The sequence below is a fragment of the Pelodiscus sinensis genome, chromosome 1, assembly GCF_049634645.1.
Source record: "Pelodiscus sinensis isolate JC-2024 chromosome 1, ASM4963464v1, whole genome shotgun sequence".
In the NCBI taxonomy this organism is placed as follows: Eukaryota; Metazoa; Chordata; order Testudines; family Trionychidae; genus Pelodiscus; species Pelodiscus sinensis.
Window position 1 is genome coordinate 333,676,626 of NC_134711.1, and position 70,977 is coordinate 333,747,602.

Here is a 70,977-nt window from a genome sequence, read left to right on the forward strand (position 1 = left end):
TTTGGACACTCTTTTCAGTGATGGCCAGAAGTGTTCCCTGAAGTGTGTTCTACTTGGGATGTTTCTCCAAGCACTTGTCAAACAATTGTATTTTTTCCCATTCTCACAATTTTGCGCTACCACATGAATGGGGAGCTCCGTACAGCGTGGAATCTCTATCATGGATATTCTTTCATGAAAGAGCAATGAGGGAAAACACGTGTTCACATTCCTGTTTTCCTCTTGTGGCTATTATATTTCCCCACACCATGATGTTGGGATTGGTCCTGCTTTGGGCAAGGTGTTGGACTCGATGACTCTTGAGGTCTCTTCCAAGACAGGAATCTAGGATTCTAGGATTCTATGGTTAGGAATTATTGACACATAATGGAATTCTCATTAGTAGGGCCAGTGGTTACTGTTTCATTTCTCTAAATAACGGAAGTGTCTTTTCTCTGTGTTAAAAGCTTTTACCAGGGGGGTTTGACTTCATGACATTCTGAGGTCTATTCCAACCATAGGATTCTGTAAACCAATGGGCTTCACAAATTAAAAGGGCCTCCAGTATTGCATGTGATGTCTCCTGTTAACATCATCTTTCCATCCAGGTGCTGCGACCATCACCCTAGAGCCTAAGCATATAACGAAGTCAGAGGAACATATGGTAGATGTAGAAGACATTGTTCTGTCTCTGAGTTTAATGCTGTCTTCCCTACTCTATGACATACTCCAACGCAACCGACTTCACCAACCCCTCCACCTTCATCCTGCAGGGCATTCCTGGCCTCGAGATAGTCCATGTGTGGATCTCCATCCCCTTCTGCACCATGTACATTATAGCCCTCTTGGGGAACTTCACCATCCTGTTCATTGTGAAGATGGAGTCGAGCCTCCATGAGCCCATGTACTATTTCCTCTGCATGCTGGCCACTACCGACCTGGTTCTCACCACATCTACCATGCCCAAAATGCTCGCAATCTTCTGGGTCAATTCCAGGGAGATCCATTTCAGTGCCTGCCTTGCTCAGCTGTTTTTCATTCACTGCTTCTCAGCGATTGAGTCTGGGATATTGGCAGCCATGGCATTTGACCGCTACGTGGCCATCTGCCATCCCCTGAGACATTCCACCATCCTGACAAACCCTTTGGTGGCCAAGATTGGCCTGGCCGTGGTGCTGCGCAGTTGCATGGAGTCCCTGCCCTATCCCTTCCTGGTGAGGCAGTGGTCATATTGCAGAACCAACCTCATCTCTCAGCCCTATTGTGAACACATGGCTGTGGTGAAACTGGCCTGTGGGGACACCCGCGTCAGTAGTTACTATGGGCTCTTTGGGCTATTCTGTGTCTTGGGTCTGGATGTGGTATTTATTGCCATTTCCTATATGCAGATCCTCAGGGCCATCTTCAGACTCCCCACAAAGGAGGCCCGACTCAAGACTTTTTTGACCTGTGGCTCACACGTCTGTGTCATCGTAATCTTTTACATTCCAACTCTTTTCTCATCTCTCATATACCGTTTTGGACAGAACTTTCCCCCGCATGTCCATGTTCTCATATCCAACATGTACCTGCTGCTGCCCCCCATGCTGAACCCCATCATCTACGGGGTGACGACCAAAGAAATACGGGGTCGGCTGCTTGGGCTCATTACCCATAAATCGTCTAGAGTTTTCTCCTAGGGCTCAGACTCTGAGACAAAGATCCTTAGTTCAATGGCTTGTAACATGGTGCTGGGCCCTCATCCCCGAATCACGTCCTTTACAGTCAGACCAACATTATGTTCTTCCCTTACTGTGCTGGGTCCAGGTGACCCGCGGTGGAATCAGTCTGTGTACGGCTCTGTAATTCACAGGGTTACTGCTCTTCTCACTGTTGGCAACTGGTACCTAGGACTCTGCTCCATACCCACCTATTCCCCCAGGCCCTGTGTCCTGGCCTGCTTCTTTCCCCAAGGCCCGTCTCTCTGCTTCATCTACTCCATTGTGTCCCCGCCCCTTTTGCCACCTCCTTCACACATACTCTGCCCTTGGCCATTTCTTTTGCACTCCCCTCTTCCTGTCACTCACTGGATCTCCTGCACCCCCATCCCCGCTGCAGCTCGTCTCCCTCTGCTCTGGGGTTGGACAGGAGCTTTTGCCACCTGGCCAGGAATGGCCGTAGCTGAATGGAAGAGTTGTGGGTCAATGACCCTATGACTCTCCCCTGCCTGCAGGGACCCAGACAAAGTCAATTCCCCTTTCACTGAGACTTTCCAGTCAATAGTCAAGTACCCAGTGACCCTCCCTGGCACCCAGATGAAGAAGCCACAGAGGGCCAATCAGAATAAAAACGACATGCTTTGAATCCCTGTTAACTCACTTCTTGTGGTAGCCATCTGTATCCCTGTGTCTTTGACCTTTTCCTGTTCTCTTCCCTCACACACTTGGCATGAAGGGGCAGAAGACTGGGGTTAGGTTCCTTTCTAAAGACACTCAGCTGTAACGAGATCTCCCGGCAGAAGAAGGGAACAACTGCACTCTAGAGAAATCCAGTTTTCCCCAGCATCTCTGAACCAGGTGGGCCTGCAACGCATGGAACCTCCCCACTGAACAGAACGGATGAGGAGGGTGAGAAGAGGGGTTGAATCAGCCTTGGATGAGCCAGAAGAAGATGGAACAGGAGGGCTGCATAAGGGGGGTAGGGACATTAAATTTCTTGTAATCTCTGTAACCTGCTGATTTAGAAAGTTTGTAGTGAAAAAGCATTAATTCAATTAGAAAGTCTGTAACTAATAATTAGGAGCAGGTATCATTGTACTGGTTATCCTATTCATTATTTACTTATTAATATTCATTTCATGGGAGTTAACATTACTAAATATGATTTTAGGAAAGTAGTGATCGACGTGTGATATACTAAAGCAGATAAAAGGGTGTAATTGGTGCCAGGTTCTTGCCACTCGGCTGTTGGGTTGAATGTCTGAGGTAAACGTGTGTGGGCAATAAAGCAGTTCTACTTACCCCATCGGCTCCTGGGTCACCTGTTTCTTCTCAACACATTGTGCGATTCACTGGAAATAAACTAGAAGGTTACAAAATAAATGTTCCCTCCTAATTTATTCCATCAGTGTGCAGATGGATTTTGTTTTGTGCAACAACATTGAAGTAATATGATGCTGTGCACCACCAGTAGAAACACTATCTATCTATCTATCTATCTATCTATCTATCTATCTATCTATCTATCTATCTATCTATCTATCTATCTATCTATCTATCTATCGCAGTGGGTGTGTCTAAACTACATGACTTCGTCGATGGAGCCATGTAGATTAGGCTGATCAGCAGAGGGAAATGAAGCCGCGATTTAAATAATCGCGGCTTCATTTAAATTTAAATGGCTGGTTTCATGAGGCATACCTGCGCCGGTCCACAAAGGCTTCCTTGTTGACTGCGGCGCATCCAGACTGCCCCGATCTGCTGACAAATAGCTGATCATCAGCTGGTCAGCAGAGCGCAGCAGCCATTTAAATTTAAACGAAGCCACGATTATTTAAATCGCTGCTTCATTTCCCTCTGCCCATCAGCCTAATCTACATGGCTCCATCGACGGAGCCATGTAGTTTAGACACATCCAGTGTTACTCTGTAACTTTAAAGAAACAATGAGTGGTCCTATAGCTCAGATGAGCAGAGTGGAACAATGTGACAGAAGGAGAACTGTGACACTTTGTCCCTGTATTTTTATGGAAATATAATTTAGAACATGAATCTAAAAAACAGGGAAAGTAACCTACTATTCAAGAGCTGGTAACCCCCTGGGTGTGTATATTCTATTTGAGTCCATGTGTCATCCTTGTATGTGAAGTTAGAACTGCAAGGTGTTGTCAAAGCTGTCCCCCTGTTTGGCACTTTGAGTGCAGAAGATGGGGGCTCTCCAAACACTTTAAAAATACCTGGCCCTTAAAGGCTTGTGTTTAAAAACTCTCCAGGGTCACAGGTTCCCTTCTCTTGGTTTGGTATCACTGCCACCACACAAATGCAAAAGCTCTTTCGGAACCCAGGAAAGCACATTTGGGAATTTCCTGCTCTGGGGTACCACAGCTCTACCCCCCCACTGGAGACAGGTTGAAACAAACTGTAATTTATCTTAATACTTGGTTTTGTGGTCTTCACAGAACCTCTTTCCTTCTAGGACACAGGAATTAGATCGTGGTCTGAACAGAGCAATTTTTTATTAACAAAAGGAAGAAAACACACTTAGTGAAACACTACTTGGTTGCTGGGTATTACACTGAAACTGAAAAAAAAAGATGAAAACAAGCAAAAATCCTTCTCTGACAGGCCCAGCCTTAAGGCAAAGCAAGCAAGGTGGTTGCCTTGGGCCCCGCATCCTGAGGACCCCACATTCGCTCACCACTCTGGCCGGCTACGTGGCATGACTGCTTTCAGCGTGGCCTTTGGGTCCCACAAACTCTTTGGCTGGGCCTATTCCCTGGGATTCTGTTTGAAAAGTTACTGTGTAAGGGGGTAGTTACATTGCTCAGCACAGAGAAATCCAACAAACCTCAAAAAAAAGACAATGACCTGATCGTATTCAACTAAACATTCCCTGTTCTACTCACATCTCTGTTGTGGGTCAATGACCCTATGCCTCCTCCCTTCCTACAGGGACCCAGACAAAGTCAAGTCCCCTTTCACTGAGACTTTCCAGTCAATAGCCATGTATCTGGTGACCTTACCTGGCACCCAGACAAAGAAGCCACAAATGGCTCTGGCCCCAGCTCTGTGCTCCAGGAAGCTGCCAAAAGAAGAGACAAAGGGCTAGTTCGGTGGTTTGTGTGTTGGCCTGCTAAACTCAGAGTTGTGAGTTCAATCCTTGCAGAGGCCATTTGGGGCAAAAACATTTGTTAGAGATCGTACTTGGTCCTGCTGTGAAAACAGGGGACTGGACTCAATGACTTTTCAAGGTCCCTTCCAGTTCTAGAAGATAGGCAATCTCCATTCATTTAATTTGGTGCCATGGGGCTCGTGTCTGGGGCTCATGTCCAGTGCTGATCTGTACTGCCGTGGGACTCTGTCTCAGCTTCGGGCTGCTGTGGGGCTCTGGCCCTGGTCTCCCACTGCCCCTAACTGGGCTGCTGGCGAGCTGGCCCTCCCTCTCATACAGGAGCATCCATTGTCCTACTGGACGACAGATGTTGCTGGAACAGAGAGTTCTGGTTTTTGGAGGTACAACCTGCACTGCATAGAATGATGATACTTACTGAAGAGAATTTCTGTTCTAAGATCCTTTGTCAACAGTCCCGTGTGCCGAAAGAAAGAAAGAAAGAAAGAAAGAAAGAAAGAAAGAAAGAAAGAAAGAAAGAAAGAAAGAAAGAAAGAAAGCAACTACTTCAGTCTTCTGTCCCCAGATCTGTCAGTCAACAACCTACATATCCCTCCTGGGCATTTACAGGACATCCAAGCTTAGGGGATCTACTTATTATCCATTGTTTTTTTCCTAGTCAGTATAATTCTTAAAAATACGCAAACGCCCAGAGCAGCCAATTCCTCACTGACCCCGCCCAGAGCCCAAGAGTTCACCTCTCCCTTTGGGAGGATTCCTTAATTAATGTTTATGGCTTCACCCGGATAAGTAGCAGAGAAGCAGGGACAGGTTTGTGTCCAGCCTGTTTATGTCCCCTGGTAGCGTGTGCAGAAACACACCAGAGACTGTACAGGGCTCTGCTATAAACAGTGCACACCCCTGCACTCGCTTTCCGCATTGGACGCTGCTGCTGCTGCTGCTGGGCTGAGAGAGGTGGAGGGCATGGCTGCTTGAGGGAAACTTCCAGGAAAGGCTCGTCCATCTCAGAACTTGCAGGTACCATCTCTTGTTGAGGAACTCCCCTGTTCCACCAAGCCAGTGCTCTGGATGGTCACTAAACATCCCAGAACTCTTGCCACAGGGGCCGAGTTTGCTCCAGTACCCAGTCCCTCTTTTCTGTGCATCATGCCCGCTCCAGGGAATGCCATGTAGGCCTGGAGTGGCTGACAATGTTTCAGTGATACAGTGGATCCATTAAGAAAGGAGAATCTCTTGTTTATGCGTTATGGTATAGGGTAAATAGAAATGCCTGGTCTATTATATTGGTGGGTAGATTCATAGGGTGTATTGTGGGGAGGGACCATTGGATAGAAATAGAGAACGGGATGGGACCTCAAGAGGTCATGAAGTCCTCTCCCTGAACTCAGTGCAGGAGGAAGCACCATGTAGACCTACTCTATAAAAGCTCCAGTGATGGAGATTCCACAACTACTTTAGGCAACTTATTCTGGCGCTGAATTGTCCTGAAAGGTAGGAAGTTTTTCCTAATGTCCAACCTACACCTGCTCTGCTGAAATTTAAACCCAATGCTTCTTGTCCTGTCCTCAGATATTAAGAGGAATATTTTCTTCAACCACCTACTTGTAACCTGTTCGATACTGCCAGACTGTTCTCATGCTCCCTCTAAGTCTTTTCTTTCCATCCTCACCATAGGTCACGTATTCTAGAACTTCAATAATTTGTGTTGATACTCTCTGGACTTTCTACAATTTTTCCACCTTTTTCCTGAATTTTGGCACCTATCTCTCAGCACAATCATAGAACCATCGAACACTAGAACTGGAAGCGACCTTGAAAGGTCATCGAGTCCATTCCCTTGCCCTCCCAGCAGGATCCAGTACCATATGGACCATCCCTGATAGATGTCTATCCAACCTGCTCTTAAATATCTCCAGGGATGGAGATTCCACAACCTCCCTAGGCAGTTTATTCCAGTGTTTAACCACCCTGACAGGTAGGAAGTTTTTCCTAATGTCCTACCTAACCCTCTCTTGCTGCAGTTTAAGCCCATTGCTTCTTGTCTTATCCATAGAGGCCAAGGAGAACAACTTGTCTCCCTCTTCCTAGTGACATTCTTTTAGATACTTGAAAACAGCTATCATGTTCCCTCTCAGCTCTCTCCTTTCTAAACTAAAGAAGCCCAATTCTTTCCATCTTCCCTCATAGCTCATGTTTTCTAAACCTTTAATCATTCTTGTTTCTCTTCTCTGGACCTTCTCCAATTTCTTTGCATCTTTCTTGAAATGCAGTGCCCAAAAATGCACAAATACTTCAATTATCAAAGGGGTAGCTGTGTTAGTCTAAATATGCAAAAGCAGCGAGGAGCCCTGTGGCACCTTGTAGACTAACAGAAGTGTTGGAGCATAAGCTTTCATGGGCAAAGACCCACTTTGTGAGATGCAACTGGGAGGTTGTGGAATACTTCAATTAAGGCCTAATAAGCGCAGAGTAGAACAGAAGCATGTTTGCTTTTTTGCAACAGTGACACATTCTTGGCTCATATTTAGCTTGTTGTTGTACAACTCTCAAGGTGGTTAAACACTGGAATAAATTGCCTAGGGAGGTTGTGGAATCTTCATCTCTGGAGATATTTAAGAGCAGGTTGGATAGACACCTAAGAGGGATCGTCTAGACCAGGGGTGTCCAAACTTTTTTCAAAGAGGGCCAGATTTGATGAAGTGAACATGCGTGAGGGCCGACCATTTTGCCCGACATTCTTTGAACCATTAAAATTAAATGCAAGTTAACTATTTTATGCAAAGTTTATTGCAAACGGCATACTTTTCATTTCGTCACATGGATGACAAATCTAAACAGGTGTTAAATCACTCTGCCTTTCATATCTGAAGGCCAGATGAAAAAAAAAATCCAGGAAGCTGAAATATCTGTCAGGAACATTGTAAAGTACATTACATATTATTGGATATAAAGGTTGTCTGTCAACTTTTAAGTTCAAAAAATATGAACAGGAACATAACACCAAGTATACATGTTGTGTCCAAATATATTTATAACTGATTTAGACCAACTGACATTAACTGAGATTTTACAATGTATTCATCTCAATACATATGGATTCGTTGGGGGCCATAAAAGATAGATATTGCCAAATTACCTGGGGGGCCGTATTAAACCGGAACACGGGCCGCAATTGACCCGCGGGCCGGACTTTGGACATGCCTGGTCTAGACTCTCCATTTTCATTCCTTTTTTTCTGTCTAATTTTTCCTCCCACATAGTTCTGCTGGTTGGTTTGGGGAATTACTTATTCTTTCCAAACTGCTAACCTGCTCGCTTCTATCATATGCCCCTTTCTTTTCTCTTTTCTAAACCTTTTCAGACTTTTCAGTTCGTCGTCATGTAGCAGCCTCCTCGACCCTCGGAACCTGTTTTAGAAACTCCCTTTCAGTCTGTTCTATCCATTAGAGTAACTGGGTGACAAAAACTGAACACATATAAGCTTTTTCTAGACATCTCACTTGGCATACTTTGTACAAGATTTGTTCCAAACATATAACAGCTGTTTCAACAACAGTCTTTTGTTCAAATTACAGTCCAACAACATCACATAGGTATCTGAACACTGTCTTGGTTTAGCCACACATGTGAATGAGCAAGTATATTCAGATCTATTGCCTGAGGTGTGTTCTACTTGGGGTTTTCCCCGGCACATGTTTTGTCAAAAATTTGGGTGCTTTTCCCCCTTCTCTTATTATAAGAAACCAGGTAAATGAGGAACCCCGTACAGTATGGGATCACTGTCCTTATTTTCATTTAATTAATGTGCAATGAGAAAGAACTGTTTCCAATTATACATACAGCGACTCCTGTTAACATTGTCTCTCCATGCAGGTATTGGTACTGTGACCATCACCCCAGAACCTGGGCATACAAAGCAAGTCAGTGGAAATGACGATAGATGTAGGCGACACTGTTCTTTTTCACAGTTAGACACCTTCTCTCCAACTCCATGTCACAATCAAACACAGAGAACTTCACCAACCCCTCCACCTTCATCCTGCTGGGCATCCCTGGCCTGGAGACGGCTCATGTCTGGCTCTCCATCCCCTTCTGTGCCATCTATGCCATAGCCATCGTGGGGAACCTCACCATCCTGCTCATTGTGAAGACGGAGCCGAGCCTCCATGAACCCATGTTCTATTTCCTCTGCGTGTTGGCCATCAGTGACCTGGTCCTGTCTACGTCCACTCTGCTGAAAATTCTGAGCATCTTCTGGTTCAATTCAAGGGAGATTGCTTTCAATGCCTGCCTCTCCCAGATGTTCTTCATTCACTCCTTTGCAACAATTGAGTCTGGGATATTGGCAGCCATGGCTTTGGATCGTTACGTGGCCATCTGCCATCCCCTGAGACATTCCACCATCCTGACAAACCCTATGGTGGCCAAGATTGCCCTGGCCGTGGTGCTGCGCAGTGGCACATTCATATTACCATATCCCTTACTGGCAAGGCAGTGGCCATATTGTAGAACCAACATCATCCCTGAGCCGTACTGTGTGCACATCGCTGTGGTGAAACTGGCCTGCGGCGACACCCGCATCAGTAATTACTATGGGCTCTTTGTGCTGTTTTGTGTGTTGGGTCTGGATGTCATTTCTATTGCCATCTCCTACATGCAGATCCTCAGGGCCATCTTCAGCCTCCCCACAAAGGATGCCCGGCTGAAGACTTTTGGGACCTGCGGCTCTCACCTCTGCACCATTGTAATCTTTTATATCCCAAGTCTCTTCTCCTCCCTCATGTACCGTTTTGGACAGAATTTCCCCCAGCATGTCCATGTTCTCCTTGCCAACATGTGCTTCCTGCTGCCCCCCATGCTCAACCCCATCATCTACGGGGTAAAAGCCAAACAAATAAGGTGCCGGCTGCTCGGGCTTGTTACTCGTAAATAGTGTAACGTTTTCTCCTGGCGCTCTGACTCTCAGGCCAGGTTCTGTGCAACTCAGTCTGCTGCCCTGGTGCTGGGCTTGCTTCCCTAAGTTTGTTCCTTTGCACGTTACGTCCTTTCCTGGCCGTGCCGTGCTGTCTCAGGGAGTCAAATGGTAGAGTGACCAACTCTGTAACTCATAGGGCTGCCACTTTTCGAATTGCTGGCAACAGGACCCCAAGACTCTGTCCCTTTCCTGCCCATTTCCCCAGGGGCTGTGTCCTGCTCCACTTCTCTCCTCAAGGGCTCCGCCGCACAATTTTCCTTACCCCTTCCACACGTTAGGGACACCTATTTTTACCAATTCCTAGAGCTCAGGGTGTAACTTCCAGCAGCTCTGCAGCATCTTTTGCCACTGAAAGAGCCTTACACAGTACTCTTCTTAGTCTCTGTTTATTAACAATTCCCAAGCAAGCAGAATACACATGCTAAGCGCACAGTGTCATGCTCCCCAATCCTGACCAAGGCCGGCAGACTTCCCCTGTTGGCCAGGAGGGGTCATTCTCCTAGGATCCTAGCTACTGTACCTCACGGTCATGAAGAGGAGTCCTGTCAGCTTTGGGCTCAGACTGGGTCTTGGAGGTAAGTTCTTCTTCCTGGTCTTCCCTCCTTCCTTTTGGTGTTCCTTTCTTCCTTTCTTCTTTCCCTTCCTTCTTCCTTTTTCCTCTTTCCTATTTCCCCCCTGATATTCTTCTTGGACCACAGTTTATATAGTGAAACTTGAGTCCTGCCTAGCAAGATATTCACCAATTATTTTAGTATAATTTTACTAACCAATCACAATGTACAGTAACAGAATTACCTAACCAATTACACCCCACCACCATAGTTGATTTACACCTAGTGAAATTAATTATACAGCAGACAGAAACAGTCAGGGTATGTCTAGCCTACACCTCTCAGTCAACAGAGAGAGGATGAAGTGGGGATTTAAATATCCCACACTTCATTAGCATAAATATGGCCACCGCTCTTTTTCAAAACGGAGCTTTTTCGAAAAAAACCCAGCAGTCTAGACACGGATCTTTCAAAAAATAAACCGTTTTTCATTTTTTGAGGTTTACAGGATCATTCAAAAAAGGGTTTATTTTTGGAAAGATCCGCATCTAGACTGCCGTTTTCTTTTGAAAAAGCTCCGTTTCGAAAAAAGCAGTGGCCATTTTTATGCTAATGAAGCACCAGCTATTTAAATCCCTGCTTCCTTAGCAATTTCGACATGCCTAATCTACATCTCTCTGTTGGCAGACAGGTGTAGTCTAGACACAGACTCACAAACCAGACAGATATCACACAGACACCTAATAGGATTGTGAAGACAATAATCATAGAATGAGGATTCTGCAACCTCAGCTATTGATGAGCTGTTTCTGGCCAGACAGAAGCTGTGAAGATAAGTTTTCTCTACCCATCTTGAGATCGATTTCTTTGTCTGGTGACAGTGGGAGTCATTAGGACAGGGTCTCTTTCTCAACGGCCTGGTGTGACATTATTTTAATGCAGGCTAAATCCAAGCTTTAGAGCCAATGGCTGCTGCTTTTCAGTCTGGCTGCAGACAAATGGTTTAAGCCTTCCAATATAGCTACAGGCCTTCCAATATGGCTCCAGAAAACCCCATTGTTACACATCTGCCCCAGATACACAACTGTGTTCCAGCCCATATTTCCACTTCACCCAGCCCTTGACCCTGTCTTTCATACCCCCTGCCTCCCCTCACACACTGGATGTTCCCCACCTCTGCCCTGCTACAGCTGGGCTCCCTCTGCTCCCAGGCTGGGGTGAGCACTGCTGAAAGTTAACCCCCCTACATGAGTGAGACAACCCCAGGTGAGCTTTGTTAATGACCTGACACCTTCCTCCTGTGCTGCCAGCGCCAGGTAGAACCAAGATCCCCTTTTCAGTCTGATTTTCTCATGCAACACGGAGCACCTGCCAAGCCTCAGTAGCAACAAGACACTAAACGCTAGAAAGCGACTGTCTGGAGAAAGCCTAAGCGTGTGCCAAGCGTTTGATGTCGCTTTTCCTCGAAGGAGCTGTAGAAGCTGTAGAAACCATTTCATATTTAGCAAGAAGTCATCTTGTATAACAGAAACCATTTCAGCTTTTCTCTCAAGCATGTAGACAAGAGTGAACTTTCTGTCACCCCGTGAGAAGAGGCCTACAGGATGGGCTATTGGTATGTGTTAATTGGGCTGGTTGGGACAGGAGAGGTACTCCCTCGTACCTGTCCATTGTCTTGTTGATAAGGCTTTGTTTTTCCAAGTTTAATTGAGGATTTCTGTAATTGGATGCCCTGACGTCAGACTGTTTGGCTAAGGGTATAAAGATAAAAGGATTGATTGTATTAGCAGCCTTACTGGGCCTGGCTTTGCTGGGACCACGTTTGGCTCATGCTGAGTTTTATTAGTTAATAAAGCTGTTTGTTAGCTGCCTAAACAGAGAGGAGCGTTTTTTTGCTTCAACTGAGCTTTCTGTGTCCTGGTATCGTTGAGCCATGACACGCCCCTTCACACAAGCAGCTTGAATAAGAGTCAAGAGGTTGAGGTGGAGGCATGTGTCTGTAAACACATTCAAGACTCTCAACCCGAACAAAATGTCTCGGTGCAGAAGAAAGTACGAGCAGGATTCTAGATCGAATCACGTTTCTCCAGCGTCTCTGCAGAGAGGTGGGTTGGGAAGGGATGGAACCGCCACACTGGAGGGAACAGAGAGAGGAGGGGAAGGTCGAGACCTTGATGAGCCAGCAGACGCTGGGGCAGAAGAGAGACACAAGGACAACAGAGGGGACTCTTTTAAAGGTACGTCTACACAGCCATACGCTATTGAAACAACAGTCCGCAGCTACGCAGCAGGCAGTTAGTTTGAAATCATGTCAAAATACCGTCAAGCTGGAGAACTTCTTACTCCGACTCCTGTAACCTTCATTGTACGAGGAGTAAGGGAAGTGAAAGGAAGAGAGCTCGATTTCAAAATAGGCCTGTGAAGACACTCCCAATTTTGAAATAAGCTACGCAATTGACAAAAAAAGAATTGTAGCTTATTTCTAGTTAAGCCTCGTTTTGTAGCACACCCTTTGGTTGCATGGTATGGTTGGTTTTGGCATGTTCCTACAGACTCCACATTGAACCCAGCCACCGAGGTGACTTTCACTCAGTTAAGCGTGGAACTGTATCCACAAAACACAAAGCCACAAATAAATCAAATACAAGGCTACAAAATCAAAGTTCCCTCTTTTTTTTCCATCCACGTGCAGAATACATTTTATTATGTGCATCAATATTGACGTTACGTGCTGCTGTGTGCCGTTAGCAGAAGGGAAAAAAAACCTAAGTACAATAGGGCTGTGTCTAGACTGGCAAGTTTTTCCGCAAAATCATCTGATTTTGTGGAAAAACTTGCCAGCTGTCAACACTGGCCGCTTGAATTTCCGGAAAAGCACTGACGATCTCATGTAAAATCACCAGTGCTTTTCCGGAAATATTATGCTCCTCCCGTTTGGGCAAAAGTCTTTTTCCTAAAGACTTTTACGCAAAAGGGCCAGTGTAGACAGCACAGTACTGTTTTCCACAAAAAAGCCCCGATTGCGAAAATGGCAATCGGGGCTTTTTTGCGGAAAAGCGCGTCTAGATTGGCCATGGACAAAAAGTGCTTTTGCAGAAAAGCATCCTGCCAATCTAGACATGCTTTTCCGAAAATGCATTTAATGGAAAACTTTTCCGCTAAAAGCATTTTCGGAAAATCATGCCAGTGTAGACATAGCCTAGATGTATTTTCAAAAATCACCCCAGGGATAATGACTTCAGCTAGGGTGGTTCAGGTATTTTAGAACTCACGACTCAATGACTCAAATATAAGCACAGCAGAGAAATGCAATTTTATAATGCTCTGACCAGTGTTAAAAGACTAGAATAGCATCTCTTGGAAAGAATAAATGTACCGAGCGTGTCTGTGCCTTGCAGGAAGAGTGAAGAAGTGAGAGTAACAACCATAACACACCAGTGTGCAGGGCGGGGACTGAGAAAGAGACAGAGTGTGTGTCTGTGTGTGAGACTGAGCCAGTGTGCATGTGTGTGTGAGTGAGAGAGTGTGTGTATGAGAAACACACAGAGACTGTGTGTCTGAGGCAAACAGGGTGTGTGTGTGTGCTGGCTGCTGGGAGATTGTACAAGAACCATGCGCTTGTAATGCCCAGAGGTAGCGATCAGTGTGAAGACTTTTCCAGACCATGCAGCTACCAGTGTTTCCATCCTGCTCCCAAGCCCTGCCCCTTCCCCTCTCTGTGGCGATGGGTACATGAACGGGGCAAGGTGGTAGGACGAGACACTCATGTCAGGTTTAAAACAAAAGGAAGTTTTTCTTCACTCAACACACTGTCAACCTGTGGAACTCCTTGCCAGAGGATGTAGTAGAGATTAGGACTTTAACAGGGTTCAAAAAAGAGCTAGATAGATTCATGGAGCTTGGATCCATCAATGGCTATTAGCCAGGATGGGTAGGAACGGTGTCCCTAGCCTCTGTTTGTCTTGAAATGGGCAACAGGGGAGGGATCACACGAGGATTACCTGTTGTGTTCCCTCCCTTGAGGGCATCTGGCATTGGCCATTGTCGGCAGACAGGATACTGTGCTGGAAGGACCATTGGTCTGACCCAGTCTGGCCATTCTTATGTTCTTGATGTAAGCACCAAGTGAGCAGGAGGGGCCTGACAGCAGCTGGCCAGGGGTTCAAGGTAGAGCAGTAGGGGGTGGGGCACCAAACCGTGAGTTTCCTGATAACTGCGACTCTACTAGTGCCCCACTCTTGACTGACTCTTTCTTGGCGACGTATCGTCAAGGGACCCCTGCTCTGAAGGAGCCGTTAGCACTCAAAAAAGGCATCTCAGAACCATTGTGACAAGATCTCTGCACGCATCCCCATGATGTGCAGCCACCATCACGTAAGCCAAGAGAATCTGGGGAATCATTTGGAAAAAAGATACAGAACAATCTCCATTATGATCATCACAGTTACAATTTGATCAGTTAGCCACACACCTCAATGGTCTGAGGTAAACAGGATGAAGTTTAATAAGGAAAAATGCAAAGTGCTCCACTTAGGAAGGAACAATCAGCTTCACACATGCAGAATGGGAAGTGGCTGTCTAGGAAGGAGCATGGCAGGAAGGGATCTAGGGGTTATAGTGGACCACAAAATAAATATGAGTCAACAGTGTGATGCTGTTGAAAAAAAAGCCAACATGATTCTGGGCTGCATTAACAGGTGTGTTGTGAGCAAGACAAGAGAAGTCATTCTTCCGTTCTACTCTGCGCTGATTAGGCCTCAGTTGGAGTATTGTGTCCAGTTCGGGGCACCACATTTCAAGAAAGATGTGGAGAAATTGGAGGGGGTCCAGAGAAGAGCAACAAGAATGACTTAAGGTCTAGAGAACATGACCTATGAAGGAAGACTGAAAGAATTGGGCTTGTTAGTTTGGAAAAGAAAATACCGAGAAGGGACATGATAGCGGTTTTCAGGTATCTGAAAAGGTGTCACATGAAGGAGGGAGAAAAATTATTCTTCCTGGCCTCTGAGGACAAAACAAGAAGCAATGGGCTTAAACTGCACCAAGGGAGGTTTAGGTTGGACGTTAGGAAAAAGTTCCTCACTGTCAGGGTGGTTAAACACTGTAAGAAATTGCTAGGTAGGTTGTGGAATGTCTATCTTTGGAGATATTTAAGAGTAGATTAGATAAATATCTATCAGGGATTGTCTAGACAGTGCTGGGTCCTGCTATGAGGGCAGGGGACTGGACTCGATGACCTCTTGAGGTCCCTTCCAGTCCTAGTATTCTATGATTCTGTGATTCTATAATTGGGACCTGGAAGTATCCAATCATGCACCGGCAAGGGAAAAACACAGAAAAATCAGTGCTGTTACTCTATTAAATAAAAACTACCTCAGAAAAAGTGAAAACGGTATTTTCTGCACCCTTAGCTTGAAATAAGCTACACAATTTGATCAATGCCAGCAGTGTAGCTTATTTCAAAATAGCTTATTTAATAATTTGGCACTGTCCACACGGTGCCAAATTTTGAAATCAACTGTTATTCCGAAACATCCCTTAATCTTCATGGAACGAGATTTACAGGGTCATTGAAATAGATAGCGCGCTAAATTTTGAAATTACGGGCTTGTTCAAAAGACACAGAATAGTTAATAGATATTCTGTAAGTATCCCGAAATAGCGTCACAGTATAGAGCTATGCCAAATGCATATCTTATTTGGATGTTATTTCAAAATAACTTATTTCGTCATTTGGCGCGGTCTACAATAAAGCGCTATTCCAAAATGTTCCCTACTTCTCGTCGAATGAGGTTTACAGGGACTTTGGAATAGAGATCCTGAAATAACGGGCTTTCTCTGAAGACATGGGATAGCTATTTTGGGATACTCCAGTATCCTGAAACAGTGTTGTAGTTTAAACGTGCCCTTAGGGACTAACAAATATGCATATTACCATGAGCTTTGGTGGGTAAGACCCTCTTCATCAGACACGTTCGAGTGGAAATAACAGAATCCAAGGTTTCTATACCACCAAAGAAGTACCTGTTAATTGACTCGTGTTAATGAAGCTAATTAAGTGGGCTGGATAAGTCTGATTCATCCCTTCTGATGTGAAAATGTGGATGTCAAAGGCAGGGGAAATTAGCTTTGTAGTGCGTTAAAAAGTTAATGTCTTCAGTCAAGCCCAGGGTAAGGGTATCAAATCTGCAGATGAATCCCATTTCTGCACTCTCTCTGGGTAATTGGCCAGTGGAATTTCTTTGTAGAAGAATGGCTACGTTTGAATCCAAGATAGAGTGACCGGGCAGGTTAAAATTTTCCCTGCAGGTTTGTGTGTGTTACCATTTCTGGTGTCCGTTTTGTGACCATTTATCCTTTGTCTTAGGCCAATAACTATCGCACGCGGCACTGCTGGCACTGGATGACATGGATCACATCAGAGGATGTGCATGTGATGGTGTTGCTTGTAGAGATGTGTGGACAGACTTGGCAGCGGTGTTTGTCATTGGGTTAGATCTTTGCAAGATCCTTCAGTGATAGGGGCCAGCCACAGGACTCAGGCCACGGCCGTGCCCTCCAGGTGTCTGGCTGCTTCAGGACTCCAGCCCCGGCACCATGCTCCAATGGGCTGTTCTGAGGAGCAAGCCTTGTGCTGTCATGAGTTCAACTCCAGCCCTGTGTTCCTGAGGGTTGCCGTGGCATCCTGGCCCTGTGCTCGGGGAATTAATGTGGAGCTCTAGACCCAGCCCTGTGCTCCAAGAAACAACCAGCAGCTGCAGAGGTGGGCTAGCTCAGTGGTTTGAGCATGGGTTTGCTAAACGCAGAGTTGTGAGTTCAATCCTTGCAGAGGCAGCTTGGGGTAAAACATTTGGTTCCATTCAGCTGCAGGGCTCTGGGCTGCCATGGGGCTCATGTTCTGTGCTGCAGTGGGGCTCTGGCCCAGGTCTCCTGCTGCCCCTAAGTGGGCTGCTTGCCATCTGGCCCTCCTGCTCATCCAGGAATATCCATGCTCCTACTTGATGACAGATGTTGCTGGAACAGAGAGTTCTGGTTTTTGGAGGTACAACCTGCACTGCATAGAATGATGATACTTAGGCTGTGTCCAGACTCAGGGGTTTTTTCGAAAAAAGTAGCCTTTTTTCAAAGAAACCTCACCTGCGTCTAGACTGCAGCCGCGTTCTTTCAAAATTAAATCGAAAGAACACGGCTTTTCTTTCGACGGCGGTAAACCTCATTTCACGAGGAAGAACGCCTTCCTTCGAAAGTTCCTCTTTCGAAAGAAGGCATTCTTGAATGTAAATAGGGCTTCTTTGAAAGAGAGCATCCAGACTCACTGGATGCTTTCTCTCGAAAAAGCAAGCCGCTTTTTCGAAAGTTACACGTGCAGTCTAGACGCTCTCTTTCGAAAGAGGCTTGCAGTCTAGACATAGCCTGACTGAAGAGAATTTCTGTTCTGCGATCTTTGGTCAACAGCCCCATAAGCCACAAGAAAGAAAGAAAAAGAAAGAAAGAAAGCAATTACTTCAGTCTTCTGTCTCCAGATCTGTCTGTCAACAACCTACATATCCCTCCTGGGCCTTTACAGGACATCCAACCTTAGGGGATCTACTCGTTATCCATTGTTTTTTTCCTACTCAGTATAATTCTTAAAACTACACAAACTCCCAGAGTAGCCAATTCCTCACTGACCCCGCCCAGAGCCCAAGAGTTCTCCTCTCCCTTTGGGAGGATTCCTTAATTACTGTTTATGGCTACACCTGGAAAAATAGCAGAGAAGCACAAACAGGCTTGTGTCCAGCCTGTTTACGTCCCCTGGTAGCGTGCAAACAAACACCCCAGGGACTGCACAGGGCTCTGCTATAAACAGTGCACACCCCTGCACTCGCTTTCCGCATCCGATGCTGCTGCTGCTGCTGGGCTGAGAGAGGTGCCGGACGTGGCTGCTCGAGGGAAACGTCCAGGAAAGGCTCGTCCATCTGAGAACTTGCAGGTACCATCTCTTGTTGAGGAACTCCCCTGTTCCACCAAGCCAGTGCTATGGATGGTCACTAAACATCCCAGAACTCTTGCCACAGGGCGGAGTTTGCTCCAGTACCCAGTCCCTCTTTTCTGTACATCATGCCCGCTCCAGGGAATGCCATGTAGGCCTGGAGTGGCTGACAATCTTTCAGTGGATCCATTAAGAAAGGTGAATCCCTTGTTTATGTGTTATGGTATAGGGTAAATAGAAATGCCTGGTCTATTATATTGGTGGGTAGATTCATAGAGTGTATGGTGGAGATAGACCATTGGATAGAAATAGAGAATAGGAAGGGACATCAAAAGGTCATGAAGTCCTTTCCCTGAACTCGGTGCAGAGGAAGCACCATGTAGACCTACTCTATAAAAGCTCCAGTGATGGAGATTCATAGAATCATAGAATAATAGGACTGGAAGGGACCTCGAGAGGTCATCGAGTCCAGCCCCCCGCCCTCGAGGCAGGACCAAGCTCCGTCTACACCATCCCTGACAGATGTCTATCTAACCTGTTCTTAAATATCTCCAGAGAGGGAGATTCCACCACCTCCCTTGGCAATTTATTCCAATATTTGACCACCCTGACAGTTAGGAATTTTTTCCTGATGTCCAATCTAAACCTCCTCACTGAGCAGTGGGCCTACCCTGTCCTTGGTCTTCCTCTTGCTTTTAATGTATTTATAAAAGGTCTTCTTGTTTCCCTTTATGCCTGTAGCTAGTTTGATCTCATTTTGTGCCTTTGCCTTTCTAATCTTGCCCCTGCATTCCCGTGTTGCTTGCCTATATTCATCCTTTGTTATTTGTCCTAGTTTCCATTTTTTTATGACTCCTTTTTTATTTTGAGATCATGCAAGATCTCCTTGTTAAGCCAAGCTGGTCTTTTGCCATGTTTTCTATCTTCCACAACTACTTTAGGCAACTTATTCCAGCGCTGAATTGTCCTGAAAGGTAGGAAGTTTTTCCTAATGTCCAACCTAAACCTGCTCTGCTGAAATTTAAACCCAATGCTTCTTGTCCTGTCCTCAGAGATTAAGAGGAATATGTTTTCAACCTCCTACTTGTAACCTGTTCGATACTGCCAGACTGTTCTCATGCTCCCTCTAAGTCTTTTCTTTCCATCTTCACCATAGGTCAATTATTCTACAACTTCAATAATTTGTGCTGATCCTCTCTGGACTTTCTCCAATTTTTCCACCTTTTTCCTGAAATTTGGCACCTAGCTCTCAGCACAATCATAGAACCATCGAACACTAGAACTGGAAGCGACCTTGAAAGGTCATCGAGTCCATTCCTTTGCCCTCCCGGCAGGATCTAGTATCATATGGACCATCCCTGATAGATGTATATCCAATCTGCTTTTAAATATCTCCAGGGATGAGGATTCCACAACCTCCCTAGGTAGTTTATTCCAGTGTTTAACCACCCTGACAGGTAGGAAGTTTTTCCTAATGTCCTACCTAACCCTCTCTTGCTGCAGTTTACACCCACTGTTTCTTGTCTTATCCGTAGAGGCCAAGGAGAACAACTTGTCTCCCTCTTCCTAGTGACACCCTTTTAGATACTTGAAAACAGCTATCACGTCCCCTCTCAGTTTTCTCCCTTCTAAACTAAAGAAGCCCAATTTCTTCCATCTTCCCTCATAGCTCATGTTTTCTAAACCTTTAAGCATTCTTGTTTCTCTTCTCTGGACCTTCTCCAATTTCTTTGCATCTTTCTTGAAATGCAGTGCCCAGAACTGCACAAATACTTCAATTATCAAAGGGGTAACGGTGTTAGTCTAAATCTGCAAAAGCGGCAAGGAGTCCTGTGGCACCTTATAGACCAACTGAAGTGTTGGAGCATAAGGTTTCATGGACAAAGACCCACTTCGTCAGAAGCAACTGGGAGGTTGTGGAATACTTCAATTAAGGCCTAATAAGAGTAGAGTAGAAAAGAAGCATGTTTGCTTTTTTGCAACAGCGTCACATTCTTGGCTCATATTTAGCTTGTTGTTGGACATTCGGAAAAAATTTCTAACTGTCAAGGTGGTTAAACACTGGAATAAATTGCCTAGGGAGGTTGTGGAATCTTCATCTCTGGAGATATTTAAGAGCAGGTTGGATAGACACCTATCAGGGATGGTCTAGACTCTCCATTTTCATTCCTATTTTTCTATCTAATTTTTTCCTCCCACTTAGTTCTGCTGGTTGCTTTGGGGAATTACTTATTCTTTCAAAACTGCTAGCCTGCTCGCTTCTATCATACGCCCCTTTCTTTTCTCTTTTCTAAACCTTTTCAGACTTTTCAGTCCGTCGTCATGTAGCAGCCTCCTCAACCCTCAGAACCTGGTTTGGAAATTCCCTTTCAGTCTGTTCTCTCCATTAGAGTAACTGGGTGACAAAAACTGAGCGCATATAAGCTTTTTCTAGACATCTCACTTGGCATACTTTGTACAAGATTTGTTCCAAACATAGAACAGCTGTTTCAACAACAGTCTTTGTGTTCAAATTACAGTCCAACAACATCACATAGGTATCTGAACAATGTCTTGGTTTAGCCACACGTGAATGAGCAACTATTTCCAGATCTTTTGCCTGAGGTGTGTTCTACTTGGGGTTTTCGTTGTCTTTGGTCCACCCTCTCTGGGACACCGGTGTTGGCCACTGTTGGCAGACAGGCTACTGGGCTAGGAGGACCTTTGGTCTGACCAAGTACGGCCATTCTTATGTTCTTATGTTTTCCCCTGGCACATGTTTTGTCAAAAATTTGGGTGGTTTCCCCCCTTCTCTTATTATAAGAATCAGGTAAATGAGGAACCCCGTATAGTATGGGATCACTGTCCTTATTTTCATTTAATTAATGTGCAATGAGGAAGAACCGTTTCCAATTATACATACAGCGACTCCTGTTAACATTGTCTCTCCATGCAGGTATTGGTACTGTGACCATCACCCCAGAGCCTGGGCATACAAAGCAAGTCAGTGGAAACGACGATAGATGTAGGCGACACTGTTCTATTTCACAGTTAGACACCTTCTCTCCAACTCCATGTCACAATCAAACACAGAGAATTTCACCAACCCCTCCACCTTCATCCTGCTGGGCATTCCTGGCCTGGAGACAGCTCATGTGTGGATCTCCATCCCCTTCTCTGACATCTATGTCATAGCCATTGTGGGGAATCTCACCATCCTGCTCATTGTAAAGATGGAGCCGAGCCTCCATGAACCCATGTACTATTTCCTCTGCGTGTTGGCCATCAGTGACCTGGTCCTGTCTACGTCCACCCTGCCCAAAATGCTGGCAATCTTCTGGTTCAATTCCAGGGAAATCTCTTTCAATGCCTGCCTCACCCAGATGTTCTTCATTCAGTGTTTCTCAACAATTCAGTCTGGGATATTGGCAGCCATGGCTTTGGATCGTTACGTGGCCATCTGCCATCCCCTGAGACATTCCACCATCCTGACAAACCCTTTTGTGGCCAAGATTGCCCTGGCTGTGGTGCTGCGCAGTGGCACATTCATATTACCATATCCCTTACTGGCAAGGCAGTGGCCATATTGTAGAACCAACATCATCCCTGAGCCGTACTGTGTGCACATCGCTGTGGTGAAACTGGCCTGCGGCGACACCCGCATCAGTAATTACTATGGGCTCTTTGTGCTGTTCTGTGTGTTGGGTCTGGATGTCATTTCTATTGCCATCTCCTACATGCAGATCCTCAGGGCCATCTTCAGCCTCCCCACAAAGGATGCCCGGCTGAAGACTTTTGGGACCTGCGGCTCTCACCTCTGCACCATTGTAATCTTTTATATCCCAAGTCTCTTCTCCTCCCTCATGTACCGTTTTGGACAGAATTTCCCCCAGCATGTCCATGTTCTCCTTGCCAACATGTGCTTCCTGCTGCCCCCCATGCTCAACCCCATCATCTATGGGGTAAAGACCAAACAAATAAGGTGCCGGCTGCTCGGGCTTGTTACTCGTATATAGTGTAACGTTTTCTCCTGGCGCTCTGACTCTCAGGCCAGGTTCTGTGCAACTCAGTCTGCTGCCCTGGTGCTGGGCTTGCTTCCCTAAGTCAGTTCCTTTGCATGTTACGTCCTTTCCTGGCCGTGCTATGCTGTCTCAGGGTGTCAGATGGTAGAGTGACAAACTCTGTAACGCGTAGGGCTGCCACTTTTCAAATTGCTGGCAACCGGACCCCAACACCCTTTCTCTTTTCTGCCTATTTCCCCAGGGGCTGTGTCCTGCCTCACTTCTCTCCTCAAAGGCCCCGCCACACAATTTTCCTTCCTTCTTCCTTTTTCCTCTTTCTGATTTTCCCCCTCATATTCTTCTTGGACAACAGTTTATATAGTGAAACTTGAGTCCTGCTTAGCGAGATCTTCACCAATTATTTTAGTGTAATTTTACTAACCAATCGTAATGTATGGTAATGGACTTACCTAACCAATGATACCTCACCACTTTAGTTGATTTACCCCTAGCAAAATTAATTATCCAGCAGGCAGAAAGAGATACAAATCGGACAGATATCACACAGGCAAACAATAGGAATGTGAGGACAATAATCAGAGGATTCCACAGCCTCAGGTATTGATAAGCAATTTCTGGCCAGACAGAAAGCTGTGAAGCCATGTTTTCTCTACCCATTTTGAGATCGGATTCTTTGTCTGGTGATAGTGGGGGCTATTAGCTCAAGGTCTCCTTCTCTACAGCCTGGTGTGACACTATTTTATTGCAGGTTAGATGGGAGGTGAGTATGTGACTCCAGCCTGTACAGCTAATGGCTGTTACTCTTCAGTCTGGCTGAAGAGGACGGCTTTAGGCCTTCCATATTGTTAAACGTCTGCCTGAACTAGTCAGTTGTGCCCCAGCTCATATCTCCACTTCACCCAGGCCTTACCCGTGTCTTTTATACCCCTTGCCTCTCATCACCCACTGGATCTTCTCCACCTCTTCCCTGCTACAGCTGGGCTTCCTCTGCTCCCAGGCTGGGGCAAACAAAGTTGAAAGTTGACCCAGCTGCACGAGTGGGATGGCCCCAGGTGAGCAGGGTTAATGACCAGACAAGTCTTTCCTGCCCTATGTGACCAGGTAGAGCCAACATCCCCTTTTCAGTCTGATTTTCTAATTCAACACGGAGCACCTGCCAAGCCTCACTAGCAACAAGACACAAAATGCTAAAAAGAGACTGTCTGGATCAAGTCTAGTTGTGTGGCAACTGCTTGATGTCACTCTTTGAAGGAGCTTTCTGTGTCCTTGTCTCTTTGAGCCATAGAATCATAGAATCATAGAATAATAGGACTGGAAGGGACCTCGAGAGGTCATCGAGTCCAGCCCCCCGCCCTCAAGGCAGGATCAAGCTCCGTCTACACCATCCCTGACAGATGTCTATCTAACCTGTTCTTAAATATCTCCAGAGAGGGAGATTCCACCACCTCCCCTGGCAATTTATTCCAATATTTGACCACCCTGACAGTTAGGAATTTTTTCCTAATGTCCAATCTAAACCTCCCCTGCTGCACTTTAAGCCCATTACTCCTTGTCCTGTCCTCAGAAACCAAGAGGAACAAATTTTCGCCTTCCTCCTTGTGACACCCTTTTAGATATTTGAAAACCGCTATCATGTCCCCCCTTAATCTTCTTTTTTCCAAACTAAACAAGCCCAGTTCATGAAGCCTGGCTTCATAGGTCATGTTCTCTAAACCTTTAATCATTCTTGTCGCTCTTCTCTGTACCCTTTCCAATTTCTCCACATCTTTCTTGAAATGTGGCGCCCAGAACTGGACACAGTACTCCAGCTGAGGCCTAACTAGTGCAGAGTAGAGCGGCAGAATGACTTCACGAGTTTTGCTTACAACACACCTGTTGATACAACCTAGAATCATATTTGCTTTTTTTGCAACAGCATCACACTGTTGACTCATATTCAACTTGTGGTCCACTATGACCCCTAGATCCCTTTCCGCCATGCTCCTTCCTAGACAGTCGCTTCCCATCTTGTATGTATGGAACTGATTGTTCCTTCCTAAGTGGAGCACTTTGCATTTCACGCCCCATGACACGCCCCATTTGCACAAGCCGCTTGTATTAAGAGGCAGGAAGCTGACGTGGAGACTCTGACCCCGAACAAAAAGTCTCCCAGCAGAGGAATGTACCAGCAGGATTCTAGATCGAATCACTTTTCTCCAGAGTCTCTGTAGAGAGGTGGGTTGGGAAGGGATGGAACCTCCCACTGGAGGGAACAGAAGGTACGTCTACACTACAGCGCTAATTCGAACTAACTTAGTTCAAATTAGTTAATTCGAACTAAGCTAATTCGAACTAACGCCTCTAGAACGAAAAACTAGTTCAAATTAGCGTTTTGCTAATTCGAACTAGCATGTCCATATTAAGTGGACCCTGAAGCGGGGTTAAGGCTGGCCGGAAGCAGTGCCGGCAGGGCATAAGAGGAGGACTTAGAGCGTGGAGATGCTGTCTCAGGCTAGCCGAGGGCTGCGCTTAAAGGGTCCCGACCCCCACCCCGGACAGACAGTTCTCAGGGGTGCCCCGCTTGCAAAGCAGTCCTGGCTTGGAGTGCCCTGAGTACCCACACTGGGCACATCACACCACTCGGCCATCAGCCCGGCTGCACTTGCCGCAGGCTGCCATCTGGGGAGAGGGGGCAATTGGGGGGCTGCAGGAGAGCTTCCACCCCCAGAAGCCCGCAGAGCCAGCCCAGTCCTCCCCATCGGGGGCTCGTGCCCCATTCCTCCCTCACCTCCTTCCACTTACCCTTCCCTAGACCCTCTTCTTGATGTACAAAATAAAGGACAATTGTGTTCAAAAATGGAATCTGTCTTTATTGAACAAAACTGGGGGAGACTGGGAAAAGGAGGTGGGAGAGGGGAAGAGAGAGGGTGGGAGAGGGGAGGGCAACTAAAATGATCAGGGGTTGGGAACAGGTCCCATACGAAGAGAGGCTAAATAGACTGGGACTTTTCATCTTAGAAAAGAAGAGACAGAGGGGGGACAGGATAGAGGTCTCTAAAAGCAGGAGTTTGGTGGAGAGGGTGCATACAGAAAAGTTCTTCATTAGTTCCCATAAAGAAGGACTAGAGGACACCAAAGGAAAGGAATGGGTAGCAGGCTTCAAACTAGTAACAGAAAGTTGTTCTTGACAAAGCAAAGAGTCAACCTGTGGAACACCTTGCTGCAGGAGGCTGTGAAGGCTAGAACTAGAAAAGAGTTTAAAGGGAAGTGAGATCAAGTCATGGAGGTTGGGTCCATGGAGTGGTATTAGCCAGGGGGTAGGAGTGGTGTCCCTGCCCAAGGTTTGTGGAAGGCTGGAGAGGGATGGCACGAGACAAATGGCTTGGTCACTGTCTTCGGTCCATCCCCTCCAGGGTCCCTAGGGTTGGCCGCTGTCGGCAGACAGGCTACTGGGCTAGATGGACCTTTGGTCTGACCCAGGACGGCCATTCTAAGCTCAGGGCTCAGGGTCGGGGGTCTCAGTGGACCACCTTGATTTTCATGCACACCTGCTCCTGCGTGGCCAGGCTGACAGCTCTCCTGCCCTAGCCGGCCACTTTCCTGTGCCTAGTGCAGAGGTCGTGGACGAGGTCCACGATGTCCGCACTAGCCCAGGCGGGTGCCCGCCTCTTGTGGTCCCGGGCAAGCTCCAGTGAGCCGCCAGCCTGGTCCCAGGAAGAGGGGGAGGGCTGGGGGGCATCGGGTGGCTGGCTCGATCCGTGCCATGTGCAGGGTCTGCTAGCTGGGTGCTGGCAGGCTTGCACCTGGCACAGGCACCGTAGCCAGCCCGTGCCTTTTTAAGGGGTCCAGGGCCGGGAGGGGGGCATAGAGTTTCCCTGGTGTTGGCCAGAGTGGCCACCTTGGAAACCTGGGGAGGGCTAGCCTCCCACTAGTTCGAATTAAGGGGCTACACAGCCCTTAATTCAAACTAGTAAGTTCGAACTAGGCTGAGTCCTCGTAGAATGAGGTTTACCTAGTTCGAACTAAGCGCTCCACTAGTTCGAATTAAATTCGAACTAGCGGAGCGCTAGTGTAGCGCCTATGAAAGTTAGTTCGAACTAACATCCGTTAGTTCGAACCAACTTTGTAGTGTAGACATACCCAGAGAGAGGAGGGGATGGTTGAGACCTTCCAAACCACAGAGCCTGGATGAGCCAGCAGAAGCTGGGACAGGAGAGAGGCACAAGGGCAGCAGAGAGGACTCTTTGGACCCACTTCCTCAGATCAAATAGTAGAAGAAAATTGTCACAACTATATATACCAAAGGATACAATTAAAAAAAAGTGAACACATATGAAAAGGACAAATCACATTTCAGAACAGAAGGGGGATGCAGGGGGGGAGGAAGGTAAATGTCTGTGAGCTAATGGTATTAGAGGTGATAATTAGAGCTAATACCATTAGCTCACAGACATTTACCTTTCCCCACCTCTAATATCATTAACTCACAGACATTTACCTCCCGCCCCCCCCGCATTCCCCTTCTGTTCTGAAATGTGATTTGTCCTTTTCATATGTGTTCATTTTTTTCAATTGTATCCTTTGGTATATATGGTTGTGACTATTTTCTTCCACTATTTGATCTGAGGAAGTGGGTCTGGCCCACGAAAGCTCATCATCTAATAAACCATCTTGTTAGTCTTTAAAGTGCTACATTGTCCTGTATTTCGTTTCAGCTACACCAGACTAACACGGCTACATCTCTATCACTAGGCTAGCCGAGGGCTGTGCTTAAAGGAGCATCCGTGGTTCTGCTGGATGACAGATGTTGCTGGATCAGAGAGTTCCTGTTTTTGGAGGTAAAATCTCTACTTTGTAAAATGATGATGGTTATTGAAGAGAATTCCAAGTCTGAGCTCCTTCATCAACAGCCCCACGTGCAGAACGAAAGAACGAAAGAACGAAAGAACGAAAGAAAGAAAGAAAGAAAGAAAACACTCAGTCTTATGCCTCCAGATCTGTCTGTCTACAACTTACGTATCCCTTCTGGGCATTTACAGGACAACAGACCCTCGGGAGATCTACCCATTATCCATTGGGTTTTTTTCTAATCAGTATAATTCTTAAAAATACAGAAATGCCCAGAGCAGACAATTCCTCAGTGACTCTGCCCAGAGCCCAAGAGTTCTCCTCTTCCTTTGGGAGGATTCCTTAATTCCTGTTTATGGCTACACCTGGATAAGTAGCAGAGAAGCATGGATGGGCTTGTGTCCATCCGGTTTACGTCCCCCAAAGCATGCAAGCAAACACCCCAGAGACTGTACAGGGCTCTGCTATAAACAGTGCACACCCCTGCTCTCGCTTTCCGCATTGGATGCCACTGCAGATGCTGGGCTGAGAGAGGCGCGGGACGCGGTTGCCTGAGGGGGTTCCCAGGGAAGACACGTCCCTCTCAGAACTAGCAGGTACCAGCTCTTGATGAGGGGCTCCCCTGCTCCACGAACCCAGGGCTACGTGGGCATGATGAGACTGACAGTCAGTCGGGGGTCCTTTCTGCTCTCGACGGCCACTAAACCTCCCAGAACTCTTGCCACAGGGGGTGAGTTTGTTCCAGTACCCAGTCCCTTTTCTCTGTGCACCATGCCCACCCTAGGAGATACGCTCTAGTCCCGAAACAAAAGACAGGACTATGTAGCACTTTAAAGACTAACAAGATGGTTTTTTAGGTGATGAGCTTTCGTGGCCCAGGCCAGAATTAAAGACTTCAACGAGAAGCTTCAGAATTGTCATTCATGCTTAAATTTGACACTTTATGTATGAGTTTAAACAAAGACACTTATTATCTCACCTATTACAAAGATAGCTTCCCCAATTATCACCCCTATGTCATTTCCTCACAGATGCTAATCTTCCTCCCTCACCCCCACTCTGTTCTAAAATTTGATTTGTCAATTTCACATGCGTTCATTTTTTTGATTGTGTCACTTTGGTATATATGGTTGTTCCAATTTTTTTCCACATATTGATCTGAGGAAGGGGGTCTGGCCCCCGAAAGCTCATCACCTAATAAACCAACTTGTTAGTCTTTAAAGTGCTACATAGCCCTGTCTTTTGTTTCAGCTACAGCAGACTAACACGGCTGCGTCTCTGTCACCCCTCTAGTCCTGGAGTGACTAACAGTGTTTCAGTGGTACAGTGGATCCTTTAAGAAAGGTGAATCCCTTGTTCATGTGCTGTGGGAAAGAGTAAATAGAAATGCCTGGTCTAGTATATTGGTGGGTAGATTCATAGGGGCTGTGTCTACACTGGCCAGTTATTCCGGAAAATCAGCCGCTTTTCTGGAATAATTTGCCAGCTGTTTACACTGGCCGCTTGAATTTCCGGAAAAGCACTGACGATCTAATATAAAATCATCAGTGCTTTTCCAGAAAAACTATGCTGCACCCGTTCGGGCAAAAGTCTTTTTCCGGAAAACTGTTCCGGAAAAGGGCCAGTGTAGACAGCAGAGATTTCTTTTCCGCAAAAAAGCCCCGACAGCGAAAATGACGCACATCTTTTGTCCACATCTTTCCTGAAATTTGTCACCCATCTCTCGACACAATACTCCAGACAAGGCCTAAGTCGAGCAGAGCAATGGGGAACAATTATGTCTTGTGTCTTCCTCACAGTATTTCTGTTACTGCATCCCAGAATCATGTTGGCTTTTTTTTTTCTGCAGCTGTGTCCCACTATTATTTAATTTGTTGCACACAATGACTGCTAGATCTCTTTCAACAGTCCTTCGTAGGCAGTCAGTTCCCATGTTTATGAGTGCAATGGATTGTTTCTTCTCATGTGGGTTACGTTCAATTAGCCCTTATTGGATTTCCTTCTATGTTCCTCAAACCCTTTCTCCAGTTGGTCCGGATGATTTTGAATCACATTTCTCACCTTGAAAGCACTTGCAACCCCTCCCAGCTCTGCATCATTCACAAACTTTATCAATGTCGTGATATAAATCACTGATGAAGGTATCGAACAGAACCAGTCCCAGAATGATCCCTGCAGAACCCTTCCTGTTCTGTCCTTCCAGCTGACTATGAACTACTGCCCTGGTCTGACGTTATTTCGAAATAACAGAATGCACGTCTATACAGCAAGCCATTATTTCAAAAGAATTTCAATATAGTAAACTTCTTGCTTTGACTTCCCTAACCCTTACTTCATGAGGAATAAGGGAAGTCAAAGGAAGAGTGTTCTTCCTTCAACTTCCTATAGTGTAGACAGTGCCAAAGCCGAATTAAACTATTTTGACTGCAGCTATGCAAACTCCAAAGGTAATAACAATATGTTCAGGAACAGGAAGCCTGCTAAGCAACCAGTGGGGCCCCTGGACGATAGAGATACAAATGGAGCACTTAAAGACAATAAAGTCATTGCGGGGAAACTAAACGAATTCTTTGCTTCAGTCTTCACGGCTGAGGATGTTAGGGAGATTCCTGAACCTGACCCGTCCTTTGTTGGTGACAAATCTGAGGACTTGTCTCACATTGAAGTGTCATTAGAGGAAGTTTTGGAATTAACTGATAAACTTAACAGTAACAAGTCACCGGGACCGGATGGCATTCACCGAAGAGCTCTGAAAGAACTCAAATGTGAAATTGTGGAACTATTAAATTGCATATCTTAATCCTGGAAGTGTAGACAAGTCCCTAATAAAAAGGTACTTCTGATTCCAAAGGACCAGCCACTTTCCCAGGCCAATTTATAACTAGGAATCTTACCCAAAAAGCATGCTGTGATAGAAAGAAAGAAAGAAAGAAAGAAAGAAAGAAAGAAAGAAAGAAAGAAAGAAAGAAAGAAAGAAAGAAAGAAAGAAAGAAAGAAAGAAAGAAAGAAAGAAAGAAAGAAAGAAAGAAAGAAAGTTAAAATTGATAAAGGAATTGAATATACATACCGACATCAATTACAAAGTTCTTGATGAAGGCACAGTGGTGCTACTAGTGACTACCAGATCTTTTCCCTCAGGTGTATTCTGGTAGGGAGGTTTCCCCAACGCATGTCTCATCAAATATTTTTATTGTCCATTCCCACATATTTATCTCCCAGGTTAATAGGAACTCTTTACAACACTGACTAGCTATATGGTGTCTTATCAATAAGAAACAATGATGGATAACACATATCCACACTCCTGTTCCCCTCTAATGCCTATTAAGCTTTCCCTGACTATGACATTTAGGAATTCTTCGGACATAACTTCTAGAATTGACATTAGTGAGGTCAGTGGCTCATGAGTCACTCCTCTGCACAAAGAAAATATCTTTGCTCTGTGTGTGAAGACTGAACAATCTGCAGCAGCCATGAAATTATCCTGCAGTAATCTCCATTGTCATTGTCTCGCCATCCAGGTATAGGTACTGTGAACATCACCCTAGAGCCTGGGCATATAAAGGAAGTCAGGGGGACATACGGTACATGCAGGAGACACTGTTCTGCTTCTGAGTTGGATGCCTTCTCGCCTGCTCCATGTCGTATTTCAACGCAACTGATTTTACCAACCCCTCCACCTTCATCCTGATTGGCATTCCTGGCCTGGAGGAGGCCCATGTCTGGATCTCCATCCCCTTCTGCGCCATGTACGTCATAGCCCTCTTGGGGAACTTCACCATCCTCTTCATTGTGAAGACAGAGTCTCGGCTCCACGAGCCCATGTACTATTTTCTCTGCATGCTGGCCATCACCGACCTGGTCTTGGCCACATCTGTCCTGCCCAAAATGCTGAGCAACTTCTGGTTCAATTCCAGGGAGATAGACTTCGATGCCTGCCTCACCCAGATGTACTTCATTCACTGCTTCTCAGCAATTGAGTCTGGGATATTGGCAGCCATGGCTTTGGATCGCTATGTGGCCATTTGCCATCCTTTGAGACATTCCACCATCCTGACAAACCCTTCGGTAGCTAAAATTGGCCTGGCCCTATTGCTACGCAGCAGCATAGTCACACTGCCCTATCCCTTACTGACGAGGAGATGGCCATATTGTAGAACCAACATCATCTCTGAGCCGTACTGTGTGCACATCGCCGTGGTGAAGTTGGCCTGCGCCGACACCCGCGTCAATAGTTACTACGGGCTCTTTGTGATGTTCTTTGTGTTGGGTCTGGATGTGATTTCTATTGCCATCTCCTACATGCAGATCCTCAGGGCCATCTTCAGCCTCCCCACAAAGGACGCTCGGCTCAAGACTTTTTTGACTTGTGCCTCACATCTCTGCGCCATTGTAATCTTTTACATCCCAAGTGCCTTCTCCTCCCTCATTTATCGTTTCGGACAAAATTTTCCCCAGCATGTCCAAGTTCTTATTGCCATCATGTACCTCCTGCTGCCCCCCATGCTCAACCCCATCATCTATGGGGTAAAGACCAAACAGATCTGGAGCAGGCTGCGCTGGTTTGTTACTCGTAAATAGTGTAAAGTTTTCTCCTGGGACTCTGGCGTTCAGAGCTAAAGTGCAAAGTATTGTTCCTCAGTGTACTCTGCCAGCCACCCTTTCTGAAAGCAGCGAGGGCCAGTGGTAAAGGTGCACCAGACAGAATATTGTGTCTTAAGGTGACTCCAGGTCAGGAATAAATTTGTATAAGTTTGTTCTGGTTTTAATGTTAGTATTGTGAACTAAGTAATTGGGTATGATGACTGGGTGTGATTGAAACTGGACTTTGATGCTCCTGCTAAAATATTCATATGGAGTCCATGTCACAAAGAAATCAATTCTGTTTTGTGGGTGTGAGAATGAGGAATGTGTTAAGAGATAGGTGGAGGAGACCTTGGGAGTCACCGAGTCCAACCTCTTCCTCAAAGCAGGACCAACCCCAACTCTATTATCCCAGCCAGGGCTTTGTCAAGACGGGACTTAAAAACCTCTAGGGATGAAGATTCCACACCTCCCTAGGGAACCCATCTCAGTGCTTCCACACCCTCCTAGGGCAAGAGCTTTTCCTAATATCCAATCTAGACCTGCCGCCTGTGACTTGAGACCATTGCTCCTCATTCTGCCATCCCTCACTACTAAGAACAGCCTCTCTCCAGCCTCTTTGGAACCTCCCTCTGGAAGTTGAAGGCTGCTCCCAAATCCCCCCTCACTCTTCTCTTTCACTGACTAAATAAGCACAAATCCCTTTGCGTCTCCTCATATGTCATGTGTTCGAGCCCCCTCGGTATTTTTGTTGCCCTCGGCTGGAATTTCTCCAATGTGTCCACATCCTTTCTTTAATGGGGCTCAGAAATAGACACAAGACTCCAGATGTGGCCTCCCCAGTGCCAAATAAAGATGAATATTCTTTGTGTCAGAGTCCTTCCAGCCAAGACACTGAACCTTTTCAGGTCTGAGGAAAATGCAGGTTTGGGTCCAATTTCCTCGGATGCCACTCCCCAAATGGTATCTAAACCCAATAGATTTATTTAGGTAAACCCCTTTCAAAAAGGAAAGGAGGAGGTGCATACTGATTGCTCCCCCAGGTAACAATTATTTGCACTGGGGTTGAAAGCAATTAACAGTGATTTTATTAAGTACAAGCAGTAGGATTTAAGTGACAATAAGTGAGAAGAGGCAGAATAAAGTAGATTTCTAATTTAAAGTAATAGAAAACACTTAGCTAACTCTAACATTAAAACCTCAGTACAAACGTATTATGAACTCAGCCTAAAACTGTTCTTATTCCACCTAAACCTCCAAGCTAGGGAAGTCCCTTTTTCTTTGGGGTCTGCAATTACCCAAGCCAAAGACAAAGAAACTGCTAGCTTCCCATTGTGTTATAGATTCCACCAGGGGTGGATGAGAGTGCCGCGGGGCCCCAGGCAGCGAAATTTTGCGGGGTCCCTCCTTTGACACGGCACATGCATGGGGCCTCAGGAAGCACTGGGCCTGGGGCAGCCGCCCCGCTCGGCCTGCCCTAAATCCACCGCTGGTTTCCACTTTAGGTGGGAAGTCTCTTTCTCCATTCCACTCTTCCATGGACAATGACTTACTTCACCGCTACCTGTTGAGGTGGCTGTGACAGAGCAGGTGGGCTCCTCTCCCCCAAACCGCTGGCCCCCCATGGCGGGGAGCACCTGGGAATGCCGACTTCCCCAGGGACCACCGGCGGCAGCTGGGTGAGGGCTGCACACTTGGGAGAGGCAGCCAAGGACACGCCACCGGAGGTAGAAGCTGGCAGGGAAATGGTGCCTTGGCCAGATGCTGATGCTGGCGTACGAGCACTCACAGGTACCCTCGGGGGGAAACCCGCCTATTGCAGCACGGGGCAGGGGCAGAGGCACCGGCAGGGACACGCCTAGGGGTGGGGCGACCCCAAGGAGGTGTGGGATTTAAATGGGCCAATCCCCGGGTGGGGGGAGGACGGCGCCTGGAGAGGGTCCAAGTTCCAGTGGGCTGAAAGTTTCCGGTGGGAAGGGTCCGGAGCAGGACACGGTCGAGTTGTAACGTTTTAGTCCCAGAGCACGACGGGGTGAATAAGAAGAAGCCCAGGGTAGGGTTTTTAAGCCCGTGGGTCAGTGCATTTTGGGAGGCATCCAAACTGAGCACAGGAGGCAGAGAGAAAGACATCTCCCCCTCCCTAGGGCCCTGGGCTGAGACCTGGAGGTGAGAGCAGGCCCGGGTCCCCTTACTTCCCGCTCCACATTGGGAAGGTGAAGAGTGCTCCGAGACGCGTGAGGGCCTCAGTGAAGTCCGAGTGGGACTGGGATTGTGAACAATAAACACGTTGGACACAGCCCGAGTGTGGGTGTAAAACAAGGGAAAGGGGCAGGGAGCTCCGGGGAGGGAACAGGACCCTCCCACAGTGGCCATGTGACTTCCTAAGACCAACCACTGCTTGGACTCAAAGGACAAAAGAGGCTATTTCCCTTGATGTCTGGGTGATCATCTATAAACACCTTTGATGGCTTGCACTTGCACTTTTCAAACCATGAACCATTCCATACTCCATAGATCTAACTTTACACACAAGTATGAGCCATACACCAAAATAAGATATGCAGACTTAGTGGATAATGACATGAAGACTGATAGGTTACATGCAGCAATTTATCCTGAGCAGCTTAGAGTTCTGCATATTTGTGTCCATAAGTCACAAGATCACAAGTCCAGTGTGGCTCCTATCAGGCCTGGTAACCACGGCAGCATTTGGAACCCTACATGCCAGAGGTTAACAGGACATAGAATCATAGGACTGGAAGGGACCTCAAGAGGTCATCGAGTCCAGCCCCCCGCCCTCAAGGCAGGACCAAGCTCCATCTACACCATCCCTGACAGATGTCTAGCTAACCTGTTCTTAAATATCTCCAGAGAGGGAGATTCCACCACCTCCCTTGGCAATTTATTCCAATATCTGACTACCCTGACAGTTAGGAATTTTTTCCTAATGTCCAATCTAAACCTCCCTTGCTGTACTTTAAGCCCATTACTCCTTGTCCTGTCCTCAGAAACCAAGAGGAACAAATTTTCTCCTTCCTTCTTGTGACACCCTTTTAGATATTTGAAAACCGCTATCATGTCCCCCCTTAATCTTCTTTTTTCCAAACTAAACAAGCCCAGTTCATGAAGCCTGGCTTCATAGGTCATGTTCTCTAGACCTTTAATCATTCTTGTCGCTCTTCTCTGTACCCTTTCCAATTTCTCCACATCTTTCTTGAAATGTGGCGCCCAGAACTGGACACAGTACTCCAGCTGAGGCCTAACTAGTGCAGAGTAGAGCGGCAGAATGGCTTCACGAGTTTTGCTTACAACACACCTGTTGATACAACCTAGAATCATATTTGCTTTTTTTGCAACAGCATCACACTGTTGACTCATATTCAACTTGTGGTCCACTATGACCCCTAGATCCCTTTCCGCCATGCTCCTTCCTAGACAGTCGCTTCCCATCTTGTATGTATGGAACTGATTGTTCCTTCCTAAGTGGAGCACTTTGCATTTCTCTTTATTAAACCTCATCCTGTTTACCTCTGACCATTTCTCTAACTTGCTAAGGTCATTTTGAATTATGTCCCTATCCTCCAAAGAAGTTGCAACCCCACCCAGTTTGGTATCTTCTCCAGGTCTGTCTCTCTGCTATCTGCCCATCCACCAGATCCTGAGAAGGCCTAGGCATTACCCCTTGTTTTGTTACTAATCAAATATAATTTAAGAAGACATACAAGTAATTCCCTCGGACACTGCAGTTCTCCTCTAGCAGCACCCGGAATACCCCTTGTAGACAGTGCCAAAAGCCGAGTTAAGCTATTTCGAATTCTGCTACTCAATTGATTTAGCTAAAGTTGCATAGCTTAATTCGACTTTTGCCCACAGTGTAGTTGTATACCTAATAAAAAGGTTCTTCTGATCCCAAAGGACCAGGCCAATTTATAACTAGGAATCTTACAGAAAAAGCATTCTGTGGAAGGAAGGAAGGAAGGAAGGAAGGAAGGAAGGAAGGAAGGAAGGAAGGAAGGAAGGAAGGAAGGAAGGAAGGAAGGAAGGAAGGAAGGAAGGAAGGAAGGAAGGAAGGAAGGAAGGAAGGAAGGAAACAAAAATTGATAAGAGAATCGAATACATACTAACATCAATAGCAAAGTTCTTGATGCAGGCATGGTGGTGCTACAAGTGACTACCAGATCTTTTCTCTCAGGTGTATTCTAGTTGGGAGGTATCCCCAAAACATGTCTCATCAAAGATTTTTATTTTCCATTCGCACACATTTATCTACCAGGTTAACAGGAACTCCTTACAGCACTGAATATCTATCCTGGTATCTTTCCATTAGAAAACAATGAGGGATAACACATATCCACACTCCTGTTCCCCTCTAATGCCTATTAATCTTACCACGACAATTAGGAATTCATCAAACATAGAAATTTCTAGAATTATCATTAGTGGAATCAGTGACTCATGAGTCACTACTCTGCACAATGAAAATATTTTTGCTATGTGTGTGAAGATTGAACAATCTGCAGGAGCCATGAAAATATCCTGCAGTAGTCTCTCCATTGTCATTGTCTCTTCATCCAGGTATCGATACTGTGACCATCACCCTAGAGACCGGGCATATAAAAGAAGTCACGGGAACATACAATAGATGGAGGAGACACGGTTCTGCTTCTGAGTTGGATGCCTTCTCATCTACCCCATGTCATATTTCAACGCAACTGACTTTACCAACCCCTCCACCTTCATCCTGATTGGTATTCCTGGCCTGGAGGAGGCCCATGTCTGGATCGCCATCCCTTTCTGTGCCATGTTCATCATAGTCATCTTGGGGAACTTCACCATCCTGTTCATCGTGAAGATAGAGACGAGCCTCCACGAGCCCATGTACTATTTCCTCTGCATGCTGGCTGTTACTGACCTGGTCTTGACCTCATCTGCCTTGCCCAAAATGCTGGCCATCTTCTGGTTCAATTCCAGGGAGATAGACTTCAATGCCTGCCTCACCCAGATGTACTTCATTCACTGCTTCTCAGCAATCGAGTCTGGGATATTGGCAGCCATGGCTTTTGATCGCTATGTGGCCATCTGCCATCCCCTGAGACATTCCGCCATCCTGACAAACAGTTTGGTAGCCAAAATTGGCCTGGCCGTGGTGCTACGCAGTGGCATAGTCACACTGCCCTATCCCTTACTAACGAGGAGATGGCCATATTGCAGAACCAAAGTCATCTCTGAGCCATATTGTGTACAAATGGCCGTAGTTAAACTGGCTTGTGCTGACACCCGTGTCAATAGCTACTTCGGCCTCTTTGTGATGTTCTTTGTCATGGGTCTGGATGGGATTTTCATTGCCATCTCCTATTTGCAGATCCTTAGAGCCATCTTCAGCCTCCCCACAAAGGACACCCGACAAAAGACGCTTTTGACCTGTGGCTCACATCTCTGCGCCATCATAATCTTTTATATCCCAAGTGCCTCCTCCGCCCTCATCTACCGTTTTGGACAGAATTTTCCCCAGCATGTCCAAGTTCTTATTGCCAACCTATACTTCCTGCTGCCCTCCATGCTCAACCCCATCCTCTATGGGGTAAAGACCAAACAGATCCGGAGCAGGCTGCGCTGGCTTGTTACTCGTAAATAGTGTAAAGTTTTCTCCTGGGGATCTGGCTCTCAGTGTATCCATGGAGCTAAAATGCAAAGTAATGTGCCACAGTGTACTCTGCCGGCCACCCTTTCTGAAAGCAGTGAGGGCCATTGATAAAGGTGCACCAGCCAGAATATTGTGTCTAAAATCAGGAATAAATTTGTATAATTCTGTTATAGGTTTTAATATTAGTGTTATGAAATAAGTAATTGAGTATGATGATTGGGTTTTCTTGAAACTGTAATTTGTTGTTTGTGATTAAATATTCATATAGTGTGTATGTAACAAAGAAATCAGTTCTGTTTTGTAGGTGTGAGAATGAGGAATGTGTGTTAAGAGATAAGTGGGAAAGCCAGTTCATAGAATCCTAGGCTTGGAAGATCCCTCAGTCATTGAATCCAACCCCTGCTCAAAGCAACACTAACCCCAACTAAATCATCACACTCAGGGCTTTGTCAAGAGGTTCCAAAGAGGATGGAGAGAGGCTGTTCTCAGTAGTGACAGATGGCAGAACAAGGAGCAATGGTCTCAAGTTGTGGTGGGAGAGGTCCAGATTGGATATTAGGAAAAACTATTTTACTAGGAGGGTAGTGAAGCATTGGAATGGGTTACCTAGGGAAGTAGTGGAGTCTCCATCCCTAGAGGTGTTTAAGTCTCGGCTTGACAAAGCCCTGGCCGGGTTGATTTAGATGGGATTGGTCCTGCCTAGAGCGGAGGGCTGGACTTGACGACCTTCTGAGGTCTCTTCCAGTTCTGATTCTATGATAAGGGGATGGTTGGATGAAATAACATGATCTTGGTAACTAATTGACCATTCATTTCCAGTTGGAAATAGGTCAATGGAGGGATGATAGGAGTTGCTATAGGGAACTTTCTGGGTGTCTGGCTGGTGAGTCTTGCCCACATGCTCAGGGTTTAGCTGATCGCCATATTTGGGGTCAGGAAGGAATTTTCCTCCAGGGTAGATTGGCAGAGGCCCTGGAGGTTTTTCGCCTTCCTCTGTAGCATTGGGCACAGATCACAGCTGAAGGACTCTCTGCATGTTGGGGCCTTCAAAGTATTGGAAGGCTTCAATATCTGAGACATAGGTGAGAGGATTATTCTAAGAGGGGTGGGCGAGATTCTGTGGCCTGCACTGTGCAGGGGGTCAGACTAGATGATCATAATGGTCCCTTCTGACCTTAAAGTCTATGAGTCTATGAGTCTATGAATCAAGCTAGGACTTATAAATTTCTAGGGATGGAGATTCCACAGCCTTCCTAAGGAACCCATCTGAGTGCTTCCCCACCTTCCTATGGCAAGAGTTTTTCCTAATATCCAACCTAGACCTCCCCCACTGCAACTTGAGACCATTGCTCCTCGTTCTGCCATCTGCCCCCACTGAGAACAGCCTCTCTCCATCCTCTTTGGAATCATCCTTTAGGGAGTTGAAGGCTGCTTTCGAATCGCCCCTCACTCTTCTCTTCTGCAGACTAAATAAGCTCAAATCCCTCAGTTTCTCCTTATAAGTCATGTGCTCCAGCCCCCGAATCATTTTGTTGGCCTCGGCTGGACTTTCTCCAATATGTCCACATCCTTTCGGTAATGGGGTGGGAGGGCTAGGATTGGATGTGTTGGGATTTTGTGGTTCCCAGAGAGTCAGGTGCTGGGCAGAATCAAGGGTCTTCGATACTTCAATTCAATTCAACAAGACGTTATTCAATGTGGACAAAGGGAGAGTCCCTGGTACTAAAATCAGCCAGAGCCCCTTGAGCAAGTGGAGTATTGTGTCCAGTTCTGGGCCCCCCACTACAAAAAGGATGTGGATGCATTGGAGAGGGTCCAGCGGAGGGCAACCAAAATGATTAGGGGGCTGGAGCATATGACTTATGAGGAGAGGCTGAGGGACTTGGGTCTGTTTAGTCTGCAGAAGCGAAGAGTGAGGGGGGATTTGGTAGAAGCCTTCAACTTCCTGAAGGGAGGTTCCAAAGAGGATGGAGAGAGGCTGTTCTCAGTGGTGACAGATGGCAGAACAAGGAGCAATGGTCTCAAGTTGTGGTGGGAGAGGTCCAGGTTGGATATTAGGAAAAACTATTTCACTAGGAGGGTGGTGAAGCACTGGAATGGGTTACCTAGGGAAGTAGTGGAGTCTCCATCCCTAGAGGTGTTTAAGTCTCGGCTTGACAAAGCCCTGGCCGGGTTGATTTAGTTGGAATTGGTCCTGCCTAGAGCAGGGGACTGGACTTGATGACCTTCTGAGGTCTCTTCCAGTTCTATGATTCTATAATTCAAGGAGCCCCTCCCCTTGCTGTTTTATAGCACATGGCAGTTACATAACAGGTTACATAACACAAACTTCCAAACCAATCAGATTCAACCTTTCCATATATGGCTTTGTTTGTCACATGCTTGTACTTCTCCACTCCACATGTTGAGTTCACCTCCCTCCTCTTGGTCTTTTCTAGACTGTTCCTAGGGTGGTGAGCCACAGCATGCTTCTTTATGCATACCTAATTTCCAAACCACATTTTGTTTAAAATGAACACATGCATACCCTTCAGCTGCAGTACTCCAGATGTGGCCTCGCCAGTGCTGAATAAAGACGAGTATTCCTTGCATCAGAGTCCTTTCAGACAAGGCACAGAGCTGAGATCACTGGTCGCCCCCCACCCCTGTGATGAGTCGTACAGACACTGAACCACTTCAGATCCGAGGAAAATGTAGTTTAGGGCCCAGCTTCCTGGGATACCACTCTCCAAATGAGACCAGAACCCCAATGAATGATTTGGGTGAGCCCCCTTTAGCAATGAAAGGAGGAGGTGCTACTGGTTGCTCTTTCAGGTAATAATTATTTACACTGGGCTTGATAGTAAACAAAAGTGATTTTATTAAGTACAAGCAGTAGGATTTAAATGGTTATAAGTGAGAACAGACAAAGCAAATTAGACTGTGAAATTAAAATAACAGAAAATGCATAGTTAACTCTAACACTGAAACCTCAGTAGGAATGTATTACAAACGATTCATGTTCCAAATAAGCCTCTAAGCCAGGGAAGTCTCCTGTTCCCTGTGGTCTTTAGTTATTCCCTTGGATGTGCCACCCCAGCCAAAGCCAAAGAAAACTGCTACCTTCCCATGGTTTTATAGATTCCACGTTCGGCGGGAATTCTCTTTCTACATTCCACTCTTCCATGGACTATGACATGCTCCGTCCCTACCTGTTGGGGTGGCCATGTGATTTTCTAAGACCAACCACTGCTTGGATTCAAAGGACAAAAGAGGCTGTTTCCCTCAATAGCTGGGTGATCACTATAAACACCCTGGATGGCTTGGACTTGCAGGTTTAAAACCATGAACCATTCCATACTCCATAGATAGAATCATAGAATACTAGGACTGGAAGGGACCTCGAGAGGTCATCGAGTCCAGTCCCCTGCCCGCATGGCAGGACCAAATACTGTCTAGACCATCCCTGATAGACATTTATCTAACCTACTCTTAAATATCTTCAGAGATGGAGAGTCCACAACCTCCCTGGGCAATTTATTCCAGTGTTTAACTACCCTGACAGTTAGGAACTTTTTCCTAATGTCCAAACTAAACCTCCCTTGCTGCAGTTTAAGCCCATTGCTTCTTGTTCTATCCTCAGAGGCCAAGATGAACAAGTTTTCTCCCTCCTCCACTTGAAGATCACGTTGGCGGCATGAAGGTCAAAATGACCCCACATGTTACAGTGAAGTTGAAGAGAAGAGCAAGAACGGGACTTGAGAACGGGACTTGAGGAGGATAAGGCAAGGCAGGGGGAGATCCTTGGCAGATTAGATGGCTCAAAGGGTGGAGTTTTGAGGGTGCAGTTATCAGCAGAGAGAAAAGTGGCAACTCAGTTTGTTGTAATTAGACTAACTCCACATCATATCATGCTAATATGGCACAGACATGCCCGGAAAGGATTTAAATCTCTCTGACTCTCAGTAGTGTATTCAGAAAAGATGGCCTAGAACCATAAAATCGTAGACGATTAAGGTTGAAAAAGACCTCAGGAGGTCAAGTCCAATGCTCTGCTCAAAGCAGGACCAACCCCAACTGAATCATCCCAGCCAGGGCTTGGAACTCCTCTTAAAAACCTTTAGGCATGGAGATTCCACCACTTCTTTAGGTAGCCCGGTCCAGTGCTTCAGCACCCTCCAAGAGAAATCCTAGAATCACTAGAACTGAAAGGAACATCAAGAGGTCATCAAACCAGTCCCCTGTCCTCACAGCAGGACCAAGCACTGTCTAGACCATCCCTGACAGGTGTCTGTCTAACCTGCTCTTAAATATCTCCAGAGATGGAGATTCCACAACCTCCCTGGGCAATTTATTCTAGTGTTTAACCACCCTGACAGTTAGGAACTTTTTCCTAATGTCCAACCTAAACGTCCCTTGCTGCAGTTTAAGCCCATTGCTTCTTGTCCTAACCTCAAGAGGGAAATTATTTTTCCTAATAGCCGCCACTGAGAACAGGCTAGCTCTCTCCACTTTGGAACCTCACCTAAGGTTGTTGAAGCAGATATCAAAACCCTGCCCCACCCCACCCCGCATTCTTCTCTTCTGGAAACTAAACAAGTGCAAATCCCTCAGTCTTTTCTTGTACGGCATGTGCTCCAGCCTCTTAATCATGTTTGTTACCCTTTTCCGGACTCTTTCCAGTATTTCTGCATCCTTTCTGTAGTGGAGGGTCCAGAACTGGATGCAATATTCCAGATGTGGCCTCACCAGTGCTGAATAAAAGGGAATAATCACTTCTCTAGATCTGCTGGCAATGCTCCTCCTAATGCACCCAATATGCTGTTAGCCTTCTTGGATACAAGAGCACCCTGTTGACCCATATTCAGCTTCTCATCCACTGTAAACCTCAGGTCCTTCTTCTGCAGCACTTCTGCTTAACCAGTCAGTCCCTAGCCTGTAACAGTGCTGGGGATTCTGTCAGGCCAAGTGCAGGACTCTGCAGTTCTCCTTGGCCTATTCCTCTAATATGTCTAGGTCACTCTGGACCCTCCAGCATATTTACCTCCAGCATATTTACCTCTTTCCCTTGTTTTGTGTCATTCACAAATTTGTTGAGGCTGCAATCCGTCCTTTCATCTTGATCATTAATGAAATTGTTGAACAAAACCAGCCCAAGGACTGACACCTGGGCTGTGTCTACACTGGGTCACTTATTCCGGAAAAGCAGCCGCTTTTCTGGAATAAGCTGCGAGCTGTCTACACTGGCCTCTTGAATTTCTGGAAAAGCAGTGACGATTTACTGTAAGAAATCAGCTGCTTTTCTGGAAAAACTATGTTGCTCCCGCTCGGGCAAAAGTCCTTTTTCCGGAAAACTGTTCCAGAAAAGGGCCAGTGTAGACAGCACAGTAGTCTTTTCCGCAAAAAAGCCCCGATCGCGAAAATGACGATCGGGGCTATTTTGCGGAAAAACGCGTCTACACTGGCCACGGATGCTTTTCCGGAAAAAGGGCTTTTCCAGAAAAGCATCCTGCCAATGTAGACGTGCTTTTTCCGGAAATACTTATAACGGAAAACTGTTCCGTTTTAAGCATTTCCGGAAAAAGGTGCCAGTGTAGACACAGCCCTGGGGAATACTGGCTGCCAACTAAATATCGAGCTGTTGATCACTACACATTGAGTCTGACAAACTAGCCACCTTTCAGTCCATGTATCCAATCCATACCTCCTTAACTTGCTGGCAAGAATTATGCAAGATGCGCTATCAAAAGTGTTGCTAAAGCCAAGCTACACCACATCGACTGCCTTCCCCATATCCACAGAGCCAGTTGCCTCACCATAGAAGGCAATTCTGTTGGACTGACTCAATTGATCACAACTGCTCTGCAAATAGCTCAGTTAGAGAACCAGAGCAAAAGGAGAACAATTTAGGTCCCTTTATGAGAAATGAATTGAAGTAGCCTGTCCCGGATCTGTTTGGTCCTCAGCCCATAGATGATGGGGTTTACCATGGGGGGCAAGAGAATGTACACATTGGCAATCAGAATATGGAAATGCCGGGGCACATTGTGGCCAAATCGTTGGGTGAGAAAGGAGAAGAGAGCTGGGATATAAGAAGCTAAAATGACACAAAAATGAGAGCCACAGGTCCCAAAAGTTTTGATCCGGGCGTCCTTTGTGGGGAGGCTGAAGATGGCTCTGAGAATCTGGATATAAGATGCAGTGATAAAAAATACATCCACTCCAATCACCAAGAATGTTACAGAAAGGCCGTAGTAACTAGCGATGCGAATGTCAGCACAGGCCAGCTTCACCAAGGCTATGTGCTCACAGTATGAGTGGGGAATAATGTTTGTTTTGCAATATGGCCACCAGCTTGCCAGGAAGAGTTCGGGGAGGACGAGTATGCTGCCGCGCAGCACTACGGCCAGACCAATCTTGGCTACAACAGGGTTTGTGAGGATGGTGGAATGTCTCAGGGGATCACAGATGGCCACATAGCGATCTAAAGCCATGGCCATGAGGAATCCTGACCCTATCGCTGAGAAGCAGTGGATGATGTACATCTGGGTGAGGCAGGCACTGAAATCGATCTCCCTGGAATTGAACCAGAAGATTGCCAGCATTTTGGGAATGATGGATGTGGTCAAGACCAGGTCGGTGATGGCCAGCATGCAGAGGAAATAGTACATGGGCTCATGGAGGCTCGGCTCTGTCTTCACAATGAACAGTATGGTGAAGTTCCCCAATATGGCTATGATGTACGTGATGCAGTATAGGATGGAGATCCAGGCATAGGCTGTCTCCAGGCCAGGGATGCCCAGCAGGATGAAGGTGGAGGGGTTGGTGAAGTTGGTTGTGTTGGAATCAGGCATGGAATAGGCGAGAAGGTATCCAACTCTGAGGCAGAAGGTTGTTTCCTACATTCACCATATATTCCTCTGATGTCCTGTATGTGCCCAGGGTCAAAGGCGATGGTCACAGTACAAATACCTGCATGGAGAGACAATGTAAATATGAGATATACATGCACTTTTGGAAGCTATTCTCATGGATGAAGCAAATGTGTCACCCTTCACAAACTGAAACAGAACATTTTCGTTAGTTGGAGAAATGAGCTATGAAGAACTGACCCTTCTTATGTCAATTCCATATTTAATGGGGCACTGTACGTCAATCATTCCTAGTGGTCATTCCTCATTGATCTGTAATGCAATGAAACCCAAGATAAAGTATAAGACCTTTGCATACCAGCTTCACTTATGCACCCACCTTATCACATTGTAGTTCCCTAGTTTATTGATAAGAAGAATATGCAAGACTCAATCGCATGGTTTACTAAAGACTAGGTATACCACATCTACCACTGCTCTCTTATCTTCAAGGCTTGTGATGCTGTCAAAGAAAGCTATTAGTTTGGATTGACATGATGTGTCTGTGACCAATCCATTCTGACTGTTATTTAGCACCTTATTGTCTTCCAAATGTTTGCAGATTAATTCCTTGAGTAGGTGCTCCATTATCGTGTCCTGACACAGACGTAAGGACAACTGAGCCGCAGTGTCCTGATTAACCTTATTTTCCTTTTTATAGATGGACACTATATTTGCCATTTTCTAGTCTTCTGGAATCTCTCCCGACTTCCATGATTTTTTCAAGGTGATGGCTAATGGCTCCGATACTCCCTCGTTTGGTATTCTACGATTCATTTCATTAGGCCCTGCTGACTTGAAGACATGTAATAATTCTAAGTAAGTTTTAACTTGTTCTTTTCCTATTTTAACTTCTGATCCTCCTCAAAGAGGGTACATGATTCAGAAGAAGAGAGCAAAAGAAGAGAGTTGATGATATTGCAGTGGGCAAAGAGAGACTAATTCAAAGCCAATAATATCTATAAAAACAAAGCGCTTCACAATTGAGATGAATTATCAGCTAATCTGATTACAAGGAAAATTCTGAAAGAAATGGGAATGAAAATTGGGAGATCTTTCAGAAGAGTTTATTAGTTTCCGGTAGTTAATAAAAAATGATTCCACAGTCAACAATGTAGACAGCTTTGGCAAAAGAAAACAAACAAAAAACAACTACAAAAACACACACAAAAAAACCAAATCGAAAAAAGCAAATAAAAATAAAATTGAGAGGCAAAGTGTGAATAGCAATTAGGAGGGAAAACAACCATATATTAGATATATGGACAATGAAAAATAGAAAACTTGCAATACAAATCAGGCATCATGAAAATTGAGAAATTACAGTAAATTAATCATGGAGAAATGCATTCATGGCAGGGTTAAGAATCAGAAAAAAGGAAGTTGGTAAGTATATGAAGAACTAAACAATTCCTAGAAAAAAATTAGGACAGTTCTTAGAGGGAGAAAGGAAACAGTTTAAAGTTGCAGAAAAGGTTGATGTGTTGAAGAAATAGTTGTGTTCTGCATTTGGAAAGAGGCAGTGTGAGGTTCTCTTATCACCTGAGGTGATGGGATGCTTCCTAGAAGATTAGTTGTCAAGGAGGATGTACAGCAACATCTACGGGAGAACCCGAGAGTCAAACACCATAGTTACAAGCAGACCAATGAACCGCACATCACATTCAGAACCAGAAGTACACAATCAGGCAACAGCCAAGGGAAATAAAAGGGAGGGGGCGTTCTTATTAAAAATTACATTATTAAAAGCAAAGGCATTAGTTCAAAATGAAGTCTAGGAGAATAATTAATGGCAGTCAACTATACAGTCCATGGAAAAAAGTTATTTTGAAACAAACCCAAATACATCCTTCAGAGGACACATTTGTTTGATCAATGGCATTACATACATGTGATAAACTTCTATTTCTCAGAGACATTTGCTTGAGTGAGGGAAATATTCAGATACAAAATGAACACTAGAATTTCTGTAGAGCAACACGTGGAATCAGTCCTAGCTCTGAGGCAGTTCTACAGTTTCATGAGTTCAGACAAAATCAGTTCAGATAAAATTTGGGGAGAAAACCAAGACTGACAGAGTTGTTACACTGAGTAGGCCGTGTCTGGCATACCAATGGCTCTGAAGAACCCTGGCAAACAAAAGGTTTTAATTCAGTCACATGCAAATGTATTCTCTCAGAAAAGGAATGCAGCCTGGCCCAAGGACTAGGGAGCTATATCACGGAACACAGTGGCACTAAAAGACTCTCTGTGGAAACCCAACTCATCCTGAGCTCCAAGTGCAATTCTGTGGCCCAAAGGGTGGATATGACCCATGGATGCCTAAACCAGAGAGAGGTGAGTTGGATAAGGAGAAGGATTTTACCTCTGCACGTGGCATTGTTGAAACTGACTATATGCAGGTCTGGTGTGCACAATTCAAAATGGACGTTGAAAAATTGGAGTGGGTGCAGAAGCCCCCACAAAAACAATGAGGGCAGATGTGATAAAATACCAGTGAAAGCCTGAAAGAACGTAATCTCTATCGTATTAAAAAAAATGATCAAGTGAGAAATTCATCGGAGAAATTGTGGTAATCACTCACATTGCAATCTTGCGGAGAAAAACAAAGCAAGGCCCAGTGGCTGGAAGCTGAAGCCAGAAAAATTCCAGTTGGAAATAAAAGACCAAACAATTAGCACCGAGGGGGATTGACCGTTGGGAGAAACTGCAAAGTAAAGTGGTGGTTTCTCCAACTCCCTATGTCTGGAGACCAGGTTGGATGCTTTTCCTGATTTATTTGGGAGCCATCTACACTTGTTAATCCACATGGCAGTGAGGTGGTGGCTAAGTCAATGTTTCTGCTCTGCCCCCAGCTTGCTTGGCTGCTTCTCTGGCTCTGGCCACTTTGGCTACGGCCAGTGTGGCTCTGCTCCCATCCCATCCCGGGCCCTTCTTTCCCCTTAACTCTGCCCTTCTCTGGCCCAGACAGCCACACAGATAATGAGACCAGCCCTGATCTCCTGACATCCTCATTGGCCTGTCTGCTCTGTCAATCTGCCTGACCTGATTCACTGGCCTTTAGCAGGGCCAACATTTCCCTTTTCTGGACCCTGCTACAATTCTGAAACAGACACGATCTTCACACAGGCACATTCACATCAAACAGCATCACAATTTACCAGCATCATGTTATATTAAAAAAAAAAAAACCAAAACACTGAGACTGAACCAAAGAACATAGAATGTATGTAGCATCCAATGTCCACATCTTTGAATTATATGTTGTACTATTCATTAAAGCACTGCACAGAACCAAAACCAGACTCATCTCTTACGTTAACAGGCACTAAACATCTGGAAGTACCTGGGACTGTCATAAGACTGGTGGCTTCTTATCCATATTCTCTGTTGCCTTGTCACTGGGTAACACCCAGTCAATAAGAGGGATCTGGCCATTTTCATGCAAGTTTCGGATTGTCCCATCGGTTTCACTCTCCTTCGGGACATGCTATCTGCCTCCAAGGTGACTAAAAGTTTTTCCTCGTCCCTATTTTCTACCCTCTCATCCCCTTCACATTAAAGCTGAATAGTGAAAAACAAAAGTTGGGGATCTTTTATGAGCAACTGCAATGTGAGGATTTGACTCCCCTATGTCCTGTATTTTATTAGATCTCTGGCATCTAGGATGACAAATGTTGCTGTGGTTAGTAGGCCTGATGGGAGACACACTGGACTTGTGATTTCATGCCCACTTCATATGTCGGACTTCATCCCCTCTTTTCCAGCTCCTTTGCAGTTTCGAACGTTAACCATGTGGACTGGAGTGTCCCACATTAGTGTCCCACATTGACTGCTTTCTGAAACTATCAGGCATCACAAATGAAGTTCGGAGGAAAGATGCGTTGCCCGCATGGCAACCAACAGTGAGCACCACCATACTTTCCAGCAGCTGAAAGTCAGGGAACATCCTCCCACTACCCGATTTTAACAGCCAGAGCCCTGCAATGCAAGAGGAGGAAGTAACACTCTCTGTGCATTGACACGCAACTGGCTCCAAAGGATTTTACTTGGTCTTACTTCAATGGGAGTTTTGCCTCAATGTGGCCAGAACAAACTACATGCCGCAGCTTCACAATTTGGCCTTGTATGGTACATCAAGTGGAGATATTTAAGAGTAGGTTAGATAAATGTCTATCAGGGATGGTCTAGACAGTACTGGGTCCTGCCATGAGGGCAGGGGACTGGACTCGATGACCTCTCAAGGTCCTTTCCAGTCCTAGTGTTCTATGATTCTATCCTTCATCCTGATGGATCCCCCTGTGCCACTGACATGCAGCCACCTTGGGGCTGGAGGCCATCAGCCAGGGGCAGCTCATAGGAAAAAGTGAGATCTTTCCCCATGACATTGCAACAAACTCACCATCTGTGGCAAGGCCCCTGGGCTGTTTAATGGCCGTGTAGTGCAGAAAAGACCCCCGACTCACTCTGTATCCCAACATGCCCTCGTTGCACTGGGGTTTGTCGAGCAGGGGAGCTCCTCACCAAGAGATGGTTCTGGTGAATTTGGAGATGGAAAAGTCTTCTCTGGGAATCCCCCTCCGGCAGCCGCATCTCCACCTCTCTCAGGTCAGCATCTGCAGCAGCCTCCCATGCTGAGAGCCAACAGAGAGGTGTGCACTCTTTATAACAGCCCTAGGCTGTCCCAGAGGAGTTTGCTTTGCCTCTGGGGGAGAAATAGCATCTGGATGCAAAGAGGTTGGGGACAAACCTACAGGTGCTCCTGTTCTCTGTATCTAGCTTCAGGAATAAACAGCAATTAAGGAAGCTTTGAAAAGGGAGAGGAGAACTCCTGGGCTCTGGGCTGAATCAGGGAGAAATTGGCTGCTCTGGGGGTTTGTATGTATTAAACAATTATAGTTGATTAGGAAGAATGCAAGAGATAATGCCCACGTCTCCATGGAGTCTGATTCTCAGTAAATACCCAGGATGGATACAGATACGGAGAAGGAAGACTGAGGAAAGGCATGAGCATTTCCTGCAGGCACACAGGGCTGTCACTAAGGGATCATAGTTCGGTGGTGAACTGAAACTCCGGGAGACATGAATAGACCTAGGTCACCTAAGCTGTGTCTAGACTGCAGGTTTTTTTTTAAAAAAAAAGTAGCCTTTTTTCGAAAAAATTTCACCTGTGTCTAGACTACAGCCGTGTTCTTTCGAAATTAAATCGAAAGAACGCGGCTTTTCTTTCGACGGCGGTACTCCTCCTTTCACGAGGAAGAACGCCTTTTTTTGAAAGTGCTCTTTTGAAAAAAGGCGTTCTTGAATGCAAACAGGGCTTTTTCGAAAGAGAGCATCCCGACTGCCTGGGTGCTCTCTTTCAAAAAAGCGGCTTGCTTTTTCGAAAGTACTGCTTGCAGTCTAGACACTCTTTTTTGAAAGAGGCTTTTTTGAAAGTATCTTTCGAAAAAGCCTCTTTCGAAAGAGGCTTGCAGTCTAGACGTAGCCCTAGAGTTTGAGTGTCAGGAGGACAGGGAGAAGCCAGGAGTCTTGACTTCCCTGACGCATCCTCTTGTCAATCCATCATGTCAAGAGGGAAAAGGACTCCCTCCCTCACAGGGGCTGTTCTTAAGGTGGGAGGCTGAGCAAAGGCTGGAAGAGGGAGGTGGAGCCTTCCCCATTCGCCCAAGGTGAATCTGGGGGTTTCAGAACTAACTGGAGTGTGGGAGCTCCCTGCTCCCGTGAGGTGTGAACTCTGGGACTCCACTTATGCTCCCACTCAAGGTACATCTACACTGTGCTGCTATTTTGGGTTGCTTCCAGTATCCCAGAAGAGCTATTCCATGTCTTTTGAACAAGACCATTATTTCGAAATATAATGGGCTCACTATTCCAATGCCCCTGTAAACCTTGTTCCATGAGGAGTAAGGGACGTTTCGGAATAGTGCTTTATTCTGAAATTTGGCACTGTGTAGACGGGGCCAAATGATGAAATAAGCTATTCCGAAATAAGATTCAACTAAGCTCTTCAATTTGCATAGCTCAAATTGCGTAGCTTATTTCGAGGTGAGGGTGCAGTGTAGACGCACCCTCAGAGATCTGCCAATGCCTCACAGCCACTGGGGGCACTCTATGGGTATGTCTACACTACAATGTTAGTTCGAACTAACGGACGTTAGTTTGAACTAACATTCATAGCCGCTACACAAGCGCTCCGCTAGTTCGAATTTGAATCAAACTAGCGGAGCGCTTAGTTCGAACTAGGAAAACCTCATTCTACGAGGCTTAAGCCTTGTTCGAACTTACTAGTTCGAATTAAGGGGTGTGTAGCCCCTTAATTCGAACTAGTGGGAGGCTAGCCCTCCCCAGGTTTCCCTGGTGGCCACTCCGGCCAACACCAGGGAAACTCTATGTCCCCCTCCCGGCCCTGGACCCCTTAAAGGGGCACGGGCTGGCTACGTCACAGAGCCACCCACCCGATGTCCCCCAGCCCTCCCCCTCTTCCTGGGACCAGGCTGGCGGCTCCCGGGAGCTTGCCCTGGACCGCAAGAGGCGGGCACCTTCCTGGGCTAGTGCGGACATCGTGGACCTTGTCCACGATCTCCGCACTAGGCACAGGAAAGTGGCTGGCTAGGGCAGGAGAGCTGCCAGCCTGGCCACCCAGGAGCAGGTGTGCAAGAGAATCATGGGGGTCCACTGAGACCCCCGACCCTGAGCCCTGAGCTTACAATGGCCGTCCTGGATCAGACCAAAGGTCCATCTAGCCCAGTAGCCTGTCTGCCAACAGCGGCCAACCCTAGGGACCCTGGAGGGGATGGACCGAAGACAGTGACCAAGCCATTTGTCTCGAGCCATCCCTCTCCAGCCTTCCACAAACCTTGGGCAGGGACACCACTCCTACCCCCTGGCTAAGACTACTCCATGGACCCAACCTCCATGACTTGATCTCACTTCCCTTTAAACTCTGTTCTAGTTGTAGCCTTCACAGCGTCCTGCAGCAAGGAGTTCTGCAGGTTAACTATTTGCTTTGTGAAGAACAACTTTCTCTTACTAGTTTCAAGCCTGCTACCCATTCCTTTCCTTTGGTGTCCTCTAGTCCTTCTTTATGGGAACTCAGGAAGAACTTTTCTGTATGCACCCTCTCCACCCAACCCCTGCTTTTAGAGACCTCTATCCTGTCCCCCCTCCGTCTCCTCTTTTCTAAGCTGAACAGTCCCAGTCTCTGTAGCCTCTCTTCATCTGGGACCTGTTCCCAACCCCTGATCATGTTAGTTGCCCTCCCCTCTCCCAGCCTTTCTCTTCCCCTCTCCCACCTCCTTTTCCCAGTCTCCCCCAGTTTTGTTCAATAAAGACAGAGTCAATGTTGGAAGAAACGTTATCTTTATTTTGTACATCAATAAGAAGGGGGGCTAGGGAAGGGTAAGTGGAAGGAGGTGAGGGAGGAATGGGGTACGAGCCCCCGATGGGGAGGACTGGGCTGGCTCTGCGGGCTTCTGGGGGTGGAAGCTCTCCTGCAGCCCCCCGATTGCCCCCTCTCCCCAGATGGCAGCCTGCGGCAAGTGCAGCCGGGCTGATGGCCGAGTGGTGTGATGTGCCCAGTGTGGGCACTCCGGGCACTCCAAGCCAGGACTGGTTTTCAAGCGGGGCACCCCTGAGAACTGTCTGTCCGGGGTGGGGGTCGGGACCCTTTAAGTGCAGCCCTCGGCTAGCCTGAGACAGCATCTCCACGCTCTAAGTCCTCCTCTGATGCCCTGCCGGCACTGCTTCCGGCCATCCTTGAGCCCTGTTCAGAGTCCACTCAATGTGGACTTGCTAGTTCGAATTAGCAAAACGCTAATTCAAACTAGTTTTTAGTTCTAGATGCCTTAGTTCGAATTAGCTTAGTTCGAATTTACTAATTCGAACTATGTTAGTTCGAACTAGCGCTGTAGTGTAGACATACCCCCAGGGAACAGACTTAGCAAAAGCAGCCCTAACAGAACATTCCCATGGATAAAAGGCCTTACCTTCTCCCTACCCACCAGGTGCTGTGGAACAAAGTGGGCCCCATAGGCTTGGCCAACCCTTCATAGGCTTGGCAAATTATTATACATAAGACAACCGGAGAGACAACCGGACAGAGGGGCCATTGGCCAATGAATCCATGGAGCCAAGGCCTGTGGCAATCAGCCAGGAGCTCGACCCCAATTAGCAGAAGCAGGTAGAGCGGCTAATACCAGCCTTCCCCACATTCCTGTCAGCCCAGCCATGGTGGATGAAGGTGACGAGCCAATACGTCCCCACCATTCCCAGCCAGAACATGAGGGCAGGCACCAGGCCCTCCTCAAACAGATAGTGGGTTATTAGGTGCAGACGTAACTAGACATGACAATAGCTCTGAATAGTACAGAAGTAGCCAGAAGCTGCTGGGGTAGTTCCAAGTTCCTGGTCCCAGGATGGAGCTGTCCGATTGCGCACTGACTTCAGGAGAGTGCATGTCTCCTCTCTGTTTGGTGCATACCCCAGGCTCCAAGTGAACAACCACTCAAGCAGCTGGGTGCCACGGACTTCATCTCTCCATTAGACCTAACCAAAGGATACAGGGAGATCCCTCTGAACGACCATCAGGTAAGAAGATTGCCTTTCCTTCACCATCCAGCCTACATCCGTTTACCAGGAGGCCAGTTGCATCACAATGGGACCCAGCCAGCCTCCAGCAGTTTATGAACTGACTCCTGAGCTCCCATAATTTGTACACTGCTGTGTACATTGTCAATATTCTCAAAACTTCAACAGGCTGCTGTGGGCCCCAGAGGATGCAGGCCTGATGGGACTTGGAGAGAACAGAAAACGATGTAGCTAGACTATACTGTGGTGTAGAAATCTACCGCCCTCAATAGGCAAGGTGCATTCCTGACGGAACTACCCCAATGAAGAGCCAGGCGCAGCAATTCTTAGAGAGCAGGCTGCATAATCACTTCCTTTGTGTACTATACTCTGCCACATTCACTAGAAAGGGTGAGAGTCTGCTCTTAAATGGATGGCTAAGCTCCTTGCAGAAGAGGCTGTTTCTATGTCGTTCTTTGTGAAGGGCCCAGCATAAGGGCCCTGAACTTGAAGGAAGCCTGTGGAGGCTTCCATGAAACAAATCTTCATAATAAGTAATAAAGACAATAGTCCAGCTCACCCTCTTCTTTGCCTGTGGCTGCAAATGAAGATCAGCCCACCCTTGCCAGCTACAGAGTGTTGGTAACGGGAATAGAGATGGATACGGGGCTTCTCATCCGCTCAGAGAGGAGAATTTGTTCAGTCCCGGGGCAGGGCTAGAAAGTCTGCCTCAGCCTGGCACCTCCGATTCCAGGTCTCCCGGGAGACACAGAGAGGGAATGAACCGAGGGGCAGAGAGCAAACCCAACGCCAACGCTCATCCAGCCTCTGTCCTGCCTACAGGTCCCCCTTGTTCCAGGACAGCCCGTGGGGCAGAGGGAGCCAGAGGGCCCTTGTTGTTGATGAAGACCAGGACTGTAACCAGGTTCACAGAAGAACTAGAGACATTCATGGAGGACAGGCCCATCAATACTTATTAGCCAGGCTGGGCAGGACTGGCGTCTCTAGTTTTTGTTTGTCAGAGGCTAGAAATGGGCGACAGGGGAGGGATCACTGGATGATTCCCAGTTCTGTTCATTCCATCTGGGGCATCTAGTATTGGCCACTGTCGGCAGACAGGACACTGGGCTAGATGGACATTGGGTCTGACCCACTCTGGCCGTTCCTATCTTAACCTTCTGTTGGCATTGCTTTTACTAAGCCTGTTCCCTCAAGCAGGGCCCAGGGACTGTGCTGGGGGCCAGATCTCTGAGTGGAAGCAGAAATGGATTCCCGGGGTTCACCCCTCCCATGGACGGGGAGCTCCCACACGCCAGCTCGTTCTGAAACCCTCAGAGTCACCTAGGGAATGTCTAGACTACACTTCTCTGTCGACAGAGAAATGTAGCTTAGGCACGTCGAAATTGCTAATGAAGCAGGGATTTAAATATCCCACACTTCGTTAGCATAAACATGGCCGCCACTTTTTTTCAAAACAGAGCTGTTTCGGAAAAAACGGCAGTCTAGACGTGGAGCTGTTGAAAAAGAAACTCTTTTTGGAAAGATCCTGTAAACCTCAATTTTTGAGGAATACAGGATCTTTTGAAAAGGGGGTTATTTTTCGACAGCTCCGCATCTAGACTGCCGTTTTTTTCCAAAAAGCTCCATTTCGAAAAAAAAACGGCGGCCATGTTTATGCCAATGAAGCATGGGATAGCTAAATCCCTGATTCGTTAGAAATTTTGACTTGCCTAATCTACATCTTTCTGTCGACAGGGAAGTGTAGTCTAGCCACAGCCCTAGAGAGGATGATGAAGGTTCGAGGTGACTGAGAGACCGTGGGCATGGCCAGAAAGGCAAGACTCCTGGATTCTCTCTGCCGTCCGGCCTCTGCACAATGGGGCTATGATCACACTGACATTCCTAGGTCTTCCCAAAAACCTTCAGTGAAAGGGGCTGCACCGTATAATGATAGTTATGGAGGAGAATTACAGGTCTCTGATCCCTTATTGCCAGTCACCATGTGTGCTTGTCAGGCCTCTGTCTGTGTATTACCTACATACCCCTTCAGATCCTAGCGAGATGTACTCATTATCCTTTGTCTGTTCCTAATCGGTATAATTCCAAATACACACAAATTCACAGAGCAGCCAATTCCTCCCTGACCATGCCCAGAGCTCCAGAATTGTCACCTTACTTTGGGAAGGTCTTTTAATTGCTGTTTACTCCTACAGCTGGATAAGTAGCACAGAAGCAGACACAGGCTGGTCTCCAGCCTATTTACATTCCCCCCTAGCATTTGAGCAAACCCCTCTGGGACTGCCCGGCGCTCTGTTATAAACACTGCACAGGCCTCTCCTGGCTCTCGGCGTAGGAAGCTGCTGCAGATGCTGGGCTGAGAGGTGTGGGACCCGGCTGTCTGAGGGAAGACTCTTCTCTCTCAGGATTCATAGGTACGGTCTCTTGCTGAGGGGCTCCCCTGCTCGGCCAAGCCAGTGCTATGTGGGCACAATGGCCTAGACAGTAAGGGTATGTCTAGACTACATGCCTCTGGCGATAGAGGCATGTAGGTTAGGTTACCCGGCATAGGGAAATGAAGCCGCGGTTTAAATAATCGCAGATTCATTTAAATTTAAATGGCTGCCACGCTCCGCCAACCAGCTGATGATGAGATGTTTGTTGGCATATCGGGGCACTCTAGACGTGCCACAGTCGACAAGGAAGCCTTTGTTGACCGGCGCCGGTATGCCTTGTGAAACCAGGTTTACCTGCGCAGGTCGACAAAGGCTTCCTTGTCAACCATGGTGCATCAAGACTGCCCAGATCTGCCAACAATTCGCTGATCATCAGCTGGTCGGCAGAGCGTGGCAGCCATTTAAATTTAAATGAAGCTGCGATTATTTAAATAGTGGCTTCATTTCCGTATTCTGGGTAACCTAATCTACATGCGTCTGACAACAGAGACATGTAGTCTAGACATACCCTAAGCGTGGGTTCTTCTTGCACGGCCAGTAACATCCCAGAGGCCTTCGCACAGACAGTGAGTTTGCTCCAGTATCACTGCACAAAATTTCCCACTTTGCTCACCTCAGGTGAAGGTCTCCCGCCCTGAGGCGGTGGCTGCATGGCAGTGGTACAGGGCGTCCTTCAGAGAGACAGGGGTTAGTAGATGTAACATACAAGGTGAAATTCTGAGGTCCTGGCCCATAGATGTCTCAGGCCACATTCTCACCTCTTGGAGTGAGAAGTAAGTACAGACCGGAGGAGCCGGCTGTGTAATAACGCACTGAGACTGCCCCTCCTCCGCTGGGCTCTGGCTAGGATCCGGGGCAGGTGGGTGACTGTTCGCTGACTTATATCATGCAATGCATAGAGAGGGCAGGCGCCTCATTAGAGCAGCATGGACAAGACTCGTTTTTCCTTGGCTCCATTTGAGAAGTTGGCTGAATTGTTACATCTGAAACTTTCAAAACCCACAATTCCATTTGGGCCAGAGACCCCACAGGGGACATTTCACTCTGAACAACTAATGCTTGGAAAATTTACAAACAGTGGAAACTGAGGTTTTCCCTTTCAAGTTGTCAGGCAGCCTTTACTAAAGCTGGTCTCACCAGTGCCATCTGCCATGGCCAGTCCATCAGGGAATCCCATTCACCGAAGCACCCCAATCCAGTAATGCCTGTGGCAAGGAGTTCCACAGGTCAAATGTGGATTTTTTTGTATTTAAGTGTTATATGTTCAGACATTCATTGGAATTGAATTTTCCCTTCATCCTATTTTGTGGGACAGTAAATATAAAGGCCTCTCTGCTTCATTTACTGGTAGTTTCACCGGGCTTAGGCAGAGCATGGACTGTTACACAGAATGAAGGGCCCTTGAGAAGTCAACAAGTCCATTATCCTCAGCTCAGGACAAAGCACCATGTAGACCATCCCTAAAACGTGTTTGTCCAACCTGCACTTTAAAACTCCAGTGATGGAGATTCCACAACCCCCCTGGGCAATTCATTCCAGTGTTTAACTACCCTGACAGATAGGAAGTTTTTCCTAATGTCCAACCTCAACCACCCTTGTTGCAATTTAAACCCATTGTTCCTTGTCCTTTCCTCAGAGATCAGAGGAATATTTTTTACCCTCCTTGTCACAACATTTTAAGTTATTGAAAACTGTTATAGTTGCCCCTCCTCAGACTTCTCTTTTCCAGACTAAACAAACCCAGTTGTCTCAGTGGTCCCTCATAGTTCATGTTTTCTAGATCTTTAATCATTTTTGTTTCTCTTTTCTGGATTCTCTCCCATTTGTGCACATCATAAGAACATAAGAACATAAGAACGGCCGTACTGGGTCAGACCAAAGGTCCTTCTAGCCCAGTATCCTGTCTGCCGACAGTGGCCAGCACCAGGTGCCCCAGAGAGGGTGGACCAAAGACAATGATCAAGTGATTTGTCTCCTGCCATCCCTCTCCAGCCTCTGACAAACAGAGGCCAAGGACACCATTTTATCCCATGGCTAATAGCCTTTTATGGACCTAACCTCCATGAAATTATCTAGCTTTTCTTTAAACTCTATTATAGTCCTAGCCTGCACAGCCTCCTCTGGCAAGGAGTTCCACAGGTTGACTACACACTGTGTGAAGAAGAACTTTCTTTTATTCGTTTTAAACCTGCTACCCATTAATTTCATTTGGTGTCCTCTAGTTCTTCTATTTAGGGATGTAATAAATAACTTTTCTTTATCAGCCCTCTCCAGACCACTCATGATTTTATAGACCTCTCTCATATCCCCCCTCAGTCTCCTCTTTTCTAAACTGAAAAGTCCCAGTCGCTTTAACCTCTCCTCATATGGGACCCGTTCCAAACCCCTAATCATTTTAGTTGCCCTTTTCTGAACCCTTTCCAAGGCCAAAATATCTTTTTTGAGGTGAGGAGGTTTATACACTTATAAAGTTGTCAGATGACACCACGTTGGGAAGGGTTCGAATGTTTTGAAGAGTAGGGTTATAACTTAAAATGATCTAGACAATGGAGTGGCATGATCTGAGGAAAATAGAATGAAATTCACTAAGAAATTCACTAAGAACTAAATGAAAAAATTATGGTTCACAATTTGCATATCTTTTTCAGACTTACCTTTGTAGTCTAGACTTAGCCATAGATATAGACAGAGATAGAGACAGAGGTAGAGATATTGATATCTATATAGATATCGAGGGTCAGACCCACTTCCTCAGATCAAATAGTGGAAGAAAATTGTCACAACCATATATACCAAAGGATACAATTTTTAAAAAATGAACACATATGGAAAGGACAAATCACATTTCAGAACAGCAGGGGGATGGGAGCAGGGAGGTAAATGTCTGTGAGCTAATGATATTAGAGGTGATAATTGGGGAAGCTATCTTTGTAATGGGTAAGATAACGAGATCCTTTGTTCAGACTCAGGTGTAAAGTGTCAAATTTTAGAATGAATAACAGTTCAGAGGATTCTCTTTCAAGTGCAGTCTTAAAAGGCTTTTGAAGCAGGATGCAGGTAATTAAGTTGTTGAGACAATGACCTTTCTGGTTGAAATGGCAAGAAACTGTTTTTTCTTTGTGATCCTGTCTAATGTCTGTTTTGTGGGCATTGATCTTTTGGCGAAGTGTCTGAGATGTTTGTCCAATGTACATAGCAGACAGACGCTAAAGTTCCTGCTTGACTTGGAAAACTTTGAGTCCACAACCTTCTGTTCCATTGTCCTCTTATTCTTCCAGTTAGTCTGCAAGACAGAACAGCATTTTCACCTTTTTGGGGGCTGGGCTTTGAAGGATTTGCAGAATGCTGTCATGTTGCCCTTTAATCTCCACTTCTCCAAACTAAACACACCCAGCCCCTTCAGCTGTTCCGTGTATCTGGTATTCCAGCCTCTGAACACTTTGTCACTGACCTCGGCAGCTTTCCCCTTTCCCCATAGACCTTCTGTGCAGCGGTGTCCAACACTGGATCAAGGCCCCCAGCTGGCAAGAGCTGAGAGTGGTCCTCAAACCTATCGTATCTGACACACTGAGCCTCCAACAATACGCTGCATTTGCCTCTTTAGAAACAGTGATACAAGAAAAAACCCAGTACGGCCATTCATATGTTCTTATGTTATCCACACCCAGGAGATGCAGCTCTGTCAGCCTAGCCACAGGATAAACAACATGGCTGTGTCTAGACTGGCCATTTTTTCCGGAAAATTAGCCGCTTTTCTGGAAAAACTTGCCAGCTGTCTGCACTGGCCGCTTGAATTTCCACAAAAGCACTGACGATCTCATGTAAGATTGCCAGTGTTTTTGCGGAAATACTATGCTGCTCTCATTCGGGCAAAAGTCCTTTTGCGAAAAACTTTTGCGCAAAAGGGCCAGTGTAGACAGCTCAGCTTTCTTTTCCGCAAAAAAGCCCCAATCGCGAAAATGGTGATCAGGGCTTTTTTGCAGAAAAGCGCGTCTAGACTGGCACGGACGCTTTTGCGGAAAAGCGTCCGTGCCAATCTAGACGCTCTTTTCTGAAAATGCTTTTAACGGAAAACTGTTCCGTTAAAAGCATTTCCGGAAAATCATGCCAGTCTAGACGTAGCCCATGAGGTCAGCAAATTCTGCCATGGATCTAGCTACTATCTCTCAGGCTGTGGAATTACCTATGCTGCAGTGAACACCTATTTGTGGATGCATATAATGTCTACACTAAAGGGCTACATCTACACTGGCACCCTTTTCTGGAAATGCTTAAAACAGAACAGTTTTCCATTATAAGTATTTCCGGAAAAAGCGCGTCTACATTGGCAGGATGCTTTTCCGGAAAAGCCCTTTTTCCGGAAAAGCGTCTGTGGCCAATGTAGATGCACTTTTCTGCAAAAAAGCCCCGATTGTCATTTTGGCGATCGGGGTTATTTTCTGGAAAAGACTACTGTGCTGTCTACACTGGCCCTTTTCCGGAACAGTTTTTCCGGAAAAGGACTTTTGCCCGAGTGGGAGCAGCATAGTTTTTCCGGAAAAACACTGACAATTTTACAGTAGATCGTCAGTGCTTTTCTGGAAATTCAAGGGGCCAGTGTAGACAGCTCGCAGCTTATTCCGGAAAAGCGGCTGCTTTTCCGGAATAAGTGGCCCAGTGTAGACACAGCAAGCAGTATGGCATCTGCAGCATTCCAAATGTAGACAGGCCCTCTTACAGATCTTCCCGGACAGCCTCCACTCTGGATCTGCAGACATGCTGAGTTGGAGAACTCACTACTTCCCTTTGCTATTTCTTTCAATAGGCAAGCACCATCCCTGCTAAATATTTGGCCCTAATTTCCAACAGAATTGGTCAGGTTTTACCTTCCACCCACTGGCCCTTGTGCTGCCTTTCTCTGCTAGATTACAGAGACTATTACTATTTGTGATACATAAATGAAGTCCTTTAAGTCTCTCAGACTATGTCTACCCTGGCATGATTTTCCGGAAATGCTTAAAACAGAACAGTTTTCCGTTATAAGTATTTCCGGAAAAAGAACGTCTACATTGGCAAGACGCTTTTCCAGAAAAACCCTTTTTCCGGAAAAGCGTCCGTGGCCAATGTAGATGCACTTTTCTGCAAAAAGAGCCCTGATTGCCATTTTCGCGATCAGGGTTTTTTTTTGCGGAAAAGACTACTGTGCTGTGTACACTGGCCCTTTTCCGGAACAGTTTTCTGGAAAAAGGACTTTTACCCAAGCGGGAGCAGCATAGTTTTTTCCGGAAAAGCAGCTGATTTCTTACAGTAGATCGTCAGTGCTTTTCCAGAAATTCAAGGGTCCAGTGTAGACAGCTCGCAGCTTATTCCGGAAAAGCAGCTGATTTTCCGGAATAAGTGGCCCAGTGTAGACACAGCCTCAGTGTTTGGAATTTTCTCCAGTTTCCAATCACTTTTGTGGCCCTATCCTTCTGCCTCTCTAATTTCTCAAGATCCCTTTGAAACGTGGGTCCCAGGGCAGCTCACAGTCTGCCAATACCACGTATCCCATGTTCCCACTCACCACTCCCTGGCTTTGCCTACAAGGATTCCATCGGCCCATTTGGGCCCTGTATCACACTAGGGCGGTGCCTAGACTGGCAAGTTTTTCCACAAAATCATCTGCTTTTGCGGAAAAACTTGCCAGCTGTCTACACTGGCCGCTTGAATTTTCGCAAGAACATTGATCTCATGTAAGATCGTCAGTGTTCTTGCGGAAATACTATGCTGCTCCCGTTCGGGCAAAAGTCTTTTTCCGAAAGACTTATGCGCAAAAGGGCCAGTGTAGACAGCACAGTACTGTTTTCCGCAAAAAAGCCCCGATTGCGAAAATGGCAATCGGGGCTTTTTTGTGGAAAACCGCTTCTAGATTGGCCACGGAAGCTTTTCCGCAAAAAGTGTTTTTAACGGAAAACGTTTCAGTTAAAAGCATTTTCAGAAAATCATGCCAGTGTAGACGTAGCCTGGGAGCTCAAGAGGAGTTGGATCTCCATGATGATCCCGAAATCCCGTCCAAGGTCCCTGCGTTCCATAATACAGTGCCCTGGGCTGTGGGCTTCTCCCACATTCCCTACTCTGAGAGGTTAAAATTATTACTAGGGGCCTGCACCCTCTGCTCGCTGCCCTTGCTAACCCCCTCTTTCTGGCAGCTTTCGCTTCGCTGAGAGAGCCTGTTGATGCTGATGACATGATGTGATCATTTGGGCAAGGGATAGTTTGGTGGTTTGAACATTAGCTTGATAAATCCAGGGTCATGAACTCAATTCTTGAGAGGCCCACTTCAGGATATGGGGCAAATTTGTCAGGGTTGGTGCTTGGTCCTGCCATGAGGGCAGGGTACTGGACTCAATGACCTCTCAAGGTCCCTTCCAGCTCTATGAGATAGGTATATCTCCATATATTCTGGCAGGAATATTCTGTCACCCAGCAGGAAAAAATGTTTTATAAATTCAGGAGTCCCCTGACTTGCGACTGGTTCTGGGGACAGCGCAACAAATTGGGGACGTTGTATTTCAAACCCTCATTTACGATAGGCGCCATATACCATCATAAATGCGGGCTAAGGACGTAAGTCGGGGGGGTTGCCCCTTCCACGTTTACAAAACTGGTTGTAAGTGCAGGGGGTCGGAACTCAAGCGGTCGCAAGTTGGGGGCCTCCTGTAGAGTGAAAATTTTTGATTTGCGTGGGCTCAGCTTAAAACACTCCAGATGAATCAGTGTGCTTCTCCTAGCCTTCTCATTATACCACTCAGCCAGTCTCTGGGTTGTCCACAAACTATTTGCAGTGAGGTTCTGTTTTCTAGTTCCAGATTTTTGATGAAAATATTGAGCAGCAGAATCAGACTTAGCACAGAAATCTTCAGAACCCCACTAGAAACCACCCCATTCACTGACAATTGCCCAGGGACAGCGGCTTTCTGAAATCGGTCACTGAGCCCGTTTTCAGTCCACTTTGCTTGGGTTCTGCTGAAACTGCACAGTGTTCATCTGTAACTCAATATTTATCCCTAGGACAGTGAATGTTGACATCTATTGAACCTGTATGATCCCCTTAATCAACCAAACGTGTCCTGTCATTAGAGGACATTAAGGGTATGCCGACCAATGACTCGTGAAACGAGGTTTGCAGGATCAGTTGGCAAAGGCGTTCTTTGCCGACCAATCTGCGTCTTGACTGCTGCGTTGTGCCGACAATCAGCTGAATCAGCTGATTTAAATCCCCGCTTCATTGACTATGTTGGGTGGTCTAATTTACATGCCTCTGCCAGCAGAGGCATGTAGTCTAGACATACCCTAGAAGACATGTTGTCCATGAACCCTGCCATTGACTGGTATTAATTTTACCAATCTTACCAAATAAAAAAGATTCTTCTGAACCCAAAGCACCAGCCATAATCCCAAATTAATTTATGACCTAGAATCTTACCAAAAGAGCATGCTGTATCAAATCCTTTAGAATCTAAAATCTAAATGTTTATTTTGAGGAAGGAAGGAAGGAAGGAAGGAAGGAAGGAAGGAAGGAAGGAAGGAAGGAAGGAAGGAAGGAAATTAGCTAATATCTTAATGAATCAAATCCTAACATACATTGACATCTTCATACAGGCTTGTAGCACTGAAGGAATAAATGGCTGACTTTTGATAAGTGTCTGGAGCCGCTGGGATGGGTAGACAGTCCTTTGTTCAGAGCTTCAGTTCAGAGCAAAGATCCTCCAGAGGTGAGAAGCAGGATAGAGGCAAAATGGAGGGATTTCCTGGACTCTTTGTATATCTTTGTCCATGTGGACGGAATCCCATTGTTCTCAGTGGGTGAAACTTTCTCCCAAGGTGGGGTTTGGAGCCACAGAAACCAGCCCCCAAGAACACATGACTCAGGTCTTTGTGGATGGATGCCAATACCCACATTCCAGATGGAAGGTTTGCAGGAAAGTCCGTTCAGTGTAATTTGGAGTCTCTGATGTCTTTCAGCATGAAATATGGACACGCGGCTAGTGCCCAGGTCTCCAACTAAACACCCAGGCAGGCACACAAAGCTCATAACCAGAGTCTGTAAATCATCAGCTTTTTACAGGCCTCTCACTTGGCATATTTTGTACAAAACTTGTTGGAAACATGTAACACTAGTTGCAGCAAAGCTCTGCATGTTCGAATTACCACGCCATGCCCTCACATGGGGACCAGAACATTGTCTGTGCTGTGGCCTCTACTGTCAATGGGCAGGTATTTCCACGGAGCTGCCATCAGGGATCACTAGATCTATCCCTGAGGTGTGTTCTACTTGCGAGGCTCCCCTGGCACTGGTCTTGCCACAGATTTTTCCCATAGTCTCATATTTAGAGCAGACTGTTGAATAGGGGGCAATTAGCTGCAGCCATGAAAACAGCCTCCAGCTGTGCATATTGTGTCTCCTGTTAACACTGTCTCTCCATCCAGCTGTTGGTACTGCAGTCATCACCAAAGAGCCTGGACATCTAAAGGAAATCAAGGGAACGTGCAGAAGATGTAGGTGACACCGTTCTGCCTCCGCGTGGGACACCTTCTCCCCTACTCCATGTCAGATTCCAACACAACCGACTTCACCAACCCCTCCACTTTCATCCTGCTGGGCATTCCTGGCCTGGAGGCGGTCCATGTCTGGATCTCCATCCCCTTCTCTGTCATCTATGCCATAGCCGTCTTGGGGAACCTCACCATCCTATTCATTGTGAAGTTGGAGCCAAGCCTCCATGAGCCCATGTACTATTTCCTCTGCATGCTGGCCATCACTGACCTGGTCCTATCTACGTCTACCCTGCCGAAAATCCTGAGCATCTTCTGGTTCAATTCCAGAGAGATTGATTTCAATGCCTGCCTCACCCAGGTGTACTTCATACAATGCTTTGCAGCGATCGAGTCTGGGATATTGGCCGCCATGGCTTTGGATCGCTACGTGGCCATCTGCCATCCCCTCAGACATTCCACCATCCTGACAAAACCTTTGGTGGCTAAGATTGGCCTGGCTGTGCTGCTTCGCAATGGTATAGTTGTGATGCCTTATCCCTTCCTGCTGATGCGCTGGTCATATTGCAGAACCAACATCATCCCTGAGCCGTACTGTGTCCATATCGCCGTGGTGAAATTGGCCTGCAGCGACACCCGTGTCAATAGTTACTACGGACTCTTTGTGCTGTTCTTTGTGTTGGGTCTGGATGTGATTTTTATTGCCATCTCCTACATGCAGATCCTCAGAGCCATCTTCATCCTTCCCACAAAGGATGCCCGGCTCAAGACGTTTTTGACCTGTGGCTCACATCTCTGCGCCATCGTAATCTTTTACATCCCGAGTGTCATCTACTCCCTCATCTACCGTTTTGGACAGAATTTTCCCCAGCATGTCCATGTTCTCCTTGGCAACATGCACTTCCTGCTGCCCCCCATGTTAAACCCCATCATCTATGGGATGAAGACCAAACAAATACGGGGCCGGCTTCTCGGTCTTGTTACTCGTTAATTGTCTAAAGTTTTCTCCTGGTGCTCTGGCTTTCAGACAAAGCTTTATGCAACATTGCCTGGTGACCTGGTGCTGGGCTTGCTTCCTTGAATCACTTCCTTTGCCATCAGACCAATGTTATATAGTTTCCTGGCCTTGCTATGCTGTATTAGAGTGAGAAATTGTAGAGCTGGTACAACTCCGTAACTCATCGAACTGCCAACTTTCGAATGGCTGGCAACTGAACTGCAAGACCCTGTCCCTGCCCTGACAATTTACACAAGAGCTGTGTCCTGCCCCACTTCTCTCCCCAAAGGCCCCTTCCCCGTGCACCATGGTCCATTGTGTCCCAGGCCCTTTCTCCTCTTCTTTCACCATCACCGTGCCCTTGACACTATCTTTAATAACCCGCCTGCTTCTCGATGGATGTTCTCCACCTCTGCTCTGCTACAGCTCGATGCCCTCTGCTCCCGGGCTGGGCTGGGAGCTGCAGATGCTTGACAAAAGTCCTTTCTGCAAATATGAGATGGCCCCAGGTGACTTGGGGCAATTGTGGGTTAAACATCTGATGCCTTCCCACTGCTGTTCAGGGGCCAGGTAGAGCCAGATCCCCATTTCAGTCAGATTTTGCAGATCAAAACCAAGCCCCTGGCCAGCCTACCTTGCACCAAGACCCAGAAGGTGAAACAGAGTAAAACCTAGATGGGTGGAAACCCTGTTATCACACTTTTCAGTGATGGAACCCTCTGTATCCTTATGTCTTCGAGCTTTTCACCTACTCTTCACTCATGCTCCTTGCATTAAGGAAAAGGAGGTTGGGTGGGGCCCATGCATCTGTAAATAGGTTGCATTAAAGATTCTCTCCCAGCAGAAGTAAATGACTCCACTGTAGATCAAATCACTTTTCTCCAGAGTCTCTGCAAGAGTCACTTGAAATAGAACGCTTCAACAACAATGGTCACTCTTATTTACTCCATGTGTGGACAGAATACATTTTGTTATGAGAATTATTATCGAGGTAATGTGCTGCCATGTGTAGAAAGAGAATTCTAGGTGTACTGCATCTATTTTAAAAAGTTCCCCAAGGGATTGCATTTCCACATGAGAAAGAGAAATGAAAACTATAATAAAAAAAACTATAATCACAGCCCTTGGAAAGACTGAATTTATAGAGCGTGTCTGCACATTGCACGGAGTACCAAGACGTGAGAAGTATCTTTCAAAAAAGCCTCTATCGAAAGAGGCTTGCAGTCTCGACGTAGCCTCAGGCTTCTCTTTCCAGATCTGCCTGTCTCCTGCCTGTCCTGGGCATTCACATGGGACCAGACCCCATCAAGAAGCCTCATTTTCCCTTGTGCCTTTTCTTTCCTAATCAGCATAGTTCTGAAATACTCACAAACACACCAAGCAGCCAATTGCTCCCTGACTCAGCCCAGAGCCCAGAACTTCTCCTCTGCCTTGGAGAGGCCCCTTAATTGCTGTTTATTCCTATAGCTGGGTAAGGAGCCCAGAAGCCCAGACAGGCTGGTCTCCAGACTCTTTCCATCCCCCCCCCCCTCCAGGGTCTGAGCAAAGCCCCCTGGGACTGCAAACATCTCAGTGATAAGCAGTGCCCGCGCCTGTGTCAGCTCTCAGCCTAGGCTGCTGCTGGTGATGGACTGAGAGATGCGGGACGCGGCTGCCTGAGAGGGGTTCCAGGGAAGACACGTCCCTCTCAGCACTCACAGGTACCGTCTCTTGCTGAGGGGCTCCCCTATTTGGCCAACCCAGAGCTACACGGACACAACGGCCTAGACAGTAAGTGCGGGTCCTTCCTGCTCTGCATGACCAGGAACATCCCAGAGGCCTTGCCACAGGAGTGAGTTCGTCCCAGTATCACTGCACCCTGCCTGTCCTAGTTGGTACCCTCCCTCCCTGAGGCAGTGGCTGCATGGCAGTGGCACAGGGCATCCTTCAGAGAGGAGGGGTCAGTAGAGGTAATGTACCAGGAGAAATTCTGAGTCCTAGGCCCAGAGTTTGCTTGTGCCACACAGAGACAAACTCCCCTTGGGGTGAGAAGTGAGCACAGGCCGGAGAAGCCGGCTGTGTGTTAACGCACAGAGACTGCCCCTCCTCCGCTGGCGTCTCAGGCCTCTGGCTGTGAAATGAGGGGGGTGGCTATTACCAGACTTTTATCACAGAAAGCATGGAGAGGGCACGGCACCTCACGGGAAGAACACGGGTAAGACACATTTCCCCCTGGCTCCATCTGAGACGTCGGCTGACCTATCACATCTGAATTTTTTAAAACAAAATGCCACCAGAATGAGACACCCCTCCCGATATTTCACTCCGAACACTCTCAGCCATGGCACGCCAATCCAGTAATATTGGTGGCATGGAGTTCCACAGGCCAAATATGAATTAAGTAAACAGTTTTTCTATAAGAGTTCTATGTTCGGACATTCCCAGGAATGTAATTTTTCCTTGCTCATATTGTGTGGGACAGACTAAATATAAATGCCTGTCTGCTTCCTTTAGTGGTAGATTCACAGGGCTTATGGTGAGCATGGACTGTTGAATAAAAAGGTGACTTTGAGAGGTCATCAAGTCCCATGTACTCAATTCGGTATAAGACAAAGCACCATGTAGATTGTGCCTAAAAGGTGTTTGTCTAGCCTGCTCTTTTAAAGCTCCAGTAATGGAAATTCCACCATTGCCGTGGGCAATTAATTCCAGTGCTAAACTACCTTGAGAGGTAGGAAGTTTTTCCTAATGGCTAATTTAAACCTCCTTTTCTGCAATTTAAGCCCATTACTTATTTTCCTATCCTGAGAGATTAAGGGAAATATATATATATTTACTCTCCTTTTTGTAACAACATTTTAAGCACTTGCAAACTGTTATAATCTCCCATTTCAGACTTCTCTTGTCCAGACTGAATAAACCCAAATTTTCAATCTTCCCTCTTAGCTCATGTTTCCTAGACCTTTAATCATTTTTTTGATCATCTCTGGACTCTCCCCAATTTGTCCACATGTTTTCTGAAATGTGGTAGCCAGAACTTTCCACAATACTCCAACTAAGGCCTGTTCACCACAGAACAGAGCAGAGCAAACATATTTCTTGTGACTTGCTTACAGTATTCCTGTTGAGCATCCCAGGATGATGTTTGCTTTTTGCTACGATGTCACACTGTTCTTTCATATTTAGCTTGTAGTCCACCATAATCCCTCGATCCATTTCTGCAATCGTCCTTCCTAGACGGTCACTTCCCATTTTGAAGTGTATAATGGATTGTTTTTTCCCGAATGGGTTACTTCCAATGAGGTCTTAGGGAATTTCATCCTATTAGCCTCAGATAATTTCTCTACTTTGTCCGGGTCATTTTAAATGATAACCCCATCCTCCAAAGCATTTGTATCCCTCCCTGAGTGGTGTTATCGGTCAACTTTATAAGTGTGTTCTCCATGCCGTTATCTAAATCACTGCTGAAGATATTGATCAGAACTGGTCCCACAACTGATGCCCACAGATCCTCACTTGTCTTGTCCTTCCAGTATGACTGAGCCATTGAAATCTATTGTCTGGGAAGGGTCCTCCAGCAAGTCATTTACCCACCTAATCGTAGCCCCATCTCGGTTGTGTTTCCCTAGTTTGTTAACAAGACTGTAACACAACTCTTCAGGGAAGATGTGTACAAACTGGAAAAAGTCTAGAGATACGTAACTATCACTTCTCCCCTATCTACAATTTATGTTCCAGAGGAAAAAAAAGCTTTCAGGTTGGTTGGGCAAGATTTATTCTTGACCAATCCATGCTGACTGTTACTTATCACCTTATTATCTCCTATCGATTTGTAGAAGGATTCCTTAATTATTTGCTGATAGAGACAGTAAGTTGACTGTTTTGTAGATACCTGGCTTTCCCTTCTTCTTTTGTTTTTTTAATAGACAAGTGCAAAATTTTCCTTTTTCCAGTCTTCTGGAATCTGTCCCACATCCCATGACATTTCAAAAATAACAGCCAGTGACTCAGAAAACCTTGAATTTTTCTTCGCCTTCTAGAATAAAAGAAAAATGTCTCCAGCACATTCCTAAATGTGTTGGTTAAACTGTGCCCTGCTGTGGTATTATTCCAACATTTTCTGGGTAGTTGTAACCTTCCTTCCCTACTGTGTCCTGGGCTTTGGATGATTTTGTCAGTTGTTTAAAGAAAGCCTCATCTGCCTCTTCGTCCAGGTCAGGTGGTCTGTGTAGATCCCTACTTTGAGTTCACCCTTATTTGTTCACACCTTTTTATTCTAAGACTTTTAGCCAGAGATTTTCAACAAGCCCGTCTCCTGTTTCCCTCTCAACCTCAGACCAAGTGCGCACGTATGTGTGTGTTTATATGTATCCGTGTGTGTGCGTGCAACACATCCTATCTTTTCGCCTGCCTGTCCTTCCTGAGCAAGCTGTACCCTTCCATTCCAATGTTCTATCCATCTATATTATAGTCCCACCAAGTCTGTCATGCCAGGTCATGCACTCTGACCTGCTGTATAATACAGGGCCGTAAATCCTGTACTGAGACCTCCCACTTGTGTGTCAGTCAGGACTGGTCCACTCTAAAGGTATCCAACACATACATACACCAGCTACTTCAGTCAGGCCGGTCACAGCGATGGAAGAAAGTACTGGGTTAAGTCCTGTTCCCGGAGCAGCTGGGATGGGTGAACAGTCCTTTGTTCAGAGCTTCATTGCAGACCCTCCAGAGGTGAGAAACAGGATAGAGGCAAAATGGAGGGCTCTCCAGGGCCCTTTCTCTGTCTTTGCCCATGTGGCGGGAATCCCATTGTGCTCACTGGGTAAAACTTTATCCCAAGGTGGAGTTCGGAGCCACAGAAACCAGTCCCCAAGAACGCATGACTCAGGTCTTTGCGGATGGATGCCAAGGCCCACATTCCAGATGGAAGGTTTGCAGGAAAGTCCGTTCAGTGTAATTTGGAGTCTCTGATGTGTGTCAGCATGAAATATGGACACGCAGCTAGTGCCCAGGTCTCCAACTAAAGGCCCAGGCATGCACACAAATAGCAAAACCAGAGCCAGCGAATCATCCGCTCTTTACAGGGCTCTTACTTGGCATAGTTTATACAAATTCTGTTACAAACACATAACAGTGGTTGAAACCACACTCTGCATGGCCAAATTTCCACGCCCCATGGGGACCAAAACATTGTCCGTGCTTTGGCCTCTACTGTGAATGGGCAGGTATTTCCATAAAACGGCCATCAGTGATCGCTAGATCCTTCCCTGAGGGGTGTTCTACTTGAGAGCTTCCCCTGACACAGATCTTGCCACAAATTAGTTTCCCATTCTCATATTTAGAGCAGGCATGTGAATGGGGAACTCCAGACAACACGAAGTCTCTGCTCTGGGTGTCCTTACTGGGTAGCATTGAGGGATAACCAGGATCCACATGCCTGCTCCCCTCGAGCGCACATTAAGCTTTTCCACAAAATGCCGTTTAGCCGCTATTGACACATCAAGTATAGAACTTTCCATAGTGGGGCCAAGGACTCGTGGTTCATTTCTCTGAACAGTGGAAATGTCTTTTCTTTGTATGTGTGAAGAGCGGGCAACTAGCTGCCGCCATGAAAATAGCCTCCAGCTGTGCATATTGTTTCTCCTGTTAACATTGTCTCTCCATCCAGCTGTTGGTACGGCGACCGTCACCCAGGAGCCTTGGCATCTAAAGGAAATCAGGTGAACATACAGTAGATGTAATAGACAGCGTTCTGCCTCCGAGAGGGACACCTTCTCATCCATGTCATATTCTTCTCACCTACCCCATGTCAGATTCCAGCAGAAACAACTTCACCAACCCCTCCACCTTCATCCTGCTGGGCATTCCTGGCCTGGAAGCGGTCCACATCTGGATCTCCATCCCCTTCTCTGTCATCTATGCCATAGCCATGCTGGGGAACCTCACCATCCTGCTCATTGTGAAGAGGGAGCCGAGTCTCCATGAGCCCATGTACTATTTCCTCTGCATGCTGGCTGTCACTGACCTGGTCCTGTCTACATCCACCCTGCCTAAAATTCTGAGCATCTTCTGGTTCAATTCCAGGGAGATCGATTTCAATGCCTGCCTCACCCAGCTGTACTTCATTCACTGCTTCGCAACAGTTGAATCTGGGATATTGGCAGCCATGGCTTTTGATCGCTACGTGGCCATCTGCCATCCCCTGAGACATTCCACCATC

The 70,977-nt window shown here is 46.5% G+C and overlaps 6 protein-coding genes and 1 pseudogene across 6 annotated transcripts; 6 read left to right on the plus strand and 1 right to left on the minus strand.

The window, feature by feature from the left end:
• Positions 1-698: 698 nt before the first annotated feature.
• Positions 699-1,658, plus strand: LOC102452449 (olfactory receptor 52M1-like). Its single transcript, XM_006113778.2, has one exon. The coding sequence runs from the start codon at positions 699-701 to the stop codon at positions 1,656-1,658; it is 960 nt and encodes a 319-aa protein (XP_006113840.2).
• A 7,138-nt stretch (positions 1,659-8,796) lies between these two features.
• On the plus strand, positions 8,797-9,738 carry LOC142818478 (olfactory receptor 52M1-like). Its single transcript, XM_075898263.1, has one exon. It carries the CDS (start codon positions 8,797-8,799, stop codon positions 9,736-9,738), a length of 942 nt encoding a protein of 313 aa, XP_075754378.1.
• Positions 9,739-21,356: 11,618 nt separating this feature from the next.
• Positions 21,357-22,298, plus strand: LOC102451946 (olfactory receptor 52M1-like). Its single transcript, XM_075898372.1, has one exon. The coding sequence runs from the start codon at positions 21,357-21,359 to the stop codon at positions 22,296-22,298; it is 942 nt and encodes a 313-aa protein (XP_075754487.1).
• An 8,472-nt stretch (positions 22,299-30,770) lies between these two features.
• Positions 30,771-31,712, plus strand: LOC102451709 (olfactory receptor 52M1-like). Its single transcript, XM_014568872.2, has one exon. It carries the CDS (start codon positions 30,771-30,773, stop codon positions 31,710-31,712), a length of 942 nt encoding a protein of 313 aa, XP_014424358.2.
• A 5,005-nt stretch (positions 31,713-36,717) lies between these two features.
• Positions 36,718-37,350, plus strand: LOC102451476 (olfactory receptor 52M1-like). Its single transcript, XM_006113774.4, has one exon. It carries the CDS (start codon positions 36,718-36,720, stop codon positions 37,348-37,350), a length of 633 nt encoding a protein of 210 aa, XP_006113836.4.
• Positions 37,351-43,244: 5,894 nt separating this feature from the next.
• On the minus strand, positions 43,245-44,243 carry LOC142827691 (olfactory receptor 52R1-like; annotated as a pseudogene).
• Positions 44,244-63,833: 19,590 nt separating this feature from the next.
• Positions 63,834-64,772, plus strand: LOC142818517 (olfactory receptor 52M1-like). Its single transcript, XM_075898708.1, has one exon. It carries the CDS (start codon positions 63,834-63,836, stop codon positions 64,770-64,772), a length of 939 nt encoding a protein of 312 aa, XP_075754823.1.
• The last annotated feature ends 6,205 nt before the right edge of the window (positions 64,773-70,977 follow it).

Bases quoted from the DNA above. Each gene is read 5' to 3' on its own strand.
- LOC102452449 (XM_006113778.2), top strand. From the start codon at position 699: ATGACATACTCCAACGCAACCGACTTCACCAACCCCTCCACCTTCATC.
- LOC142818478 (XM_075898263.1), top strand. From the start codon at position 8,797: ATGTCACAATCAAACACAGAGAACTTCACCAACCCCTCCACCTTCATC.
- LOC102451946 (XM_075898372.1), top strand. From the start codon at position 21,357: ATGTCACAATCAAACACAGAGAATTTCACCAACCCCTCCACCTTCATC.
- LOC102451709 (XM_014568872.2), top strand. From the start codon at position 30,771: ATGTCGTATTTCAACGCAACTGATTTTACCAACCCCTCCACCTTCATC.
- LOC102451476 (XM_006113774.4), top strand. From the start codon at position 36,718: ATGTACTTCATTCACTGCTTCTCAGCAATCGAGTCTGGGATATTGGCA.
- LOC142818517 (XM_075898708.1), top strand. From the start codon at position 63,834: ATGTCAGATTCCAACACAACCGACTTCACCAACCCCTCCACTTTCATC.